Here is a 68050-nt window from a genome sequence, read left to right as displayed (position 1 = left end):
GGAGGCTTCTAGTTTTTCAAGTGTCTCAGTGGTTGATTTTGCATTTCTTACCTCTCTGCTCAAAGCGCAAACACTAACTGCTAACGCCTCACCTGCATTCTGCTCTCTGGGAGATAAGGCCTTATTAAAGCCCCCTAATGGCCATATGCGGAACAGCAGGCTCTCAACTCCAGCTACTAATAAAGCATCTCCATTAATAAACATTTAGAACAGTGATCTTCCAGAAGAGAAACACGCAATTTCAGGAACAGCAGGCGGGCGGGCGGAGGCAAAACCCGAGGGCATCTATTCACGTTTCTCTCAGATCCCAAAACTGGGCCAAAACAAAAACAGAGAGATGCTGATGAGGCGAACGGTGGAGAATCTGACTGAGGTGTGTCAGACGACCAAAAACGAGGGAATGTGGCCCGGAGAGGGAGTGGAACAGGACCCAGCTCTATGACGACCGCACTGTTGGGAAAGAGAACCACTTTGGGTGATGGACGGAGAGTCCGGGGCAGAATAATGAGCTGTGATGGGACGGCGGGTGGTGGGAGGGGGGTTATGCACATGTTATGTGTGCATGTGCTCATTTCAGACTGCAGGGGTGCCGTTCCGGTTGGCGTGCGGAGTAAGAGACACTCAGGACATCTGGGCTTGGAACAAACTGTGTCTACCACAAGAGACAGGTGGGCAACAAGGCACTGATGTCAGATCTGCGGCGTCTGGAGGGATGCAGCCCAGTGGGAGGAGCGGCTATGGGATTAGCGTAGATTATGTCATGTCAGGATTATATTACTGTACCGATAATAACCACTGCGAGGCAGGTCTTCCGAGTAATAGAGCAGATCGGTTGAGTGTCCCACAAAAACAACCTCGTGAGAGTTTTACTTACACAAATATGATCTGAAGGCAGAAGGAAAAATTATTGGTTCAGAGAGATAACCAATCGGATTGCAGATGAGGTGGGACCAAGACTTCCAATTGTTTGGTCCCACCTCCGAAACAATCTGATTGGCTTTCTCTATGAAACGATCAATTTTTCCTTCTCTCAGAACATTTTTGTGTAAAACTCCCATGAGTAAAAAACAATCCCCCCACTCCAGGATGTTTCCTTGGCCCTGAACATCTGCTCCACGACTTCCTGGCAGCGCCAGGTCTTGTGTCAGCCACAGAGGTGATTAGCGCCGATTATCACAGGCTTTCCAGCGCAACCCACACCTCAAGTGTTTGCTTGACATTTTTAGCGTACCCAAACATTTAAGATGGAAGCAGGGGCTGCTGGGACATCTCACTGATCACCTCACTCATCTCACTGATCACTTCAGTCTAGTTATGTCACCATTCAGACACAGCAACATCAGGAAAGACAGAAAAGGAGCACTGGGCCCGGAGTGCATCATCGGTCGGGGGCGGGGGGGGGCTGCCACAGCCAGTGTAATGCCTAACCAAGGGAGACGATCCCCCTGTAAAGCTCCTTAACAGAGCACTTTGCACTCGCCACTAAACTGTTAGACACCACCGCCACCTAATGGTAGCAAAAGGCAATCGCCCTTTGTTTGTGGGCCATTTCTTAAACGTTTTAGCTTGGGTATTATTTACATTGGCATTTAATTTATTTAGCAGATGCTTTTGTCCAAAGCGACCTACAGGTAAGGGATGCTTGGAGGGTCGGGGTGTATCATTATCCAGCCTCATTCTTGTGTCCCAAGAAAATGCCAACAATTCAACTAAACATCCGCTAACTCAAATCCCAGAAAGGGAACTGCTGTTGTACCTTGATAGAATGGAGCCATTCAGCTAGAGTATCTTTAATACAAAATGGTGTGGGTGGGGCATAACAGAGGACAGTAACCCTGTCGGGGTATTAAATACTCCATACTGAGTAGTATAATGAGTAACTATTACATTGTATTGTCATTTATAAACAAATTTTGGTTATTCCTTCAAAAAATTCACTATTATAATGTAAAATGTATCTTACCTTCTTACCTCCTCAGTTACACTAGTGCCATACGTGGTTTGACCTCAGGGTTACTTTCTGATTACTGCAGACGTGCACCCAGGATGACAGTACACCTGAACATGGGGGGGCGGGGGGCGACAAACACCCCTCTGCCTAATGTTCAGGCGTATGACTGTCCCGGAAAAATGTGTGTCCTGCAGCCAGACTGTCACCTTATACATACATTAAACATTCAGTGTTTTCTAAACACTCACATACAGGATGTCAAGGCAGCCGGAGTTTATCTGTCGTCCCGATTAAACACAAACACAGACACATGTACAAATGTGTAGGAGATGTGGAAATGGCTTCACGTTACAGCAGAAGCTAAATGTAGGCATTGATTACAGATACGAAACACGGGAAAAGCTGCAGCGGCGGTGAAAAGCCAAACTTTAATTACCAGCAAACTTTAATTATCACCAACACCAGACCGTGCAAAACTCGCAAATTACACAGATAACCATACAAACATCCAGGAAACATAATGAACCAGGTGATTATAAAATAAAAAAGTGTACGCACACACGCACGAACCACAGAACCGGCACGCAGGTGGGGTCTGAACATGTCACCAGAGCCGCCTCATTCCGGCACATTCCGCCTGCTGAGTGCCATTTTAATTTAAACCACTCGCTCCTGACTTAATTGCGCGATGAATCCCACACAGGAAGCCGGCTCTCATCTTACCGCCTCAGTAAAGCGTTTTACTTACACAACATTTGCAGATTAATTACTGTTTGGCTGCTAATTCACTGAGGCGGGACAGATTTTGTGCAGTAAACAGGTGCTCCCCGGTGCCCGGTTATGGCGGACCGGTTATGGTGACGCCACCCTGAGGTTCGGGAACGTGACTCCGCCTTAATCCCACGCCACCGGACGAGCCAGCGACTCTCACCAAGATGCAAAGATCCGTGGTGATGCTTTCGGAACGAGGAGAGATCAGGGTTACTCAGGCACCGGGGCAAATGTTACAGACCCTCTATATCCAAGGTCCGTTTCAGCCCCAAACCGTCCCCGAATACAAGCAGCAACCTCATTAGAGTTTTATATCAAACACAATTGTTCAGAGAATTCAGCCATAACAACACAGACGTAAACTCATGTGAGCTGAAGTGCAGCCAACGTCTGCATGATCGCATCAGACTGAGTGTCCCACACAAAGTGCTCCAATGGAGAGAGAGACATGCACAGAGGGATCCGGACGGGTTGCGGTTTGGGCAAGAGCGACTCCGAGTCCTGGGGGTCTGACACCCCGTTTTCAGAGTCACTGCAGTCCTCATTAAAGGATTCCCCAGAATGCAGTTCCCGTACCAACAGGAAGGACCTTCCGCTTCTAGTTAAACGTAAATGGGTAGATTTACCTCGTCTACCGGGTATTAAAACATGGACCCAGAACCCACACCACTGAGCAGGGTCCCACCATCATGAACTCCAACTGCGTCAGACCCCACATCATACTGGGTACAGGAGGGACCCCAGCCTCTTCACTCCCACCTTCAGTGTCCAATCGGACCTTGTGTACTGGACTGTGGACCAGCCTGCCTGATGGCTTGACGGTACCGGTTCTGGGGAGTTTTGTCCCCTGGGAGACTCTGAAGTAGAGGACAGAGTGGGGGGCACCCCTGAGCTCTCAGAGAGGGGGGGGGTAGCCCTGACTGCAGGACGTGGGCTCGCTGGGTCGGCAGCCATCTTGGTGAGGTCGCAGCTCATGGCTAGAAGGGCCGGTGAAGGAAGGTGACCGGGGGGGACCCCACACTGCTAGGGCTCTGGGGCTGTGACTCATAGGAGCCTGGGGTGATGCCCACCATGGCATCCGCCTGTGGGGTCTCCCCGTGCAGAAAGTCATCCTCCTCCTCTGTAGGGTCCTGAAAGACAGCGTCCTCAGCCAATTAGCAAGCAGTGATTCCAAGCCAATAACAAAGACTGAATTCCTGCCATTCCATCCGACATTCCGAGGACTTTCGGGGTTTTTCCACTGGCATACAGGAACCCGCCCGCACCAGAACCGGACCGCGAAGAGATACTAGTTACTCAGTAAAGGCTTTGCGGGTTCTGACAGCAACAGTGACATAAACCTGAATGCTTATTTACAATTCACACAGTGCACACCATGATTTACTATGTGGTAATTTCCGCTAGCAAGTCTAAGAGTTGCCATCTTTGTTAGCATCAAATGCTAGCAGAATTGGCATCCGTTTGCACAAATTCGCATTACGAATCCATTCCGTTCAGCTATAGCACTATTTTTTTAAGTAAGAGGAGGGAAAGTTTAACGTATCGATACCGTCAGTCTGCGGCTCGGTTCTTGGTGGCAGTAGTAAAGCGCCATTTGTCTCACCTTTCTGCCGGCTTTTTTGGGAGAGTCTACCTCGCAGTCGCTGGGCTCCTTCCACACCTGGTACAAAGGCTCGATGAGCTTCCCTGACCTGGGACATGAAGAACGCTTTTAAAACAGCAGAAGCACCAGTAGGAACACCACCCAAATGCGACTACAACCGCGGCGCTGAAGGAACCTGCCCATCACATGCCAGTGAGCCCCGACTCCGCCCACAGGCTTCTTCTCCAGTGAGAAGCACACGGGCAGATGCCAGCGCGGGCGGGACGTGTGAACGCACCTCTTCAGCAGGTAGGGATCAAAGGGGAAGAAACTGTCTAGGGGGTTGGTGTTGGCTGGCTGGGCGTCGCCCCCTTGGCCACTTCTGACCACGGGCAGCACGAGTCGGTTGTTGCGTTCGATGATGGTGTAGCAGAAGACCAGCTGATACTTCCTGTGGAAAAACCAGTAGGAAGCTCAGGGACCAAGCGCCCAGCCCCACCCATCTCCTCAGGGGGGTCAAAAAGCAGCAGCCCGATATTAGTTCATGACTCCACGACCAAACATTGCAGCCCTTGACGCGACTGCTTCACACCAGTCAGGGAAAGCCAGCATGGAGCCACATGGGCATGGAGCCAATGCCGTACCTGGTGATGGCGGCGAACATGGAGGTGATGGGAGGCAAGCAGACCTTCAGCGGGTTCAGCTGACTCATCACAACGCGCTCCAGGTTCAGGCCCTGGAGGTAGGAGAGACCTGGAAGCAGACGCACCAATCAGGGTAGAGATCAGCCCAGCCACGCCCCCGTTTCCCCCTGGAAGGAGCTACAACATCTGCACAGGGCAGAAGAGGACAAGGTGGGAGGGTTTACACTGTCTGGTAAGACAACCAAACAGAGCTCCTTGTAGTGGAATACTACCACAGTAACAGCCACGTTGAGTCAAGCCATCCACCTGACACACTGCAGAGCTCTGCCAACACACCTTTACGCATGTTCCCCTCCAGGATGGCCTGGTGCCTGAAGACCAGCGTGTAGAAGACCGCCTGGCAGGCCGCGTAGAAGGGCCCATGCAGGGTGATGTCGCAGAAGGTCGCGGAGTTCGCATCTTGGTTGTCGATGTACTGGTGCAGCCAAGGCACCAACAGATCCAAACAGGCCTTCACCGTGCTGGAGGGACAGGCAGGATGGGTGAGGGCAGCGATGGTGCCACTGGCCCAGGAGAACCTACCAAACACTCCATCTAGTGGCTTCTGATTGTTTGTTAATATAGAGGCGGCGGCAGCCGGAGGGACACGGACGCTCACATCACGGGGACAAACTTGGCCCGGGCCAGGAAGCTGCCGATGTAACCGGCCGCGGTGTAGCGCAGCACTGCCGCCTGGGAGGGGTTCTGCAGCAGCTTCCACAGGTGCTCCAGGAAGGCCTCAGCAAGGCCCTGGGGCGGGGGGAGAGAGCGGGTCATGTGTCTGGAGAGGACGGCCAGCCGGTACGTGCGCACACACGCACACACAAACACACACACACACGACTCACCAATCGGAAGCTGCAGAGGTAGAAAAGCACAAACTGCACGTGGCAGGAAGCGTGAGTGGGGAGGATGAGCTTGTCGAAGACCGACACCAGGTCCCGGTACAGCGCTTTCGTGTTCTCCAGGAGCAGCGTGCCTGAGCGAAGGGCCGACAGCAGGGGGCGTTAGTGAGCCCACATTTCACAAGACTCCCCCCGTCCCAAGACACAAAAACACTGCATCGCCACAGCGACCTCCCTCACTCCTGCTCTAAAAGGCCCCTTCAGCATCAGAGACTGAGCACTTTACTCCAAAGCGAGGATTCAGATTCACGACCGAGGGTCCTGTAAGCATGATGGGCCGCCCTGACGCCCCACGACCGTCCCCGGGCATCCTCACCGTTCTCGTGGCAGACGTCCTTCACGTACGCCAGCAGCACGCACATCAGCATGTCCAGCTGCTCGGCCACCGGATGCGCCATGCCGCAGTGCTCCCCGGCTGCAGGTGGCGCCTTGGGCGTCCCTTCCTCATCCTCCTGGGGGGGTTCAGGGCCTTCGCTTTACCTCACACTCACACCCCACAAGACTCAAAGCTCTGGTTCCGCCATTACCATGTCAAACAGGCACTCGTCCTGACCGCCATCGCTAGCCAGCCGCTGGGCTGCGGCGCTCTCCTCCACTTCCTCAATCTCCCTGTGGGGGGCGCTCACCTGTGACGGCAGAGATCATTTAAAAACGGTCAGGGCATCTATGCTTCTACACGAGTCCTACGGCCAACAAAGCAAATTCACATTAATGAAGAGAAGCCAAAGAGGAAGGGGACGGGCTAGGAGGCGGAGCTTCCTGCCCACCTCCATCCCAGCACCCACGGGATTCGCACTCACGTCTAGCTTGAGCATCTTCCCCACGACCAGCTCCAGGATCTCCCGTCGCAGGACCGGGAAGGATATGGAGACCCGGAGCACGTTGTGCACGTAGCACTCCTGTGGAACGAGGACACGCAGGCGGAAACGTGACTTGATGCTATGCGGGACGGCGGATGCCGACGGGAGGGTTGCCATTACCGGTGTGCGCGCTGATTTACGATGGGAGGGTTGCCCTTACCAGTGTGCGCGCCGATTTGTGCATAAAGGGGAATTTCTCGCAAAGAATGGGCATCAGAAACCTGCTGGTGCTGAAACAGAAGACGGCACTGAGGTCCAGATCCCACAAGCCTGCGCTTCACGCAGCCAGAGGTGGACAGTTCAGGTCCAGAAAGTACAAATCCAGACCAAGACTTTGTTTCAACCAACCAGCTAAGTACTCAGATTCTTTACCTTCATATAGCTGGTTGGGCCATATTATAAGGAAGGAGAATTAAAACGGAATTGATTTCACAAAAATTTATACAAAAAAAGTACAGCTTAAACAACACAGCTTAATATTTCAATATGAATTACCCAGCATGTTAACATGCTACATATTTAATTAAAATATGTATTTTGACCACCTCCTCAATGAGGCGTTTTAAGACTTATTTTGAGATGTATTACTTCCTTTTCCATTGCATCATTTTGTTCACAAGGAAACATCAGATTTTGAGCTCGTTTTTATATTATCAACAAATAGGTTATTTTGGTCTTAATTTTGGTTGTTTTTTTCTAATTAGTTTGTATTTTTAGTTACATTTGCATATGTCTGGTGTGACAATCATATGACACATTTCACCACTGAAATACGTGGGATAAATTTTCCTGTCATCAACAGTCTCTGATTTTCTCAAGTGGAGGCTGGGGAGGAGCCGACAAAGTACTACTTAAAGTTCGTTAGTTAATTCGGGAATAATGCGTGGTTTCTGGAAATGCACGTAGACCTCACTCGTTCTTTACTCAAGTTGTTCGTTATCTTGTTCGTTATTCGCCAAGATCGATTGCTTTCTGGAAAGCTACCCCAGGTCTAAATTCTTAAAGTGACCGTACCGTTTTACTGGAAATCAGCATGACAAATCATGAATAATTTGGATAATGCAATATACCTCATCCAAACTGCAATGGTCGACAATTATTAAAAATAAAATAATACATTGACACGTTGAGCTTGACCCATACACCTTGGCCTGGATTGAGCCTGAACTATCCACCTCTGCCACAGCAATGTCACAGTCATTTTATTTATAACACGATACTTACGATGGAACATATCGTCCAATCATCTGCAAGCCTTGATGGCAAAGGTCAAAGGTCCTGGGAAAGTCTTCAAACAGGGATAATGAGAAGCACACAGTGAAACAAGACCACTCCGCTTACGGGCGAAAACACCAAGGTCGTATGTCAAAGGTGCATGCATAGCTAACCACCAATTAAATCAATTAGCCTTCATTAAAATTACAGCACAGTTTGGTATCATTCATCACGGCATTTGTCATACTGAAATAAAAACAAACATGACATGAGACAACATGAACATCACTTACTTTCGTCATCATCGTCTGAGTCTGAAATGTTGACATCTCCTTCCTGGACAATAATTCGCCCTGTTTTATAAAATAGATAGATATTATGAACGAATTGCTTTAAGCATACATTTGAGTTGTTCTGGATGGATATGGGCTCACCAGGTGTGAAATTGGAGACAATCATTTTCAGACAAGACCTCAGATAAACAGTCTGAGCAGAGACCAGGTTGCTGAGGAACGCCAGGTACTCCTCCACCACTGACGGGCTTCTTTTGAGCCAGGGCAATCTCTAAAATGACAAATACTGTGTTACGGGAAAGGCAACGTGGCAGTGGCCGAACATCTGAGCGAGCTGCCCAGCCTTTGCCCAGCTCACCAGGACGACGGACACCAGCTGCTCGTGGTCCTTGGTCAGCTGAGTCACACAGTTACGGAACTCCTGCAGCCAGTTAATGATCTGGGCATCCTGGTCAGATTGAGAAGAGCAAATTCAACAACGACAACGTGGAGACCTGGGTTCGTTCATACAGCAGAACAAGGTCCCGCACACGTAAACGGATTCCTAGTCCGGTACTTCAGAAAACATGCTTACTTTGATGTCCGGGTCCGTCAGCTGGTGTTTTAACAACTCATAATCGCGCGTGTCACCCTTGAAAACACAAAGCAGAACGTTATATATGATATATAAAGAAACGATGTTCATGAATACAATATCAACCGAGGCCTCACTTGTTTAAACTTTGTCAGCGTGTCCACAACATTTCCTCCAAAGCGCACAATCTTCATCGGCGGAGTGTTCATGAAATCCCTGTTCTCAATCTCCATGTTTTTACAGTCCTGCTAAAGATAGCTGAATGTTTGAACAACCGTGTTTTTAACTAGTAAATCAATGTCTTTATAATTATAATAACAGATCGATAAACAGTTTGCTCAGCTGCAGCAGAACAACACGAACATGTTCCTTGGAGTGGTTGCCAAACAGATTTTCCTAAATACCGATAATCACCGCGGCTATTCCAAAAAGCAACATGTGCGTTAGCTCTCCCACCGAAAAGCGTCACGGGAGGAAGCCCCGCCCTCCGCAGTAACCCTTTAACCCGGATGTTGTTGCGAAAGCAAACTTTCAGCCGGAAGTTAGAAGGCAGTCACCGGCATTATTGTACTAATATTTCCATGTATTTTAAAATGAGACGTTGCTCGTAAAGTAATAAACAGTACAGATGTCAATATTTATAAGATCTGGCACGTTTTGTTATGTTAAATTTATAGTTTATTAACTTATAGTTTATGCAGATTCTTTAGAAAAATAAACGAAGAGCTTCAATTCAGTATTAGACTCATCCACTATGCACATGTACAGTAATAATACCAAGATTCTGTTTAGTGTTTTATCCATTATATCAACATTACTTGTTGTAGCCAGAGGGATATTGTGTATTGATTGATATTGTGTTATAGGAATTCTTAAAAATCAATGTGCGTAACTCGATGTATCAATGTCATATTGGGTAGGTATCGTTTTCTGACGCCAGCTTTTAGAAAGGTAATCCCAGTTGGTCCACCAGTTTTAGATAATGTACCTGCAGGAACGGGAGAAACCCGTTTCTGGATTTTGTTTTTGACTGCAATGAAGTTGTATGAACAACGGGGAGATTTTCACTCTGGTACTCAATGTCACCTTACCATATCGTTGAGTGAATACAAATGGACGTGGCTTATTAAAATGTATCCATCCATCTTCCAACCATTTAACACAAGGCAGGAGAACACCTCGGACAGGATACCAGTCCATTGTAGGGCACAGAGTATAGGAAGCTCCTAATCACTCAGAGGAAACCACAATAATACGCACGCTCCACACACCCGGTGCACGGGCGACAAAACACGAGAAGCGTGAAGCAACAGCGCCACTATGCCGCTCGTATTAAAATATCAGGAGGGCTTAAATTCATTGTAATGTACACATATTTATGCGCAAATTCAGACATAATTATAGAGAAAACAAATATGAAATAGATATAAACAGCTACAAAGAGCTCCTCGAGCTCTTTGTGGCAGCGCCTCATTGAGTTTGTACTCTGCAAACTCCCCGTGAATGTGTTTGCTGGTTTATGGTGTGTAATTACATACATGAATTTCACAAGTTATTTATATGGAGTAGTACGTTGTTCAACTGCTCACACTAGTTTGCAAATTTTTAAACGGCACGTCATGAACTACTTATAATATTTTAAATGGTTAGAAAATACAAACAAAACTAGTTCCCCATTTTCAGCACTGTTCAGGTGATATGGCTGAGAGGGAAAAAAGATTTTTTTATGAAGCTAGTCACATGGTAAAATGATGTTCTAGAATATGACCATGGAACACTAAACAGTGAGCTAAAAGGTTTACTTTGTGTATAGCTGCAAAACACTGCTGATTGAAATCTCATATTTTATTTAAGTGTAATCAATCAAATGTACAAAATAGTGCAAAATCCGTGATATAAATTTTCACAGTAAAAAAAGAAAGCACAGTGAAAAAAGGATTAGATGTATATAATCCACAAAAAAACGGGATCTGTTTACAGACAAATTATAGAAAATCCACTGGTATTTCACAGAAATTTAAAGTACTTGTAAACAGGTTAAGAGGATTACTGAGGAAGAGAGGCCAGGTGCAGGTTTATCGGGCTCATTTACTGGCACGTGGCGTGCGTAGGTTGCCATACGGGATCCAAATGACTTCTTCTTCCTTTTTACTGTAGAATAATGAAATACGAAAAATGTTACCTTTTTCTTTTCATTCACTATTATTCGAAAACAATTTGCCAAACAAAGAAAATAATACAATATTTGAAAATAACAGCAAGTCAATACAAAATGAACAATTAGTGTTAACTCCTGTTGTAAATAAGAGATGTTGTTCGGTATTTATCAAATTAAGTGCTAGTCACACAATGTGAATAGCGTTTAAAATATCAGGAGCACTTAGTCCTTAGCAAACTCCAAAGGTTGCCCTTCTGAGAGATTATCAATCACATTCACAGCAGTCCTAGGACATTTGATGGTGTTGGTCTGAGGTACACCCATAGAACTGGGTTAATTATTAACAAGAAAAACAAATATCCTTGTTCCCATTTTGCGATAATTACAGTTGTTTTTCCAGGAAACAGCGCAGCATCAAAAATGTATTTAAAACAAATTAAAGAATTCTGTGAATAATAATAATAATAATAATAACAACAATAATAATAATAATAATAATACTTACTCAAGGTGATAAAAACGACCTTTAAAAACTTTTTCTAATGATCAGATGGCCGAAGTTTCTGTAGTTCTGTGCGACGGAGATGCTGCTTGGTTCCGTACGCCCGCAGACACGGTGTGTAGACCTTCCTGCGGAGCCATGGGGAGGGTCACTGGTACTTGCCCCCTGCTACCCCCACCCCGTGTGGGCACTGTTACAGGCCGGTCGCCCCTCCTGTTCCCTCGGAAGGAACGCCTGATGCCGTTGGACAGGCGACTCGACAGTCTGCGCACCAAGGCGTCGATGCCCCTGTCCTTTTTCAGCAAGCCCACGTCGTCCTCCAGATCCTCCGGCGGGACTTCGATGTTGCCCGTGTACCAGAAAACCCACCAGACGAGGCTCAGGAAGATGATGATAGCGCCAGCGTAAATTAGGAAATCGTAGAAGAACAAGTCGGCGAAAACTCCCACCAGAAGGACGATGAGCCCTAACACATCAAAGACCACTGCAAGCCAAAAGGCGCAGGAGCAGCGCCCGAGTCCCCGAATTGCGGTCTCCATGTCGGGGACAGGTGCGACGGATAAAATACGGTCCTCTTTGTCCCCCGGGTAGCGTTAATGACGGCGCTCATTCGCAATGCATGCTCAGACTCATGTTTTTGTAGCCGAACTCCCCAGAAAGGCTGCCTGTCGTTCCAGGTGTGTCGGACCAGGTGTAGGAGCCCAGCGCTACCTGTCCACCGGGAAGGGTGGAGGAAAGGCACCGGGGGCGGGGATGCTCTGGCGTCACCATGTCCCGGTGGAGGCTGGAGCCGAGGCTGCGCCGCTCCGACCTTTGTGCATAAGGACTGATAAGCTTTGTCGGGAAATATCAGACCCACGAGGCATGTTTTTTCTTGTCCCGTAGCGATCACTCCATAATATTTTCATATGTCGACTTAGAATAAAGTTTTTTCTCAATGGTAAGAAATAAGAATAAGAAATACATAAAAACCTACCCAGATCATTTGTTAAATAATTTAACCTAATATCCAATATTTATTATTTTCCGTGACCTGAAATGATGCCCCGTGGCCCCATCCATTGTAAGTTGAAAGGTGGATGAATGAATGGATTGAGAGATACCGTAAGAAAAAAAACCTATCTTTATAACACATCTATACTTAACTGTGTGATATCTGACTACAGAGCTACATTAGGCCTATATCACAACGAATACACTCAACGGCTATAAATTACGTTGTTTCGGAAGCCATAAATCGAATAAAATTTACTCGCATAAGTAAAACTAAACACTGCCTTCGATATGTGCCTGATTACTATAATTTGCAACTTAATTAATCTTCAACTCCGTCCTTCCTGGGAAATAAAGGGTGGGAGGTTCGGAAAATAAAATGCAAGCACCCAAATGAAACGTGCAATCATATGGTAAGCGTGCGAACGGACCTTAAGGTATACCTGCAACTCCTGTGCCCACCCCCCGTCAACGTTTCGCATCTCCCACGTATAAACACCTGCGTTGCATCACTACCGTCTGGCAGTCACTACTTTCTGAAGTTCGGGTGCATGTCGACTTCTCAGCATACGAATAATCGCTGCAGATAACACTGCGCACAGCTGCGGCTTCGCTCTGCGCTGTAGGAGCTCACACGCACGAAAGACTACAGGCAGCAGTACCTATTGTATCCGAATCATTTAAACCGCATTAAACAAACAAACCGGATATTACCGCTTAACGGTGCCCGGTTACTACGCGCCTGTAATGAATTTGGCTGGGACACCGTCCTTGTTTTGGGCTGTTTCATAATATTATACCGATCAAATTTTGTTGCCAACGTTAATTCTCGCTTAATTTTAATTGCACTTTTAACTCACGCTTCTTAGAAGTTTCAACTATACCTAGGCTTAAGAGGTTGAATATTTTTATAGAGATCTGTAACGCAGGCCAAATCTGGAGATAATAGAATTAGGCCTATATTTTTCGTCAGTTTTTATATATTAGTATTGCATATCCATCCATTTTCTGTACGTGCTTGCCATATATATGTTTAAATTCTCGAACAAAGGTATGACACATGTACAAGCAAGCTTGCGGTTCGTCCATTTAATATTTTATTTTCACAGTTGTTAACACGTGATGCTCGCACCCGCTGCACGAACGTCTCTAAAAGAAAACCCAATCTCTGAATAAGCAAAGGGAGCCTCTTACAACCAACATGTCAAACGATTTGGTTTCGATTGGTTCGTCTGAAAGCTGTTTTGTCCCCTAAACCATATTTGTACTCCAAGCAAGCCCAGGTCGGTGTCTGTTAAATGTAACTGCGGCCATTCTGAAGAAGGAAAACGAAGCGGATGTCAGTTAGAGCATCGATGGCAGACTGGGGGGGTTGGGGGGCGGGGATGGGCCGCCCAAACGGGAAACTGAGCTCTCAATATGAGAAAGCTGACACGGGGAGGGGGGGTCTTGTCTGCATTTATTCCTTTAAAAATTAAAAAAAAAAAAAAAATCCAAGTTTACAAGCTGGTCTTCTGCAGGCAGAGAAGGAAGTGGGGGAGCGGCCGCGGACCCCGTCCCCGGCTGGACGGGCCGTGCAAGGACGGACCTCCCAACTTCACTCCCGCTCGGCGACGAGCTTCAGCACCTTGCCGATGGCGATGGTTTTGCCTGTGGTGGGGGGGGGGGGGTCATTAAAGTCATAACCAGCCTCTGATTTTTCTCACTATTCAGCATGAGATCTGTGCCAGTGAAGGAGGGACACTGGATTCCTGGTGTCTACAACAGCCTTCATGACAGCAACCCCATTTATTATAAAAATCGAGAGAGAGAAACCAGATCCTGCAAACGTTTATCTACCCATGATGCAAGATGTCATCCCACCTCCTGAGGGAAGCCACTGCTCAGGGTGCCAATTTAACACGCCAAGACCCCGCGTGCCAAGAGTACTCCCCCTTCCCCCGGCCCACCTTCGTCCCGCAGCGTGAAGCGGCCCATCTGGGGGAAGTCCTTGAAGGTCTCCAGGCAGATGGTCCCCGCAGTGCGCAGGCGGGCGATGCACACTTGGTCCTGCTTGACGAAGCGAGGCCGCGTCTTGCTCTTCTCGCCCGTCTTCTTGTCTACCAGGCAGATTAAGGCCTGGGGGGGGGGCGCAGGCATGCATGCGTTATATTACTGACAGGTAAGCTAAAGTCAGTCAGAACTGCAGCCAGTGAGGACACCCCACACGCTATTCCTCAGGCCACATGCTGCCACTTCCTCGGTCGACCCCCTCTCACCGTGATCTGCACTTCTTCAATGCAGGTATGGATGTGCAGCACTGCGTTGTAACCAGGACAGATGATGGACTTGTGCTCGATAATGACAATCTGCAAAGCAGCAACGCGTGTGGGTTAAAGAGCGGGACCGGCCTGGTAACCCAAGCCCCACCCCCCGGCGAGCCCCGGGTGCGAGGGGTGACACCTGCGCATCGAAGGTGCGTCCCGAGTGGCAGAGGTTCTCGGGCGTGCAGAGGATGAAGCCGGGCAGGATCTCCTCCTCCTCGATGCCCTTCAGCCGCAGTTTGAGGTTTTCCCCGGGACCCGCGTCCTCGGTCTCCACGTCGTCCGAGAGCAGGCTGAGCACCTCCACAGTGTGCTGTCGCCACGGGGAGAGAGGACCATGTCAGGTGGTACCCCCCTCCCAGAGAGGACAGCAGGTGACAGGGAGGCCGCGGGGCGCTGATCAGCCACTTACCCGGTTCGGCATCACCACCAGCTGCTGCGCCTTGCTGATGGAGCCCGACTCGAGCTTCCCCAGAATCACGGTGCCCATGTCCTGCAGGGGGAGTCACGCTGGTTAGGGAGGGGCTCAAAGACGCAGAGAGGCGGGCAGGCAGATCCTAGCAGGCAGGCTGTGAGCACCACTCTGAAGAGCATCACCTACTGGAATATTACTAAAGGACCTGAAGGATTTTTCTGCCAGGGGAGGAGCACTTCCCTCCCCCCACCACCACCACCATTGCCACAGAAACACCACCACCACCGCACCACTGGGGGGAGCTCACGCCCACCTTGTACTTGTCCACAATGGGTAACCGGACGGGGCCATCGCTGGATCTGTTGAAGTTTGGCAGACTGTCCAGATGGGGGATGAAGGGAAGCCCTCTGGTGGGACGAAAAGGGAAAAGGGTTCGATCCTTGTGGGGGGATTTGTTGTCCCGGATACAGCAGTGTGCAGGTAGCAGGTGTGTGGCAGGAACACGCCTCATGAACACCGAAGGCGTGACACACGGTGTAGTTACTCAGATTGCTGCAGCCACAGGCGTTAAATGACATTAAGCCAGTTAAAGCCTGCCGGAGCTTCACTGGTCACAAAGCCACCACATTCAGGCAGAAGCCCAATGTCGTGTGGCCACACAAGCCGCCCTGACACCCAGGGCCACGCCCAGCGAGCCCCACCACCACCAGGAAGGAGCCACCCTCTGACCCGGGGATCCGCCGAGGACTTACGTGTACCAGGAGCAGAGCTCGGCGGGCTCCTTCAGGTTGGCACCCGTCAGCCCGGAGCAGGGCATGAAGTGGATGTCCTTCTTAGGGTTGAAGCCAACCTTCTTCAGAAATGGCACTAGCTTCTCCTTGCACTCCTCGTACCTGGGGGGGGCGGGGGCTGTTACTGACAGATGCTATTCTCTAGCACATACATGGCCAGTAATATAAACTGGAGCCTCTAACCCTGGATGATTATAGCACACCCTTATAATCATAAGCACACAAACTGCGTACCACCCGCCCCAGTCTGATCACCTCTCCAGACTCCAGTTGACCGTGGGATCGTCCATTTTGTTGATGAGCACGATGAGGTGCTTCACGCCAGCAGTCTTGGCCAACATGGCATGCTCCCGCGTCTGGCCACCCTTCTCGAAGCCCGTCTCAAACTCGCCTTTACGGGCCGAGATCACCTGCGGGGAGGAGAGGACAGCAGCTCCAGCTACGTTCCTGCTCCTACAGCCCGTCATCCAAGCACTAACACAACCCAAAGGTATGTTGGCTTAGTTTGATTCTCCCATTCTGCATGTACCCCCCCCCCCCTCACCAGCACGGCCAGGTCGGCTTGCGACGCCCCGCCAATCATGTTGGGTACGAAGCTCTTGTGTCCTGGGGCATCCAGGATGGTGAAGTGCTTCTTCTCAGTCTCGAAGTAGGCCCGGCCGACCTCCACCGTCTTGCCCTTGTCCCGTTCCTCCTGGTTCGTGTCCAAGGCCCAGGAAAGGTACCTGCGCCAGGAGATGAAGGCCATCAGCACTACCTGATCCATAAAGCAGGAGTACTGACAGAACTACGAGCTGTTAAGAATCCTGCTCCAACTGAGGCAAAAATGGGAGTGGCCAGAGTGGGCGTGGCTCACCAAGTCTCTCTGTTCTTCTCCTTGGCCTCTCTCTCGTACTTCTCCAAGGTTCGCTTCTCCACCATGCCTGTTAAATACCTGCGGCGACAAGCGAGAAACGTCACCCCCACACACGGCACGGCACCCCCCTGCTCCAACAGCGAGCCAAGGCAACATAACGGCTGCAAAGCCAGCAGCTTATTATATCAAGCTGATAGGATTTAGACGGTTGGTAGCAAAGGAAGGCATGCAGACAGACAGACTCCCAGAATTTCCTCTGGCCCAACAACACGTGCAAGACGGGCACTCACATGATCTGTCCTCCGATTGTGGACTTGCCAGCATCTGAGGGGGGAGGGAGAGAGGGGGAAGATGGCATCAACATTCTGGCATTTCGTCCATCAAACCTCACGGCCTCGTAAACACTTACCCACGTGTCCAATGAAGACAACGTTGACGTGCTCCTTCTTGGGTGCATCTGGCAGGGCAGGGGTCAGCTTGGGCTTTGGCACCTCCTCCTCTTCTTCCATCAGGGGCTCCTCTTCATCTTCCTCTGCAGATGGACCGCCTGTGCCCCCGTCGCCCACGCCTCCCGGCTCCGCCTCGCTGGGTCCTGCCCCCTTCTGCTCCCACGTCTCCTCTGTGGCCACCCCAGTCTCGCCATTCTCCAGGGGGGCTGGACGCAGACACACCAGGGGAGGTCAGACAGGATCTTTCTGATGACCACATGCATGTGTTCTAGCCCATATTCAGTCCCTAAGCAGCTAGTGTTCCACATCAATGGCTCTGCACAAAATAAGCGCATGCCTGCACACCGCAGCAGGCGACACTGTCCCAGTTCCTGAGCTGCGCCCCAACCTTCAAACATTAGAATCTGGGGATGCGTCGCTGTATCCTTCGTGGAACGACAGCAAGTCTAGCAGTATTTCTTAACCCAGTCCTCAGCGATCCCCAGACACCACACATTTTTGCTTCCTCCCAGTGCCCAACCCACCTGCACTAGGTATTCAGGTGATCTTAACTGACTGGCTCAAGTGCGAAAAATGCGGACTGTCTAGGGATTCCCGATGGGAAATGCTGCTCTAGAGCAACGGAAGGAGGTGCATCGAGAAAATTCAAGGTGCAGATTACAGCTCGTAAGCAGCGGAGATCGTCAGCGGGCGGCTTTACAGCTGAGGGGCTTATAAGTTTCATGTTGACCTCTGAAAGATGAAAATTCAATAGACGGTAACGGCAAACCCTCAGCCTTAAGAAGTGCTCTTGGCATGCTGGATGGCTCACAGATGGCCTGGGAACACGGTGACGTGCGAAGGCCATGAATTTTTGTTGCCACTATCGGAGAGGCATGAATGTCAGACAGTGCCAAGCTCAGCAAAACTCTAAAGGGTACAGTGTCATGGGCAACCAGACCAGAATACAACAGGCACAGGTATGACGCGGGATCCAGAACGTACCAGCGGGTTCTGACGCTTCCGTAGAGTTGACTGTCTCGGGACCTGCAGGGAAGACAAATCAGCTTCAGACCCTCACTGCAGTTTCCAAAGAATACAGGCGCGCCTCACTTAACGACCTACCTGTTTAACGACCGCCTGGACTTATAACCAGCTTTCTGACCAGTCTGTACGGGACTGCTGTACGAGAATTTTGGTTGAGGAAACGGCAACGTAGTGTCTCGGCGTCAAACATCTCATCTCGCATCACCTTCTCAGTCTCAGTCCCAATATTGTTTTTATACATCATTTTTATAATTTATGCTGATCAAACTTTTATGTTCTGTAATATGAGTAAAGCTAAATAAAACAAACTTATCAAGATGGATTTTCCTTTACAGCTTTTCTTTATTCAGAATAATATAAGCAATTGCCTCTCTTTTAAATTTGGCTCGAGCTTCCCCAGAATCACGGCGCCCGTGTCCTGCAGGGGAGTCACGCTGGTTAGGGAGGGGCTCAAAGACGCAGAGAGAGAAATCTGCAAACCTCAGGAATGTATATTAGACCTGATTTCCTCTATTCTTATGCTTGAAGTATTGGTAAGGGGCGGCTCCTATTCGGAGGAATGGAAGGCGGTCGTTAAGCGAGGAGGGCCTGTTCAGCTCAGGATCACAGCTTCAGAAAGCGTCCGCTTGGTCACACAAGCCGAATGACCTTACAGCCATGTTACAATTAGAGCAAAACTCATTAAATCGACATGCTCGAATTATTCAAAGACTTCATATTAAAAACAAGCTTAAATGATCTGTTGACACGTCTCCCATCTCTTAATTTGTGGTTTCTCCAAGTATAAATACTGGCACAGCCGCGGCAAGTCGCCAGGAATAAACACCAAAGAGCTGGGATTTAACCAATAATCCCACAAGTGGGAAGTCTACCCACTGGAGTCAGTCTCTCTGCTTTGACTCTTTTAGAACAATGAGGCAGCTTCAGCTATGAGGATGGAAAGCCAACAAAGAAGAGGCCCAAGATGCACGGACAGAGCAAGGAACACTAATAGAGAAATAGAGATGATCACGGCAGTAAGGTCAAGACCCTCCTTACAGCACATGCGACCCACACGTCGCGAATGCGCCTCAAAGTGATCAGTCACAAAACACGCTGAGGGTGACATCTCCCGATTCCCTCCCTCGTTTAAACCCCAGCGAAATGTCAGCTGCACGGATCATCGGAGGCGAGCACATTACGAAAGCCAGATCAAACAAATGAATGGAAATAGCCACAGATAGCAAACTTCTGTATATTAAGAGGCAGGCTTTGTTTACTCATTCTAAAACCCTTTAACGTCCTAAGCATACTTAATTTTGATAGCAGGAATATGCCGCTCTCTTTTGTTTTCCTTGAAAGCAGTTTTAAGATTTAAAAATATGTATTAGGAAGGAAAAAAAGAGTTGCAAAAAAATGTGTCTTACAAGACAACAGGTTATCTACAATCGGTACTACTAGTAACGCCACTAAACTATAGCGACAGTACAGAAAATCACGCTGTTGATGCCGTTTGTTTATTGCTGGCTAGTCAAACCTTGATCTGAAGCCCAAGTTTTAATAGGCGGCCACGCACTTGCACATCGCTTTGCTAAATAAATGTAAATGCGATGTAAATGAAGTCCTGTCAGCTTAATGAAGGACATGAGTAGCTCAGCCCCGGGGGCAAAAGGTGGAGAGCGCTGAAGCCGCACGAGACCGCGCAAAAGTCAGCCTGCGCTGCCTTTCAGGAGAGCTGATGAAGTGTAACTATACAGGGTGAATAAGTATCACTCTGGTACAGGACAATAAGCAGGAAAACAAAACGGGGGAGGGGTGTCCGCGGACACTACTGTGAGGGGTGGAGAGATTCCGCATTTATGGGCTATTTCAGCAAGCTCGTGCTCAAGAGCATTTTTCTTCCTTCAAACTAATTTACATGCATCTATTTGCACCGTAAACTGTGTTAGACTTCACAGATCCATGACAGTCCCGGATCGCCGGGACAGGTGGCGAACCGAACCATGCAGACACCAGGGAGACGTATGACACGAAGATCAGGCCGATGTGCCGGTCCAAAAAGGCGGGGAGGGACACCATTACACGTTGGGATAACACCCGAGTGGAGATAAGGGCGGCTTCCGCTACTCTGATATGAGCATGGTGCCTCATGACCGGGCCAGCTCCCAGGGAGGAGACGGAGGACGGACGGCAGCTAGCGGGCCGACCGGCCCCGGTACCGGCCTGGGGAAACACTGCAGCCCGAGTCCCGATGCCTATGGTGGTTTTACCGGACTTACACCCGGACCGCTGAAGCTAACACGCTGGGAGAGGGAAAATAAAAAGCGGCGGCCAACTCACCGCGGCGGCCGGGCTCTTCGCTGGGGACCATCTGGCGAGCACCCGGCACGAACTCGGCGGCGTGGACGTTGAGGGCGCCGAGAGCGGCTCGAAGCGGCACGTCGACCGGGGCCTCGCTGTCGTCCTCCTGCTCCCAGGAGTCGGGGGCACTGTCTATGGGTTCCATCGCTGGCTCGCTATTTCACTGCGCACTTCCACAGTTTTATAACCACCCGGCCCGGTGAGCCTTTTTATCTGGGTCGCCTCCTTTTAAAAGCGTTTAAAAGCAGCTCCCTGCTGGCTCCCACACGCGAAAAGCGCCCACCCGTCTTCCAGGTAAAACCGAGCCGGCTTCGCAGGGCGACGCAGCGGAAAGAGGTCCGACTCAGCGCTCAACGCGAGTCCTCGTGTGCGCCGACGGCTCTCCCGACCACAGGAAACGACCTCCGCATTGCATTCTGGGACTTGTTGTTGTCCTGTGGGTTGTAGTTTTTGTCTAGACAGCCATTCGTTACTAAATGATAGATTCACTCTGATTGGACCACATGCGATCTGTCTTAGTAACTCTCGCTCTGATTGTCCCACGCGCGGCACACCAGAGTACCTTTTTCTTTCATTGGCCACAGGAGACAGCTTCTCGTTTGTTTCTCTTTTATTGGCCCACAGATAATACAGGAAACGTGTGACGAAATACGCAGTAAACGCGTTGAGTCAGTGTGGCATATAAAGTAACAGTTAGTAGTTGTTCCGATAAACCTTTGGCAGGTGTTTGCTTTTTGTCGTTTTTATAGCAGGAAATAATGCTAAACGATGGCGCAGCATTCACCAACCTATATTTTATCACTTTAAATAGTCAAGGACCTTTGAAGCTTAATAGTCTTTGAGACTGGAGGGATGCAAACATTTAACCTCGGTGTTTAAAATGATAATATAAACCAATAATGGTATGTCATTGTGTACCATTCTATTATATTTCTGCAGTAAAAAAATGAATGATAAATATTATATGTGTTAACAAGGCATTATGTAAGCAGGGTGGTGTTAAAGTACTACTTAAGTACAATACTTAAATATAATTTTAGTAATAAGAATGACTTGGGGTCAAATTATTTATTAGGCAATTAAAGTTAATGTCAGTGTAGCTAAATATTTATAGCAAAACCATACAAAAGAAAACCCTTTAAAATATAGGTATTTCCTGTTATTCAGCTGTACCAGATTCCCAAGCTGGGATATATTACACCCACTCGATACACAAAGGCACTTGACAAATAAGCACAGAGTGAATACATCAAAATGTGGTTTAATAAAGGCAACAAGAGTGACCGATTCCACTCATTTTCCAAGAACACTGGGGAAAGGGCATGGAGTCTTACATCTTTGTGAAGACATAAAAAACAGCCGATCCCATTTCAGCCTAAGGATGTAACACCGAACTATATTCAAACTGTAAAGTAAAATGGGAAAATAATCATCTTAAATCTTTAGTTTCATAATATATTAGACATTTCGCTCCCAACTACTGATCAAAATTAATTATTGCACCAAAAACCAACAGGACTTGTGAAAAGGAAGACAAAGATCCGTGGGCACTGAAAAGGTTCTTTTAAAATTGCACTTAAATACATTAGTTATGTAACATCTGGACTTGAAGCATGTCGTCGGCAGCTGCTGTGGTGTTGCAAGCCGACATTTCTTTCGGCCATGATACCAAAGTGAGGAACAGTGAATCAACAGTAGGAGAAACAGGTGTCAAGGCTACGAGGCGAGCGTGAGACTTCGCCGGGAGAGACACAGACGGGAGGAAGAAACTGGAGAAGCCCGGGGGGATTCAAACCGCCTCGGCTTTTGTGTGTCAGTCCGTCGTGGAGAAATGAATCTGGGCTACATGACACTTCACATTAGAGCAGGAGAAACATAACTCTGTGGCGAACGGAAAGGACGAAGGAGGCTGTATCAGAAGAATCTCATCTCAGGTTAACACAGAAAGACAAGACTGCATCTCTTTATGTTGGTCAGATGAACTACATCGGTGGGAGGTGGGATATCTCTGAGATACTGATATTACCAAGTAAAGGAACATTTATAACCCTAATGGGTACTACAGTAGGCCCACACAGAGTACAGTATGGTCCATTTTTACAGTTTTGGCACAAAGAAATTTAATCAAAAGAAAAATTAGGGAAATCCTGTTACTCTACTGCCCACTCCAAGCACCCGAAACACGACTGACCAGAGGACACAGAGTAGGAGGGGCACCGGCCCCACTGCCAAACCAATCCTGATGAAAGTACACACAAGACAGCCAAACAAGAGACAAACGACTGTAGGGCCAACAAGAAAAGCTACTCTATTTAAAAACTGAAAATGGCTCCAGGTTATTTTAAATAAACAGAAAGTGTAAACAAACTATTTATTTTGATTAGAAGAAAAAACGATCAGCCCCAGATCATAGTAAATAAAAATCGGAAAGAACAATTAATCTAAAACATTATTAATTCAATATCCAGTTAAATAAAAAGCATTTGAAAAAGTGCAGCAAATTCAATGTTTCTAGATAAAATAAACTTCATTCCCCAGCCTCTTTACCTAGAGAAAATATAAAAACAGAAAGTGATCTAAGAGACCCTGTCATCTAACTACACAGCCAGTGTCTTCAGTGTTGTCTAAGACAGTGTTTCCCAACCCAGTCCTCGGGGAACCCCAGACAGTCCACGTTTTTGCTCCCTCCCAGGTCCCAGCCAATCAGGAACACCGAATACCTGGTACGGCAGAGAGAAAGCAAAAACGTGGACTGTCCGAGGTTCCCCAAGGACTGGGTCGGGAAACACTGGTCTAAGAGACAAGATTATTTCTTCAGAGATAAATATCTACGATTCCTTCAAATGAACTCAGAGAGTGCACATGTTAAAAAGGCTGAAGCAGGTGTAACAGGACAGGTGAAACAGTGTTGATAACAGCTTGTAAATGACATAAAAACTATACCCCTCTCCAGGATACCCATCTCTAGCACCTGTCACAAAATGATCTGCTTTTCCACTACTCATTCAATCACATTTTACTTCTGTATACAATCTTGATTACAAAGTGATTAAGTCAAGGTTAGGAGGGATAAAGGAAAACGCACAGACGTTAATTCCGTCCTTGTTGCTATGCGCCCACATGTTAGCCGTCTTGCTTTCCCCAAACTTGTTAACCGGCTGCTTGAGCTCCAGAGAGCACCCCCCCCCCACCACCACCACCCCACCCCCAGGGTCTCTCAGCAGCTTCCTGGGTGACGGTCCTACACCATGCTCCACAGCCGGTCATCCTATCTGACATAGTGTCCTGCCTCTGGAGCCTGGGTGTCGGCCTCTGTGAGGATAGGTTCCGCCTGCAGGGGGAACCCAGCAGAGCCGTCCTGGGGCCCCCAGCTCTGGGATGTCTCACTGGGACTCAGGAAGCTGGTGCTGTTGGGGGCGTCAAAGCTGCCGTGCCCCCGGCGAAACAGCTTATGCCCTGTGATAAGACAGGGGGTGGGAGGCGTCACTGATATTGATGGCCCAGGCCTGATCCTATCAGTCTTCACTTTCACTATAGTGCAAGTCTTTCTTCTGAGGAAAACATGGGTTGGGAGCTTCAGAGTAGGAGATTCATCGGCTGAAGATCTTTGTATTTATCGAGCCGATTTACCTTTCGGCTTGACAGTGCAAAAGGAGACCACCCAGGCCATGGATCATGTCCTAGTGAGGCTTGTTACCTGGCAACTGCTTGGAGACGGTGGATGTGGGGGTGGCAGGGGGTGTTTCTCCTCCCGTCTGGGTCCTGGTGGAGTACGTGGGTTCTGTGGTGTCCAAGGAACCTTTAGGTGACCAACACAGACAGTTTCAAGGCTCTGGTGTGCGATGGGAATTCTGGGATTGTAGTGTTTCAGGAGGTGTGTCCATACCTAAAGCCAGGTTGAACGTCCTGCCTTTTACAGAACTCTGGGTCGGGGACAACCAGTTCAGCATGGAGCCCACCAGCGGGATCTGCCGCAGCACCCCCTGGTGGTGAAAGAGAGATGTGTTAGGAAAGTGAAGGCGGATGTCGATCAATAGGTAGTCTGGAATCCCAGAGCCCACACAAACCTCCTCCATCAGCTTCTGCTCACTGGCCTTCTGCAGCTGTAGCTCCGCCTCCTGAATGCCCCTGCGCACCACTTCCGTCATGTTCTCCAGTAACTGGGGGTGGGGCCACACCAGGGGCTCAGCTTAAGGTCTTATTAAACAGCCATTACACGTCTGATGTGAGATCATACCAGCCTTGTGCTCTAGGCCTCAGCATGGTGGTCTCACCTTGCCGCTCTCCTCGATGTCCTTCCCCAGTGATGCGATTGTCTTTACCAGTTCTGCCACGTCCAGGTCTTCCGTTGCCATGCCAACAAACACGCAGTTCTTTTCCGGGCCGAACTCCGGGCCTGTCAGGAAAGGGCGTCATCTCCTGGTTATTTAAGTTCTGTTACCAGCAGACACTTCAGGAGGAACCTTACTTAAAACTCCTTGATTAGTCCCTCAGGAGACCTTGTGGACACACCTGTGGAGAAACTGAGGTCCGCATCCAGCTCCTTGAGTTTCCTCAGCAGGTCACTGTTGACCTTCTCCACCTCCTGCTGCCTCCTGCCCGCGTCTGGCTCCTCGCTCTTGGGCAAGTACCTGTGAAGGGCAGTCGTTAATTCTCTTTCATACAAACTGGGTCCTCGCCCCACTCCCATCAGCGCTCTGGGCCCCGACCTCTGACCTGATGGCCCCCAGGCCCGGCCAGCCCAGGTCTTCCACGTAGGCAAGCGTGGCATGCCGGTACACCTCCTCCCTGAACTCCTGCCGGAGGCGCAGTGTTGCGCACAGCAGGGGCACTATTTCTGTCAACCTGGCCACCAGGGTCTCCACGTCGGCCTCCTGCGTGCCCAACACTGACGAGGACACAGCGCATCTGCTCAGGCCACACCCACATAAGCCACGCCTCCCAAGTCAATGGGGCAGGGTCTCGGGGCAAAGTTATGGAGGGGGTGTGCTCAGACGTGTTCAGAGAAGGTTCGGGACCATACCTGCAGCAGTCATCAGTGGGTTAAATCTCACACAGGTGCCCTCGTCCTCCAGGTCCACGACGTCCACGCCGCTGGCAGGCACCAGCTGCACCAACCGCTCACCCAGCTGCCGGGGCGGGACATGGCAGTTACATGTGTGCAAATGCAGTCCTCCGGTAAAAACCCACATGCTGCTTCTGAGAGCTCAGCATTCAGCAGAAGCCCCCCCTGTCGTCCAGGTGCCTTACCCATCTGTTGAGGGAGTCCTGCACCTCCCTTTCCCAGCCAAGGCAGCCCTCCACAGAACCCACACTGGATGCTGGGAAGGTTGGGACACAAGTTATAACCTCGGCTGTGCAACCCGACTCAACCTCAGCTCCTTATTCAAAAGGATAAGGACAAGAAAGCTGCAGACGCACCTGTGCTGCTGTCCTGGGAGAACCTGAACACCACCACCGGCGAATTCAGCTCATCCTCCACCTGACAGACCGAGCAGCAAAAGGGAGACAGGCTCAGGGTCTCACGGGCAAGACTCAACCACCCCCCACCCCCCAGCACGTTCCGACAGCACCGAAAGTGAAGCACAACTTTCATTTAGGGCTGCATGATATCATATTGTGATGTACTCAATATCACACGCCACATGCATGATAATCACTAGGGCTTTAGATGATGGGCAACCATTTGTCCAGATGCCAGCTTCTACGTACTATACAGACGTTTACTTACACCCACAATTCGGTAAGCAGGTTAGTAGTGTGCCTAAAACATTAATGAGAAATGTATCACGACGTCCAAAAGTTAGTAATCTGTATAAATTCAGCGTATCCTTATGCTTCCTAAATTCGGTTAGCAGAGCACATCACGTTACCGTTTCGGTAAATCATGGAAGCGATAAGCACTGAAGCGGCAGTGAAGAAAGGAACAGCTCAACAGCCACGACATCTTTTAAAGGAGAAGATATTGTGGTTAAACTAGGTAAAATGACGTCAGTTGCGTGGCCATACTTTTGGCAGTTTAAAGTCCCACGCCTTTATTACCCATAAGGGTGACAAATTTATACGACCGACTAAAATGTAAAGTCTAATCTGCACCAAACCGGTGTAAATAAACGTCCGTATAGTACGGAAATACCAGCATCCGGACAAATGTTTCACCTGCCATGTAAAGTCTTGGTGATTACTGCGCATATGCCCATGTAATCGAGAGTATGTCGCAATGTGGTATCGCATGGCCCTACTGTCATCCATGCAAAATGAAGGCACCAGGGCAAGATTACACCCAAGCAACAGAGGTGGTGTTTTGGGTGCATGATGATGCCATTAACGGTTTATGATATGAACGGCTCGGCTTGCTTTGGCTGACGCCAGTCTTCAGCTGGTGATGCTCTCTCTCTCTCTCAGCCCAGATGTATGACGTCATACCCACATCTCACAAAATACTGTCTTCACAGTGACATCCCATGGGCCAAATTACTGAGCGGATTGCACCAATTTTTGTGCGTAAATTTTTGAAAAACGTGTTCCATGTGATTGCGTTGTTCAAAAACAATGTAGAAATTTATCCCCCCCCCCCCCACCCAAAAAAAAAAAAATAAAAAATAAAGAAATAAACCTGACGGATGTCTGATAAACAGGCTACCTGGTGTTTTAGCTCAAGCCAAGAAGTCACCGTGTGACAGTCCTCTGGTGATATGAGACCACCGAATGCATGGTGCGTTCATGCAGAGCAAACCCTCGTCTGATCCATGCAGGGCAGCGGGGTCGTGACCCCTGCCGGTCCCACACGCAGGGAACGAGGAGAGGGTGCGGCTACACGGGAAAGGCCTCTACGGATTCACGCATGTGCCCTTTGGTTTTCACCATTACACCGCCCCTGCGCTTCAAATCCGTATCTCATTGTGGAGCACAGAGTATTCTGGAAAATCAGCTTACCTGCCATGCTGATTTTTAAGTTACTATTCACTGAATAATGCGCTTAAGACATCAATGTCTCTTTCAGCCTAAACCAGTATTATCTTAGGAATGCTGACCGACCACTTTTAAGTGATATAGCTGGTTTTGCTACAACATTTTTTTAAAAATTTTTTAAATCTGAATCCAAAAGGCACAAAATGATAATTGCATACTTAGCACAATGAGTCTTAATCGCTGTGCCTGCTTGAGCCCGAGTTCGAGCAGGATCTGAGACTGTGCTTGCCCCAGGAGCGTGAGTAAGCATGATGGCGAGGATGGGGGGGCAGGAGGGCATGAGCAGGCACAGGGCGGGGCCCACCTACAATGGACAGTACGAGGGAACCCAGGACGTCTTGTAGAGAGCCCCCGGAGATGGGAGGCACCCGGAAGCGAGACGTCATGCCCTGAAATCAAGCGTAGCTGAGCTCACCAGGGCCGCCAGGCACGAGGTCATGTGCACTGCCCTCTCCGCCTCATGGCCCTTCACTGAGTTTACCCGAATCCGCGAGGTCGTCTTTAGACAAGGCGGGAACTCAAACGGGCCCGTTTCAAAAAGCAAACTCGCGACACGTACACGGGGAAGCTGGAGCGTCGGCCATGTGAAACCGACGCGGTGGAGGTGTGCATTGTCACGGACCAACAGCAGCAGCATTTCAGTCAGTCACGCAGCCTCAGGTAGGAGGCGTGGCCGACGAGGCAGCGATTCTGTACTAAATGCAGCCAGGGGATTAGCTGCTTAAATACGACACCAGAGATCTGACAGGTGCCAGCAGAGGATCAGGCTAACTCACAAAGTAAAAAAAAAAAACAAAAAAAAAAACAGGTAGCCGCATACCGATGTCTTGATGGAAGCCTGCTTCTTCAGATGGTCCAGGAGCTGCTGGCTCTACAGAAACAGGAAATGATTTTTTTTCCCCACTCTCACTCATGCTGTTATTGTGAGGTGCCTGGTGGTGGCGCTAACAGCCTCGAGGTTACTGCTTACCAGCTGTGAGGCATGTCTGATCCTCTCCACGATCCCATCATGCCCCAGGTACTGCAGGGACAGCCAGAGGGGGAGGGCTCGGAGCTTTTCCACCGGCTGGCTGGAGGTCAGGCCCGCTGCTAGAGACTGTGGGGCGACCAGCCAGGATGATGTCATCAGTGGTGTTATGGAAGGTGACAGTCATCAAAGTAATGTACAGTTAAATCGGTGGTGCCTGAAATGGGCCTGACTGACCAGGGCAGGATCTTCGTGCCTGTACAGTGTGACGGCCGGAACCGCGGGGAGGCCTAACCATGGCCCCAGGGTCAGGGTCATGCTGTCAGCTTTAGTGGCTGCCTAGAAAGGAATGGATGATGTCCAGGTACACATAAACAGCATGGAATACCAGAGAATATTCCAAGGGGTGGAATTCCAGGGAATATTCTGAGGGGCGGAATTCCCAAAAGCCCCAACTCCAGGCGGACATACCATCACTGAAGACGTGACGCAACCGAGTGCGAGGGTCGCCAGGTTGACTCTGGAGGTGGAGAAGGAGATGCAACATCAGGGTGGAGCTGGCGGGGATCTGACTTGAGATTTTAATTGGGAAAACAAGTGGCCGGCAGCAAGTACACACCCCTCCACGTGAAGCCAGATGTCGTACTGAACGCACAGCTCCTTCAGGCGGCTCAGCTTGTCTGTGTGCCCTGCGCCAGGTGATCCTACCAAGGTGAGAACGTGTACTCAACCCCATGCAGAACACCCTAACCTCAAATCATTCTATGAGAAGCTAACAAAGAATCTATGAGGCGCTTCCATACTAACCGGCGTTGGCTATCAGCACTAAGGGGAGTCTTCCGGAGTCCATGTCATCCTTGATCAGCCTGTCCAGCAAGGCAACATCCTGCAGAGGCAAACAGGACGACCAGCAAATCAGGTCCAGAATGAGGTTTCGTCCAAAGAAAGGACTCAAGGCCTTTGGAGAAGAGCCATATTTACCATTTGGTGCTGAGATCCAAACATGGTGTTACAGGGCACAGTGCACAGGCAGGAGAGTGGTAAACCCAGCTGTGGAAAGAGACAGTCAGACACGACAAGCTGCACTCCAACATCTGGACATTTTCGAGTGAATAACATAGTGAAGCATTAGACCACAATCAGACGATTGTGTTCTGTTAGGGCCTTTAAAACCCCAAATCTAGCCTCTTTGTATGATCATCACACCTGGCTGCAGAGGTACTGTCCCAGCCCTGTCCTGCAGGCGGCGCTCTGGTATACGACAGGCTGTCGGGAGCCGAGCACGGTGAAGCCCTCAGTGGCGAAGTCGTCATAGCGCGAGTGGATGACGAGCCGGCAGACCTTGAGGAGACCCTCACGGTCGTCCTCATGGTAATACGCTGATCCGTTCTCATATCTGCCAGAGTAGCAACGAAATCAGCTAGACAGCACTCCTGAAACATCACTGTACTTTACCCTGAAATCAGGGAAGATAAACAGCCACTCCCAAGGGGCACCCAGGGCTGGGGGCGGATGGGGAGTGGTCGTACCTGAAGAGCCGGCATAGCCAGAGCGTGGTGTCCGACAGGATGCGGGTGGTCAGCTTGCGCAACCGCTCCCTGTCCAGCACGGAGATGTAGGCAGCCAGGCTGTGGCCCAACAGGGCCATGTGACCCTGCTCACCCACATTCTGCATCCTGCTGGAAAGACACACCGGTATCACTATGACTTATGGCAACCCTAGAGACCGCCACACCGTAACATACGACAACCTTGGAGGCCACTATAACGTAACCCACAGCAACCCTGGTGACCACCATCACCGTAACCCAAGGTAACCCCGACGACTGCCATCACCATAACTCATAGCAACTTCGGAGCCCCCTACAACGAAACCCACGCCATTCCTGGTGACTGGCATCACTATAAACCATGACAATCATGAAGACCGCCATACTGTGACTCACAGCAAATCCAGTGACTGGCATGCTAGGCCCATGAGATACAGGTGGTCATTGCTGATGCTAGCAGACTTCTTAGTCTTCATCACGACAGATTAAATAAGGGGGGGGGGGGGACCTCTTACCGGTGCTCCCATCTGCCATCCTCATCATCCCCATGCATGAGGTTCTGGACCAGCTGCAGAATGCTCGCCACATCCTGGCCACTGGGGGGGCACAAACACACACACCATGCCAGCTGCTGTTACGTGCTCCCAGAGGGAGGAGCTAAGCCACACCGCACATCACAGTGGATATTTTGGTTAGAACCATGTCACCTGGAGATTACCCTGCTGGTAGGATTCATACTGCAGATTGGCTAAATGTTGATACACCAAAAGCCAAAAACCGCAGTTAAACCACAGTAAGTCTCCATAAGCGCTCGATTGCCCCCTACCCTCCTTGCAGGGGCCCCGGGATGTCCTTCCGGCTGTACTTCCTCTTCTCTCTGTCGTCTGCCACCTCCCTAGAGAAACAAGGAGAGAAAGGCGTGGAACCTTCCGCAGCAGGTCAAGCGGGGCCTCCTGAAGAGGCCTGTGCATGGGCTCCACCTTGCCGTCGCCAAAATCTTACTGATGTCCACCCCCCCACCCCCCAGCCCAGCTACTTCAGAGGAACAAAACTGACCGCCGAGGCCAGAGGTTCACGGAGCGGGAAAACGCAAACCAACAAACCTCTGGCCATCCTCCAGAATCTGTATGGCCTTGTTCAGGTTCTCGCCCATTTCAGCAAGCATGGGGTCCACCAGCGCCTGAAGAGGAGAGAGTGGGACTGCGTCAGCCTCCATCGGCACGGAGCCACGGAGGCCGTCAGGAGGCTCGTTAGCATGAATAACAGGAAGATACTATTTATCATGTTTATGGGGGACAGTAAGACATAACATCTCAGATTCACAAAGAAACAGCTAATTCAGCTCCCTCTCCATACTTACTAAGCTTGCAGTTATAAATCCAATTACAACTGATCACTGCGAATTCCAGTAATAACTGGAATTATCCAGATACCCTGAGTTTCAAAAAAGTGCTAATTAAGGAAACTTTAAGTGAAAATGAGTTACAGTTGTATATTGCCTATTTCTAGGTACTATGTGGCAATTTGTAATAGTATTCTGCCAGGAGAATACTATGCGATTGACACAGATCCTATCACGAGTGAAAGTATCTCGTCCTAAGTACAGTTTACGACTTCACTCTGCAGCCATGTGCAGATCTGCGCAGCCATGTGCAGATCTGCGCGGCCAGCACCATCAGCCATTGACTATGGTCATTGCATTCACTTTCTGCGTGTATCTGTGAAAACCTCAAAAGAGACAGAATACGCTGTATATACAGTGATGTCACCACTGAGCTCTTGAGCAAGGCCATTAATGCCAGGTGCTCAGAGGACGCTGTATTCTCTAATTTTCTTGTGTGCATTGCGTTGGACAAAACAATCTGGTAAATAAATGTAAATGATGCATGGTTACCAGTCTGCAACTGGAAGCTTTATTATTCAAGCCATTAAATATTTCATCATCAGACTCACATTTAAAATATGCTTTTTTTAAGTTTTGCTAATTATTTTTTAACTCTAACTTTAAATTTAAATCTAAAACCGTCATGTCTAAGAGAATGTATATTCCCAGTTCTACAGAGCCCTATCACCTATTTTGAAAGACATACAAGCACCTAGGGCACCAGCTACCTCCCCCATCCCTTCGGGATTACATCCTCTCCAGAAGGGAGCAACCATGACTAATGAAAACAACTACGTGGAAAAAAAATGTCCTGAATGAGATCCTGTGAATGTCCTCTTTGCCCATCTGTCCGTCTGTTCGCAGGAGCACGATGTTTGTAGCTTGCCTGGCGCAAAATCCATTGAGCTGTGTCACTGTCCCCTTGAGAGTGACAGTTTCACCTGTGCAACTGCCAGTCCATCAAGCGACACCAGGAAAACGCGCACAGGTTAATGATTCAACACGTAAAGGAGAGCGGCTAGGAAGTACCGAGCCCCCGTTCAAGATCCGGGTTTGACACATATAAACTCGCAATTTATATCCCCTGTCGCGTCGTCTTTTCCCCGTCGCGTACAAGAGGAAGGGTAACATAACACTACAGCGGGCTGACACGACATTTACTGGGAGCGGGTTTATTTATGCACTTTGGCTCTTGCTAGCTAGCGCATTAGCGGCGTGCCGAATCACCGCAGTACCAGCCCGCGGCTACCTGTTCTATCGGCGCCTCCATGACTCCGGCGGTCCGGTCCAGGCGTGAGCTCCGGTTCGGGCCGGAAAGCGAACGCTGAGGATGCCCACGCCGCCTGCTTGACAGCCAAACCGGGCAGCGTCTCCAACAGTTCCTGACACTCCAGATCCCTGTGGCCGCCGCACTTCCGGGATACCCCCCTCCCCTCGTGTTCCACGCTGGCAGAGGCCACGTCACGTGACGTCACGATCCCGCCCCCTCCGGCGACCCGTTCTTTTTGCTCGACTCAGCCTCCGCTTTTATAACATGCAGGTAGAAAGTTGACGGATGGAGAGCGAGAGTTAAATGCCGCAAATCATCCATCCATCCATCCACTTTCCAAACCGCTCATCCTATTGGGTCGCGGGGGGGTGCCGCAAATCAGTAACACTTAATTTCATATATTAGTCCCACCATTTTCCATATTCGCGTGCGCCCAATAATCCACGCAGACGGTATGAGATGTAACTTCATACGGCGAGTATAGTTAACATCTTAAGCCGTCTGCTTAATTACTGTACTACACCTATACTGAAAATTTCGACATGACTGCATCAAAAGTAAATGCCTTATCCTGTCCTGTCCTTGTTCACTTTAGTGAACAGTCGATTAACATCCTGTGAGGAGATCGGATGTTCTGGATGGATTATGAATGAATGAATGAATTTTATCAAATGCAGTAAGATATTCTCAGATCACGTGCCATTCATTATTAAATCGATGTACACAGAATCATTAATTTGTGAAATTACTTATTATTATTTATCCCAATGCTACTATGTTATTTTTATTCTTAATTTTTACCTTAATTTTATTAATTGAATTAATGTTCAATGAATTAATGATTTGATCTCTATCTTATTATTGCTGCTACACTGTACCTGAATACCTCATTTCATTCCCTTCATGCACAACATGTTTTGGAATGACAATAAACAATCCATTATCCTTAAAACCAAATTCCCATAATTAGAAGCAATCCAACATTTTCCTGCACATACCTATAAGCTTGCTAAAAGTCTGCAGCTGCTACTATTAAAGTCAGGTTTTAGGTTTTATTTTCATTTATGTTTAAGGGAACACTGTGAAATTCTTGTGCCAGTTTCAAGGAAGGTTTTACAAGTGCATGTCTAGGTGACCTCTTAATCACGGCAGATTAGCCTACTTTGAAAACGTGGCAAATGAATTTATTTCAGATCATGTGTGCTTATTAATTTGTAAGAAACTTTAAAACAGAACATTAACATACAAATGTGACCTGTAGACTAAAACTGCAGTGGAAAGTGCTGCTTATTTATTGTTAAAGGTTTAGGCTGAACTAATGTACTGGCCCTTTGCACAGGTAAAACAGCTAAGAATATGCCCCAGCATTATAGCATAAGTACCTATGTGTCCTGGCTGTATGTGTATACAATGTAATGCTCTGCTGTCTGCACCATGACCCTGACCCTGTTACGGCAGGGAATGGTGCAGGGAAAATCAAAAACAAGGATACAAAGCAAAAACAGAGATAAACAATACGGAACGCCACTGATTAAATAAAACAGATGAGGCAAACCTCAAACCCATGACTGGAAGAGTATCAGCTTCCCAGCCACTCACTCAACCCATAAAGCTATATAGCATCATAGAGTGCAAGGAAACACATTAGGGACTTAGGGCTACAAGATAGAGGGAACAGGATGGCCAGCGACACCTGCTGGCCAAATGGGGCCAAAACAAATGTGACAGGACCAGACTGGCACCGAGCCTGATAGACCCTAACTGTAGCCCTAAGCGTTTCTTCTCCTGCTAGTTCCTGAACTTTGTCCTCATTCGCTTATACCTGCGTACCCCCTTCATGGGCTGCCGTGCCTTCCTCTTGCCACATCACGTTGGCTCTGGTCTAGATATTCAGCCCCAGGAAGGAGCCCCCGACCCTGGACTCCAAACAGGACAACTAACCCCATGGGGGGCCTGGACTCAGCCCCCGCAATTCATGCTTTCGGCCGCTCCTGTACGCACTGCGTTTGTCCCCATCAATACTTGCTAGTCCGTCCTGCATGCCAGTGTGCTCAAATGCTCAGGTGTGTCCTTGGGGGTGGAGCTGTTTCACCTCCCCAGGTACCCAGGTCCCATACAAAAAGCTTGACTCATTACTTGCAGATTTTGTTCATCCGAGCGGACAAACAATTGCCATTAATCTAAATCACTTATACTTTAATATAATGCTACAGCATCCATTATTTCACAGTTCACTGGACCGTGTCTGGGTACAACTAATAGCTCAGATACCATTTTCCCATAATTGTACTGTATTGTACAATTGTACTGTTTTAGTAGATATATAATGGGTGGAATAAGACGATCAAAGCATAACAATTAGGCCTAAACATCTTCATTTTAGATCCGTTTATTCCCTTGTCCATATTGCATATCTCTCATTTATATCTTAGAGTGGAGAGTCACATTATCTGAACTATGAGCCGTGCAATTATTGACGTATTATTCCAATGGAATATGGATTTCTGGCTCGCTACGTGAATGTACAACAACTTAATGATGGGTGTCTAATAGAAGCATTTTTACAAGCCTATTTGTAGAACAGGAACTGAATCAGTTTATCTTTGCTCATATTTCACATTTCTAAGTTTAAAAACTGTTGAATGAGAGATGACCAGCCTGTACTGTATGTGTCATGGCTTTCGGCCTAAGTATAGATGTTAAGCATAGAACAGTAACAATAATTAAAATATTTTATTATTGTAGGTGTGGTACTTTTACTACATTGAGCCAATTAAAGACTTGAAGGTATGTTAATTTTTTTAATTATGTGGAACAATTTAGGTTTTACACACACACACATACTCTATGCATATACACATAATATACATAGTATCTAATAATGAACAACATATGTTATACAGTTATTATAAATGTGTTTCAAAACAGTAACTCTTTTACAGGTAACTTACAAGCTGGAGGCCAGGCAGGAATATTTCCTGCATTACTAATATTGGCCTCAAGGGGGCAGAATCTACAGCGAAGTTTGTACCACAAATAATTAACACTTTTAACGAGGCTGGATGCGCCAGCTGTGGCACGGGGCATGTTCCCAGTAAGCGGATGGGTTTGGGGCCCTGTTTCCCCACAGAAACAAAAACGTATGGAAAGCAAATGCTGCGAAGGATGCCCCTGAAATGTTTGACATGTAAAGAGACTCCGACAACAGAGGCATCGTTTCTGTTTCATTGTACTTCTGCTTATAACCCGCAGCCAACTAACATGCACCGGATTGGTTCCTTCTTATTTCAATGAGAGGGCAGGCGGCATAAAACCCAGAACTGGATTTTAGATTGTTATCAAGACATTAAAGATGCCACAAAACAATGACTTTTTTGCTAACATAACTTGCTTACTTAAAGAAAATTAAAGTGACCGAACTGTTTTTCTCTGCTTTCACCCCGTTTATCCAAAGAGACACAGAATGTATAGAATGTGCTCTGTACTGGGGACGCGGTGAGAAGACGTTTCATTTTGTTCTCAATAAAAAAAAAAAAGTCAGTGGGCGGACTGTCACATTGGCATTAAATAAAGTGAAAAGAAAGAAATCTCCCAGCATCCAACCAACAGTCGATTATTAGAATTACTTTTGGAAAATGGATCAACGCTGGGGTCACGTGTGCGGAGTTTGCATGTCGTCGTGGGGTTTTCTCCACGTACTCCAGTTTCCCCCCCCACAGTCCAAAAACATGCTGAAGCTAATTGGAGTTGCTAAATTGCCCGTAGGTGTGCATGTGTGAGTGTGCCCTTCGATGGGCTGGCCCCCCACCCTGGGTTGCTCCCTGCCTCGTGCCCATTGCTTCCGGGATAGGCTCCGGACCCCCCGCGACCCAGTAGGATAAAGCGGTTTGGAAAATGGATGGATGGATGGATCGACGCTGCAAATAATGATTTAATGTTGACATGTTCAATCACAATGGAAAGAATTCTTATTTAGCATGACAATAAAGTATTAGATTAAATTTACACGCAGTCTAGGAAAACAGCTAAGCTTTATTACACCGTAGACAAATCGAAATCAATATGACAAAACTAGAATATACAAGCACTGGCCACTTTATTAGGTACACCATGATGGTAGCAGGTTGGATCACCGTTTGACTTCAGAACTGCCTTAATTCTGCATAGCATAGATTGCACAAGGTGTTTGAAAAATTCCTCAGAGACTTCGGCCCATGTTGACTTGAAAGCATCACGCAGTTGCTGCAGATTTGCCGGCTGCACCTTCATGATGAGAATCTCCCATTCCGCCACATCCCATAGGTGCTCTATTGGATTGAGATCTGGTGACTGTGGAGGCCGTTTGAATACAGCAAACTGTCACATTGAAGAAACCAGTCTGAGATGACATGAGCTCTGTGGCGTGTTGTCCTGCTGGAAGTAGCCATTATTATCTGGGTATCTGTGGTGATAACGGGATACACATGGGCAGCAACGATACTCAGGTAGGCTGTGGCATCTAAGCAATTTACACCTGGTACTAAGCGTCCAAAAGCATAGAAAATACCCCTCCCCCCCCATCATTACACCACCACACTAGCATGAATTGTTTATACAGAATACATTCACACTGTCATGTTCACCATCAGAATGTCACAGCAGGACACTGCCCTGACCAGGCAGAGTTTCTCCGGTCTCCCAGTGCGTCATTTTGGTGAGTCTATGCCCACTGTAGCTGCGGTTTCTTGTTCTTAGCTGAACGGAAGGGCACCCAATGAGGTCTTCTGCTGCTGTAGCCCATCTGCTTCAAGGTTTGACGTGTTGCGTGTTCAGAGGTGCTGTTCTGCATACCTTGATTGTAATGAGTGTTTATTTGAGTGACTGTTAACCAATCTGGTAATTCTTCTGCGACCTCTGTCATCCACAATAGAGACCTGCCACTCAGTAGATGATTTTTTTTGCTGTTGTTTGTTTTCAGCCAATTCTCTATAAACCCTAGAGATGGTTCTGTGTGACAATCGCAGTAGGTCAGCAGTTTGTGAAACCCTCATAGCAGCCCGTCTGACACCAACAGCCATGCCACATTCAAAGTCACTTAAATGGTCTCTCTTCCCCATCCTGATGTTTGATGTGAACATTAACTGGAGCTCCTGACCTGTATCTGCACGATTTTATACATTTTGCGGATATACAATTGGCTGATAAGATATTCGCTTCAAAGAGCAATTGAACAAGTATACCTAATAAAGTGGCCAGTGAATGTATGCTGCTCTTAAGGATATTATCAATCCATTAATAATTCTGACCCCTAGAGAGACCCCTTCTCCCCCCCCCCCCCCAAAAAAAAAGAAAACAAAAAAAACAGCAACACAAAAAAACTATATTTTACCCATTCCGGGCAGCCACAGTACTGATTCAAATCGATTAATTCCAATAACGGTAATGATGAAGTTTTACAGCTATTGCTATAGACAAATTTGTTTAACGCACAACACAGGGGTGGACTGACATCAAAAAACAGTCTGGAGTTTGCTGTCAAGCAACCCCCGTGGTCACCTAGAAACTGCCTTTCACTTTCACAGTCTCAGCATCCTTCAGACAGCATAATGCGAACAAAGAACTCCAGAGGACCTGAGAGCAAACTTGTCAATTATTCTGTATAATTATTGCATTACTGAACCTGTAGATCACAGTCTCACGCATAGTCACCAGACATCTAAAAAGCTTTATTTCATATGCCCTAAGTTCGACTTGCGTGGTTGCATGTAGGAGCGCTGTCCGCTTTGCCCTATGCAGTCCCCTCGACGCACGCGCCGTGGCCCCTCCAGCAGCCGAAGGCATCATCTGCGCGGCAGCCCCAGTGTGCCCCGGTTCACGGGAGAGAGAGGGTACGCTGCACGGATGCAGGGACGCATTACGCGACACCGACCGCTCCTGAACACCACGGCAATTTCACCGCGAGTCCGGCTCGTCTGCATGAGGTATATTTAACGAAAAACACACCCGCGGAGGTCATGGAAATGAAGAAGTCTATTTCGGAGAGCAGCCGACCGCCCAGGAGCTACGGATCAGTGCAGACGACTGCGTGGCCGGGAGACAAATGTGAGCGTCAGGCTTGTATGATCCCAAAGCATCCTGCAGATTATGAGCAATGAATAGCCCGATTTATATGTCCGAATGGGGGCTGTAAATATTGTTTTCGTTTCTATGCGTATGTGTCAGCAGGATGCTGTCACGCTGTGATTGCATGTGCTGTGAGTTTCAATACAATAATAATACTATGCCGGAATGTACCGCTTAGTGATCAGACCGCACTAACCGCTTTGGCCGTCGATATAATGTCAAACATGGACCGGGTAGGCTATGTTTTTTTCCCACTACTGTCCATGTTTGGCATAGAGAGATCCGCTCAGAACGCTAATGGCTTAATAAATATGCAATAATACGGTTGCGCTGCACGTTCCTGCGGCGTGTCCACATACAGTAGTGCCAGTCAGCTTATCCCGGGAGCACCTTTGTGTGTTTTGCTCTGTAGTTGAACCTGACGGGGAGCCGCATGTTATTTTCCGCGCACCTCAGTATAATATGCATAGCGGCTGCTTTGTTTCGCCTGAGCAGCATCAAATCGGCGGTTTGCATGAACCGTCCGTGGTCTCACTGGTAGTTGGAAATAGTAGACCGAGTATTAAAAGGATTCCAATAAGAAAAGGTGATGCTACTGACATTTCAGAACGTGGAGACTCCGTAGACGGACATGTCGCCGTTTGATCACGGAATTTAATTCTGGCAGCCTATCATTAATGGTTAAGGGCGGGCGGGCTTCACTTCTCTGCACCTGCGTGACGTTAATCTCAGTTTGCAGAGGGGCAGCCGGGGCCGTTTAGATTTTACTGTGCTGCTTTACATCAGTCTGCACCCGAGACAGGCAGAATGTCTTTCTACGGGTGCGAATGTATAGGAGAAGGTGCTTAAGAAGTCGAAGTCACGTTAAAGTTTTATTCGTCGCATACGCAGTTATTATATTCACGGCATTGTGCAGCGAAATGCATGGCTGCCCAGCTCAAACACTGAAACAGGGGACATAGTTTTACGAGATGTGATTAAAAACGGTTCATGCGTATCAAGAGACAAGATATGAGTCAATAAACATAAACAATAATCATAAATATTCACAATGTGCAATTAGCGGCAAAGTGATAGGATTTACAAACGCAAGCTGTACATGTGTAAATTGGGTGGGCTGTTGGAGTATTTAGGCTAATTCGACAGTGGACCCGTAAGGAACTTTTTAACAGTACGTTTGATTTTTGTGGATTATTAACGCCCACGTCCTGTCTTCCGTAACCCATTACAGAAACATCAGTCACTTCAATTGCATTCGCTCCTTTTCAGGATGTCAAGATTGATTTTACAACGAGCACCTGTAACTCAGTCTGCTGCATCTCTAATTAATAGTTTGTTTATGCCTATGGCAATTGAGTCCCACCACTAAGGAGTACCATAAATGAGATTTCGCCCGGCGATGGGGCGACTGGCGTTTTCAGCACCAGCCAAATGAATTTGTAGGCCGGCGGCAAATGCGATTACGAACCGTGGATTTATGGCTGGGGAAATTAAACCGCACAGAAGCGGCAGCGGCCGCTTAAATGATCGCACGCGGATCCGACATGTCTGCAGCAACCAGAGGCATGACCTTGGACTAGTTTATTGTGTTTCTGCACTTATTAATTACACCGTAAATATAAAGTATAAATATTTTTTCGACTTTTATTACTTGCTAAGTAATCTTTATGCAACTCCCCGTCACATCCCATCTCACTAGTGCCTCCACCTTCGAATGTAGAACACAGGGGCGTAGGATACGGTGGGGGGGCATGATCACTCCCAGCATCTGACGCCGGCCCATGCTATTCCTGTCCCAGCCCAGTCGGACACGGTGTCCATGTCGGAGAACTCCCTGACGCCGGAGCAGCTGGAGGCGGAGATGGCGCGCGTTCAGCGCCTCCGCGAGGTCCTGGTGCGCCGAGAGTCCGAGCTGCGCTTCATGTGAGTTGACCCTCAGAGTTTATACCACCACTCAAACCATGCGTTTGCGTAGAGCCCCCCAGTGCAAACAGCCACCTAGCTAGCTATGATCTTCCGACTCTGCTTGCTAATGATTTATTTTATTTTCAGCACATCTTGGGGGCGGGGGAGTAATTTTTTTGAGTGTGAAATTCTGTTGAGAGGAGGAAGAGGATGGTGAGGATTTGGGAAAGATGTCAGGCTTCAGTACTGTTGAAAACATTGAGATGATCTATGAGCCCCCTCCCTCCAATAAATCATGGGTTTGGACGCTCTCCCTGTGTGTGCTGAGTGTTTCCGTTCGTCCTGCTACTGGGATTCTCTTACATCTCATATGCAGCGGTTAAGCTGACTCATTTTAATCCATTGTGTATATAAATGGATGGTTTGATAGATGGACAGTGTGGTGTGTGAGCTCATGGGAGTTATAAAAAATAAAAAGTTATAAAAAATGTTAAGAGGGCAGAAGGAAAAATGATTGGTTCAGAGAGATAACCAATCAAATTGTAGAAGAGGTGGGCCCAAGCAACTAGAGGAGGCAGGACCAACCAATCAGATGTTTTGGTCCCGCCTCCTCGAGTTGCTTGAACCCACCTACTCCACAATCTAACTGGATTAGTCGTTTTTCATTCTGCTCTCAGAATTTTTTTTGTGTAAGTAAAACTGCCCCGAGCAGTGTGTGAGCAGTGTGTGAGCAGCCGACCTGTCCGAGGTCTGTCCTGGTTCCTGTCGCCTGCTTCCAGGGTGAAGCTCCCGTGATTCAGACTGGATCAGCCCTTTTTGAAAATGGAAGGATAGATAAACGGAACAGCAGCAGATCTGGGGAGCGTAGTGGAAAGGACAGTGAAACGTGTCTCCACTGCTGGGGAGGAAGAGGGGCGAGCGGGGGGGGCGGGCGACGGATCCACACAGAAATTAACCGGTGCTTTGCTCTTAATGCGAGTCCGGCCGTCCGGTCATTAGCTGCTCTGTTGGTACCTGGCAGCAGATCCCCGGCAGCTTGCAGGCTGCTCATCGCTCTGCGCTGTGGCTTTTCGTCTGAACTCTTCGGTGCTCTTTGACCTTGAAGAGCAATTAATTCCATGGTTGACCGGGCAGCAGCTCGTGTGTGAATCTGGCTAACGTTCATGTGAGGCTGGGAGAGGACCACTTAAACTTCGAAACGGCGTTAGCGATGCGTGCTCGATACAGCCTTTGCGGCAGGCTGCCGATTGGACACAATTAGCCTCCAGTATCTGCTTTGAAGATGTGGTTTGAATGCAGACTGCAGACATCCAGCAGAACATCCTGGGGTTTCTCAGCAAAGCTGCTCGCTTGCTTGTGTTAATTACGGCTCATGACAAACTGAACACAGTAGGACTGCATCAGAATACATTGACCCTGTCACTGCAGGAGGCTCAGATTACGGTCCAGTGAAGTTGCACCTGCCATGCGTCACAGTGAAGTTGCACTGTATTGCATTGTATAGCAGCACACGAAACCATCTTCTGTACCTGCTGGTCCTATTCATGGTTGTGGGGGGGGGGGGTCCAGATCCTATGGACACAAGGCAGGAAACAACCTGGGATGGGGCACCAACCCATTGCAGTGTACACACACACACACACACACACACACACACACACACTGGTAGGTTCATTTCACCTGAGCATGTGCTATCCACTGGAAACTGCCATGATCGTATGCAAACTCCACACAAATGGAGCCATGGTGGGGACTCAAAAGTCAGTCCCAGAGGTGACAGTGCTGACCACTGCACCACCCCCTACCAAATAACATTTTAATAAAATGATTTTTTAAAACCGGCAGTCAAGGATGACACTTTACATCTGCTGCTGCGACGTTTTCCTGCTGGTAGAAGTGAGCTGATTTATTTAAAATCCTTCCCGATGAAAGTTTAAGAATCTGAAAATTTCAGCATTTCGAGACGGCTGGGGCCTTTGAACTGGATGCACTGAGCATGGAACAGTTTGCTGAGAAAATGTGTCATGAGAGCGCAACTCCGCAGAGGCCTGTGACTTGCCAGAGAGGGCATGAGTCATCGGGGCCCGGATTGCTGCCTGAGACGAAGGAATGTTCTGGCAGCCGAGCTGGGGAGGGATTCCCAAAGCCGGTGTGTGGGATGGGAAGGCTTTGAGGACCCGTGGGGGCGCTGCTCTGCCTTTGGAGTGTCTCGCCCGGGGCTGAGGGGCTCATGTCTGCACTTTGGTTGTACAGAGATGGTGTTCTTTGATGTCTGAGTGGAGTGCTGCTCGATCCTGCTTTGATTAAAGAAAAAGCATGAACTTCTATCCAAGGCAATGTGTACTTTTTTGAGAAAATCAGGTTAGCCGGTACCTGGAGCGATTGGGGTTAAGAACCTTGCTCTGGGGCCAAATGATGACATAAGTCTGCCAGCTCTGGGTTTTGATCTGGTAACCTCCTGATGGTAGGCACAGTGCGCTAATCTGCTAAGCCACAGAGGGCTGCGGGTTCAGCGCTGTTACTGCTGCTTCTGTTCTGTATCTTCAAAGCGGGGCTCCATTGCTCATAACCCTGACCCCCACCGCCCCCCCCAACCCCAGCCCACAATTCCTGCCAGTTCACTGGGACTCTGCAGTTTACATGGCATGCATCACAGCTAGAGGTGCACCGATCCCATATTCTGGATTAGTACTGACATCGATCCGTACCTATTAGACAGATTGGGTATTGGTCATGTGACCGGTTATTTAGTTTTTGGCAGTTTCTAAAAAGACAGCTACTATTTCTTGTTAAATTTATCAGTCTCACTGTACAATCAGGCTCTTTCCCATTTTACATGTGTTTTTCCCGGCATCCAAGCTAAACGCTAATGCTGCCACTCAGTCTGTTTTTGGGTGTGAGCACATTGAATAATGTGAAAAAAGTACCGGATGATTCGGGAGTCGCTAGCTTGAGCTGTTTTACTCGCTGAAGCTTGTGACACACGAGGAGCTGCTGTCGCAGTGGCGTGTAAGTGGAAGATATTCAAATTGAACCGAAAATGCCTCAACGCTAAAAAAACAGGATGCACAAACGAGGTGGAACCGTTCGTTATGCATGTTTCTAGGAGCCTAATTAAAGATTTAGGATATTAAAATATTTAAAAAGCACTTTTATCGGAATCTGTATCGGTTTCGGCAGTTGTGTATCGGAATCAGAACTGAAAAATGTGGATCGGCCCCTTCCTAATCTCAGCCAGGTGCCTTTCTCCTTCAGGATGGATGACATCCACCTGTGCAAGGATATCATGGCCCTCAAACAGGAGCTGAGGAACATCATGGCTGTACCTGGTAAGACTACGTGGGAGATGTATGTATATTGGCCCTGCAGTGACAGTCAACCCATTAGGCAACATAGGTAGCCACCTAGGGCGCCACCTTCTGGGGGCTGCTGGCTTAGCAAGCCAATTTCACTCTGTCTCAAATGAGGGGTGACAGTGCTAAACCTTGGCTATAAGTTTTTGTGATTTAGTCGTCATCATCAGTTTCATCATCGCATTAGGGCTGCTCGATATCATGATATAATCTCGATTATATGGCGCATGAGAAATAATTACTATGGCTTTAGACGACGGGCAAAACATTGGTCCAGATGCTGGCTTTTTGGTACTATATGGGCATCTATTTACACGCGCAGTTTCGTAAGCAGATTAGTAGTACGATTAAAATATGAATGACGCCAAAAATTTGTAATCTATGTAATTTGGGTGTATCCTCTGCTTGTATTAACTGATTTGGTCACTGTACTTAATGTCTCTGCATCATGCTTTGGGAAGCTTATTAATATGCAGCAGTTTTTACAGTGAACAAACTGGCAGTTTGTGTGACTTTTTTTGACAGTATGTTCACCTGGAGACACGTTGCGTTTCCAATAAAAACTCGCCGTTTCCCTTGAGTAGTTCACACGTAAATTGTAAGTTTACGGACATGCTGTGACTTTCCAATGAGCGGCTCCCGTTTTTTCAGAGAAGGACAAAACGTTGACAGACAAGCAGAAGGAAGACGAGCTGATTCAGAGGATCCATCAGCTCGTCCAGAAGAGGGATTTTCTCGTGGATGATGCGGAGGTGGAGAGATTGAGGTCAGCTCTTACTTCTGCGCTGAAGTCAGAAACAGAAAACAAAAGAGAATCACTATTAGACTCCAAGGAGGCAACATTATCTAACAAACTGTGGAAGACAAGGGGGTGTTCCACAAAGCAATGATCCTCAGTTAACTAGGTTAACTTAATCTAGAAGTCATGATCGTCCAATAGGAATGCTCTGTACCTGAACTCTTATTGGACGATCACGACATCTAGCTTAAGTTAACCCAGTTAACTGAGAAATCCTGCTTTGTGGAACACCGCTAAGGACTCCTTGTGGCAGGAGAGGTTTCAGTGGAGGCCTCCACCCACAGGCCACCTAACAGTAAACATAAGATCTTTCCAGAACATAGTCATTTGGTGTTTCCCCATCAGACCATTTTATGCATCTTCCCAGTGTTTTCAGATATTTATGAACGTGTCAGTAGGGTTCATGTTTAAAGGAGGATCACAAGCACCCAGCAAAGGCTGTAAGATCCTACCACTTCATTTTGGGGGAGTGTCAACGTGAGTATTTGTCCATGACTGGGAAGATGCCTTTTGTCCCTCCCCCACAGGGAGCAGGAGGAGGATAAGGAGATGGCTGATCGCCTTGGATTCCAGCTGAAGCCACTGGCAAAGCTCACAGATGACAAATCTCAGCACCAGGGTGAGACGGAGGAGCCCATCATGTGTTTATAGCTGCTGCCATTTTCTCAAGTTGTGTTAAAGTAATGGTGGGTGTAGGCGCTGTTGGTGTAGGTGCTATTGGTGTAGGTGCTATTGGTGTAGGTAATATTGCTGTAGGCAATGTTGGTGTTGGCACTCTTGATGTCGGCACTTAGTATATGCGCTGTTAGTGTATGTGCTATTGGTGTAGATACTGATGGTGTAGGTAATATCGTTGTAGGAGAGTTGGTGTAGGCTCTTGGTGTAGGTACTGTTGGTGTAGTTGTGTGGTGTAGTTGCTGTTGGGGGAGATGCTATTGGTATAGGGTAGGGCTAGGCAAAATGGAAAAATATTTTAATCATAATTTTTTTTCCATATCAGTAGATTTTAATAATTATCACGATATGTCATAAATCGTTATTTTCAAAAATAATTCATTATTTTGTTTTACTTTGAACCTCCTTTTATGTTTAAAATTCCTTTTTATAAACAGATCCCCCTTAAACGGAACATTTGAAAACTGACAAACTGAAATCTAATTTTAATAAAAAATAATACAATAATATTTTTGTCCTAAGGCGTAAAACTCGCAATACGCCTCTACAGTTTATTATTGGGTTTTTCCTCCGGCTGCCTTGCTGCTCCTTAAAGGCGGCGGGTATAACATTGCTAGTAGAGTTGCCGCCCATCTGGTATTAAAGAATAAAATTCTGTGTCCCGTTTTGAACCAAACCGGCATGCAACTGATGTAACGCTAATTGCTGGTGCTGTAAGTGCTTGCATTCTGTATGTTCTGCTGGATGACAGTGTTTCGCATGGTGAAATAAATTCATATTATTTTCAGGCTTAGCTGGCTGAAGTGTTTGCCAGAAATTACAACACGCAGCACCGGGCTGTGATGTGGTAGGCTTCATTAAATCGCCGAAGTACCACCTAAGCTATTTTTTACCGGGTTTATCCACAATATCAGTTTTTAAAAGGAACATTATTTTAGTCAACACTGCCATTATTACTGTGTGGATTTTCTCATGGACCTTTGTATTGGAGTTTGTTGGTGTACCTTTATCAGACAGGTTGATTTGGACAGACTTACTCTCCCTGTGAGTTTCACCGCTGTTTTGACCGTGCTGTCTTTCATGCGCCTGTCTGCCTGCCGCATTGCATTCTCGTATTTGTTCAGTAACTCCCCTGATTGGGTTTTGATGGCCGTGTCTGCACTTGTGCTCCATTGCCGGTCCTGACAGATAGACACAGAGGAAGTGACATCATTAACGTGCGTCTTAAATGATGCTTTTTATTGACCATTTGTCACATTGATATCACAGAAAATTATATTGTGATAATTATCATTCCCATTTTATTGCCCAGCCCTAGTGTAGTCGTTGCTGGTGTGGGTACAGTTTGTGTAGGTACAGTTGGTGTAGGCGCTGCTGGTGTAGGTGCAGTTTGCGTGGGTACAGCTGGTGTAGGCTCTCTTGGAGCTGTGGTTATTGCTGCTGCATAAATACCATAATTTGGATCTCTGAGCAATTATAAGAATTTAAATATTTAGTAGTTGGATTGTGTGCAATGAACACTTGCTTACAAAACATGTCTGCTGAGCAAACATGACTGAAATGGATTCTCATGGTCATTTTTCTGCTTCCAAGGACTCCTGAACACCAACATGGTCACCCCAGGTCCCTCACCCAAGAAGTTCTCCATTGCCAAGTCGGGGGCTGCCTTCATGAAGGACTGCTGCGGGGCCACCCAGTGTGTCATCATGTGACCCCACTTCTTTTTCCGCCCGACCAATCCAGGGCGCGTCCCGTCATCCCGCCCCTCACACCCTCCAATCAGAAGATACTGGTCTCTCTTCACTGTCACCTCTGTATAAGGCCTGGTGCACACAGTGAGCTCTGGAGAAAGATTAATTTCTACTGGGGAGGGGGTTAATGTATTTTTTTTGGAGGGGGAGGTGGTGGGTGTACTTATCAGGGCACAACTTTTTAAACTTTCCGTCCATCATACTGTACTTTGTTCAAGTTTCGTGTTTGTCTAGTTTGATCCCAGCAGCAGCGGCTGTGTGCTTTGTGTTCAAGACCAACCAATTAGCGTCACGCTAACAGGCTCATTAGCTGGACTGCGCTGGCGCACCCACCACACAGCCCACCTACACAGGCCGAGCGCGCTATTGGAAGTCAATAACAGCACTTTGAGATGGCTGCCTCGGTACAGTGTGTACATATTGCAGTTTTTTTTCTTTTGGGATCGTTATGCCGTTTTTATAGACTTTATGAACCTGTCATTAACAGACATATTAGCTCACTGCATTAGCACGACTGTCATGTTTTTAACTAAAGCAAGTGAAATCTCTACTTTCTGTATGATAGCATGAAGTAGTTCAGAAACAAAAATGACTTGTCACTTTTTAGGAATCTGTAACGTAATGCAGTCTCTTTCTTAATATCTTTAAAAAAATTTTACTCTGTAGTGTTTCACCCAGTTGTACCATTTTGTTCATCTCTAAATAGTTCCAGTGGTTGAGATGATTTTCTGTGCCGACGGTGTCCATTTCAGGAACTTCGGGAAACTGTGTCATCAGGCACGTTGTACGCGTCGAGGTTCTTTTGTCGGACAGCTGTGCTCTAACCAGCTTAGGTTCATACTCCTGTTTGCGGGTGGGCGAGGATTTGTGTTGGTTTCCAGTAAGATGAAAGATCGACAGCATGGTAGTCAATCGTGCATTTTCTGTTCCATCTCAGAATAAACTATAGTCCACTGATTAAACGTCTTTCCGTCGTACCTGGGCTCATTTCCGCGGTTAGCATTCTGGCATAGTTGACAAACAGTTATTGTCGCCTGACGCCTAATGACCAGGCGTACTGTTGGATGTCCACTTTAAGGCGCCGATGGTTAAGGGCCTTTATTCTACCATTAGAATGAATTAATAATTCACACGGCGTTGGAAGAGAAATGGGGAAATCGTGGAAATCGCAATGACCACCGCAGGCAGCATACGGGCGGCTGCAGTCCCACTCCGCGTAATGATGTTTCAGTCAATGACGGATAACATAATCAATTTTGTAATGGACATTATAACATGTAAGATTATAACGGAGCGGAAAATTCCAATCGCGTAGCGACGTCATAACGTGATGTCTCATGTGTTCGTGCTGATGCTGGCGTAAACAAACCTATTCTGCTGCCAGTGTTAACATGTGGCACATACAACTGTATGCAGTGTATAATACTTCATAATGACAATAAACAACTATGTTGGTATATGTATGTACCATACTGATACTTTTTTATCGTTACTTAAGCTATACCATAGTAGCATCTAGGTTTGTGTCAGTACACTCTACGATGTTTCCACGATGACAAAATGGCCTAACGATGCATTTCTCGGAACGTAGCTTCACCATTATTTAACACCTGACTGTATTCTTGCAGGAGTCATTAGACACACCATTGCCATCATTGGTTAATCTGTTTGTCTTCCAGATTGTCAGCAGAGAAAGAGGCTTCTCTCGGCTGAACTCTCTGCAATCTAACACAAATAAAAACAGCCTGAAGCGTCATTAGTTGCCTGTCTTTCTCTGCATTACCCCCCCGCGTCAGTGTCAGGGCTCCTGCGGTCACTTGATTTCCATTATTCACCTGAGCTCGACGTCTAGGAAATGTCTAGAGAAGCACAAGTCCTTGGACAGCTACTGACATTCAGTGACTCAGAATGGAGGTGTGCTTTCGCATTAGCAGATCAGCACTATAAGACCAGAAACAGGAATAAATTTGAGATTTCTTCACAGATTGCCCAAACAGATTTTTTCCATACTTTTTGCCCATTTATTTCCTACATCACAGCTGCCCCCCCCCCCCAGTTTAGATTGGTTTTTATATGCTCCTTCTCAGCCACATAAGGAAAGGCTGTGTACCATGTAACTACAGTACATGTCAGTGTGCATTAAAAACACTTTTGATGTGAAAATGCCCCTTGAAATTCAGATTGTGCTTTAGAGCAGTGTCTCCTAATCTGGTCCTTGGGGATGCACAGACGGTCCACGGTTTTTGCTCCCTCTCAGCTCCCAGTAGGAGGAAATATATGGACTGTCTGTGGGTCCCCAAGGACCGGTCTGGGAGACACTGCTTCAGAATTACAAACCAAAATGCAGTTCCATAAACACTGTTGTTTGAATCAATACAGGGACACAAGCAGCAAATTTGGTTAGCAACAATATATAAAACTGAATAAATCTATCAATCAAAAAAAAAAAACTTTTTTGCAGGAAACTGAAAAACACTGACTTTCAGAACCAGGAATCAAAAGACCCTACAGCACATGAAAGATTCATTTTAAGCGTTTAATCTGTCACTCTTGCAACCTGAACGTTAACGCATTTCAGGACATAATGGATAATATGTGGGGGAGGCGGTAATACAAACAATGAAGGAATTGTAGCAGGTTAGAAGAAAACAGCTAGAACATCCAATCAGAAGAATCTATTAAGGCTTAAAGAGGACTGGAAGGGAAAGAGCCTGGCTGCTGTAGATGTGGCTGCTGTGTGGATGGGCCTCACTTCTCGCCTGCCTTGGTGTCCTGCTCTTCTAGAACAGCCTTGCCAGCACCGCCGCCCACCCTCCTGGACCCAGAGCGCCGAAAAGAGCCGAAGGAGGCATCGGTCCCCTGCCTGAGAAAACCAATGTCAGTGAGGAAACAGAGAGCAGATGTTGAGGTGTTTGGGTGAGGAGCACTTAGGAGGATGGAGAAAGAGACGATAGGGGCAGAGGTTGGAAAGCAGCTCGCCTATAGAAGTCGATGGGATAACAGCAACTCAGAGACACATACCAGCAATCCTGGACATCCAAGCATTGCATGAGGAGGACTGAAAGAGGAGATAGAGAGGGCTGAACGAGCTGCCGGGACGCCACATGACGTGGCTGCACTCGCCCACCTGAGTCTGCTCTTGAGGGTGTTGACTTCCCGGCTCATGGTGTCCTTGGCTTCCGAGGCCTCGTCTAGCTCCCTCTGCAGCTTCCTGCGTGCCGCGGCGGCCCGCTGGGACTCCTCCTCCACATCCTCCAACTGCTGCTTGAGCTGCCTCACCCGAGCCGTGGCTTTGTCCGCCTGTGGCACCAGCGTGACATGTGACAGGCACCCCGCTACTTCCGCGCCATAACTCCTATGCTAGGCCAGTGATGCAGGCCCCCTACCTGGTCTTTATGCTGTTCTGCTTGCTTGCGCTCGTCCTCAATCTGGAGAAGTAGGTCTTTCAGCTTCTTATCCTTTTGACGCATTATCTTGGCAGTGGCCTGCTTCTCCCTGAACAGGGGAGCACCAGCGAGGATACCAAAAAGCATAACCAAGTTAAATACCACGAGCTCGACTAAAGCTGACAGGTGACCGCACCTTATCAATATTTGCACTCTGGGACAACCTTCTGGTTAACATCAGGTCCCCTTCATCAATTACCAATTACTCCTTTCTCACTCCAACGGAATCATCGTTTGGCTGGCAGCATTATCATGCGATTTTGTCTTTGTTTGGTTGTACTTTTTGTACAGCACTTTGGCAAACCGTTGATTTAAACATGCTTTATAAATATAATTGTACTTACTTCAATCAAATGTGAAGCTCTGGATCCTGGCATTTCATTAAACCCTATTTTTAATATATGTATGTTACTGTAATCTGTAAACTGTTATAGTACCAAGGCGGACGGGGGCCCCTTCTCACCTGTTCTCCTGCTCCAGCAGATCCTCTAGCTCTTGAACCCTAGCTTCAAGGGCACCGACGGAGCTCTTGACCCTGGTTTTGGACTGGCACTCCATGTCCTCCAGCTTGGCCTTCAGTTCTTTGTTGTGCCTTTCCAGCGTCTGCTGCGTGCTCTTGTTCCTCTGGGTGGCGGCCCGTGCTTCCTGAAGCTCATTGTTCAGCTGCTCTGCCTTGAGAATGAAGGGAAGCATACAGGTGGTTGTGAAACATGTGGAAAAGAGACGAGCTTCTGGATTGATCCGTTCTTACTTGCTGCATGCTCTTCCTCAGCTTGTCGTTCAAGGTCTCTGTGTTGGCCTGTTCTTCCTCCAAATTGTCCTCCAACTCAGCGATCACTGTTTCCAGATGCCTCTTTTCATCAGACAGCATAGACCTGTTCCGGAACATGTATGGTTACCTTCTGGCCAGCTTCCATAGATTAGACATCAAGCATGTCTCTGACTTACTTTTCAGAGGTGCTCCTGGCCAGTTCTGCTGAGAGCTCATTCCTCTCAGTCTCAGCCTGCTTACGAGCTTTTTCCGCTCTTGCCAGCTCCTGATGCATCATGAACACACACAGAATCATCAAAACCTCTAAGCTAATATTATGTTAACCTGAGAGATCATAAGCACCCTTGTGTGGCTTGATACCTCCTGCATCTGCATTATGCCTGCTTCCATGTTCTTGGCCTTCCTCTCAGATTCCTTAGCAGTGGCCAGTAATTCTTCCCGAGCAGTCAGGGTGTCTTCCAGCTCCCTCTGGATGTCCTTCATCTGGGTCTGCAAGACATGAAATGAGTCAGCCAGCCACAAATGAAGATGCCAAAATATCATACATATTCTTTATTGAGTGATCATGTTTATACGATTCTACGGTTCTGACCTGGATCTTTCGCAACTGTTTGGTGGCTTCATCTCGGCTTTTGTTCGACATCTCAGTTTGGGCCTCCATGTCCTTCAGATCTCCCTCCAGCTTCTTCTTTGCAGCAGATGCAAAGGCTCTCTGCTTGCGCTCATCATCCAATTCTGTCTCCAGCTCACGTACCTATAGAGGTCACAGATGAGAATTTATGCCCATAATCTTACAGGTTTAGCTCCCAAAAGGGACCTAATAGTCATCTGATGTACTGTTATTTTGGATGAAAATGATACACCAATGATTGCCATATTGATGTTAGCCTTAGTGTTGTCATCAATGGCCAGTACAGCCAAGAGCTCCTCACTCAATATAGCTGACGGGAGACCATCTCAACACCTGTTTGACCAGCTGCTTCCTCTTCTCCTCTCCCATCTCATTCTTGCCCTGTAGGTCACGCTGGAACTGAGCCTTCATGGCCTGCATGTTGACCTGCAGCCTGAGTTTGTCATCTTCGGCCGCCTGCAGCTCATCCTCTAGCTCCTCCAGCTGAGTCTTCATCTCTTCCACCAAATCCTCCAAGTTGCATTTTGACTTCGCAAGGTCATGCAGCTACAGGACAGGAAGCATTTAATCCAGATTTCTTCAAAATAATGCAATGAATAGTAATTCACCAAATACCTTTTATTATGTGCATAGAGATCCAAATAGCTTCCTTAGCGGTAGAAGCATGACTCACATTCTTTCCTACGTCATCCTTAGAACTGATCAGCGCCTCCAGCTCTGAACGCAGTGCCTTGTTTGTCCTCTTCAGCTCCTCCTGAGTGTCTCGAGATTCCTCCAGGGCCTGAGTCAGTGTCAGCACTTTGCTTTCCTTATCCCTGACCTCTGCCTCAGCATGGTCACGCTCCTCTGCATATTTGCTGGAGATGCTCTTCTCGTCAGCGAGCACCTGAAAGGTACAGGGAGGGTGAGAGTGATAGTGACAGAGAGACGGCAAAACAGCTACACTCAGAAAAATCTGGACCTACCTGGTCGAACTTTTTCTGCTTCTTCTCTAGGTTGGACACCATTTGTCTCTGGTTGTCCAAATCCACCGTGAGGTCCTCCAGCTCCTGCTGCAGGCGGCTTTTGGTCTTTTCCAGCTTTTCATGTGCTGTGGTCTTCTCTTCAATCTGAGTAGTTGCTGCCTCCAGCTCTCGTTGCAGCCGTTTCTTACTCTCTTGTAGAACTTCCACATTGCTGGCAAACTCATCGATCTTCTTCTTAGCATCTGACAGCTGGGGACGCAGGAAGGAAAAGCCTCATTTATAGCAAAGGTAAGCAAATGGAAAGCAGAGGAGATCAAAGAAACCAGAGGAGCACTCAGGGGCCAATTGACTTCTGTAGGCGGGGGGCTCCAAAGCTGACATCAACATGGGCACGCAGATGTAACCAATTTAACTAAATGTTACATTTTTCCCAAGGTAGAGTGGGACCCAGATGTTTGCCAGAGCCCAAGGCTTTAGCCTAAGATAGCCTAAAGTGTTTCTTCTTTACCGGGATCACCAGACTTACACTTAATCATCCAAGGCTCAACCTGACTCTTCCTTTGTACCAACTATAACCCCAAAACAAGGCCTCACCTGCACGTTGAGAGAAGATGCCTGTCTCTCTGCGTTCCTCTTAGCCTCAGTCTCCTCTTCGAGTTGCTCCTGCAGTCCGTTGCAGTCCTCCTCAGCCTGACGTAGCCGTGTGTGGGCACTCAACTTCTGCCGTGTCTCTTCTGCAAGAAGTTCCTGGAGTAAAGTGGAGATAATGTTAAAGATGCTAAAATGTGTTAAAAGGTTCTCAGGTGCAAAGGTGGTATTTTAAGAGGGAACAAAGAGGAAATACCAGCAGCCTGGCAAGCATGTACGCAAATTAAACACCTGTGTGTCCTGGAGCTGGGATGCCAGGCTGGAAACCTCTTTGGTCAGCTTGATATTCTTGCTTTCAGCTTCATTGAGGAGTTTTGTCGCACTTTCTTGTTCCATCTATAAGAATTGGACAGAAACTGGCTCAATGGAGACTTCTCTACAATCATGCTAATCATGATGCTAATCATGATGGTTGTTACTGATCTTATCAATATCTGGTCTAAATGAATTACACATGATGTCTCAGGGGCAGAGGCAGTATGGGTGGAGCCAGAGGGTTCACTTACCATAACTCTGGAAAGCTGTTCCCCCAGCTCTCCCTTCTGCCTCTCACTGTCACTGAAGCGAGCCTGCAGCTCAGCCAACTGGGCCTCAACCTTCTTTCGCTTTTGCTCGGCTTCCTGCTTTGCCTCGGTTAGTGATTGGACGGCTGCACTTAGCTCTGCAGACTCCTGCTCCAATGACTGCTTCGCCTTGTCCAAAGTAGCCTTTGCCTGCATTGGGATCATCAATGAGCTTGAAGCCTTGCTACACATTTAGTTTCCCATCATCTACTTACTTTGCATAATCAATGTAATGCAAATAACTTTGAACAATTCTTCAAGCATTGTTATATCTATATAGTTCCTGAATTTCACTGCAGCTAATAAACCTGAACCTAAATGGTTTCTTAAATGAATGTCCGTACCCGTTTAGACTGCTCCAGCTGCTCGGTAAGGTCCTCCATCACCTGGGTGTGCTTCTTCCTCATCTCTTGTACCTGAGCCTCATGTGTTCGGCCTTCTTCTTCCATGGCTTTCTTGAGCTGAGTTACCTCCTGTTCCCGTTTTGCCCTGGATGAGGATACATTGCTATATTTACAAGACTTGACCTATTCCCATCTATTACCGTATTTCATTGTTCTTTGTCAGAGCAGATTAGGTTATGGGACATGTAGTAACCGGAGGTCTTGTTGTGTAGCAGTGTTGTCCAGGGTGTCCTCCAACTCCGAGCGCAGCGCCTCCAGTTCCTCTCCCAGGTCATGCTTGGCCTTCTCAGCCTTGGTGCGAGCGGTCCGTTCTGTCTCCAAGTCCTCCTGTAGTTCTGACACCTTCCCCTCCAGTTCTCGGATCCTCTTCATCATGTTGTTCTTCTGGAGAGTCTCCTCATCTAGGCTGTAGGGCAGAGGTGAACTGTTCAAATCCAGAAAGTAAAAATCCAGACCAAAATTTTGTTTCAACTAGCCAGCTGAGTACAAAAAGTCACCATCACTAAGTACTCAACTGGTTAGCTGAAAAAAAAATCTTTGTTACTTTCTGGACCTGGGCCTTCAGCTATTGGGCCTTCAACTGCAGTTCATAAGTGCAACATCTGCAACAAGCATTGGTGGATTTAATAAAGCTACTGTACTATCAGGGTGCTGGATGTCTAATGCACATGAATGTCTAACTGTACTCGGGGACACTTTTAAGGAGAAGACCACAAAACATCCGCTTGGAATGACAGGCCAAAGGGCACACCGTGCCACGATGGTTTCCAGCTCCTGCTCCTTCTTGGCCAGCTGGGCTTTCAGCTCTGTGATCTGAGCCTGCAGGTCAGCCATCTGCTCCTGAAGGTCAGCGTAGTCGGCTTCCAGCTTCCTCTTAGCTTTATCCAGGTTCTGTCGACTCTTCTCCTCCTTTTGCAAACGCACTACAAGGATTACAGATGTTCCTCAACAATCACATATCAAATTACATGTGTTTCTAATATTCAATCCTAGAACTTCCTAAAGGTAAAAAATGAAACACATTGAAGTTTTGCAAATGTACCCTCTACTTCAGAGATCATGGATTCAAGTTTGGCCTTCAGCTTGGTAAGGTTTTTGGATTTCTCTTCTTCCTCTGTCAGGTTGATGCTAAAGTCGGAGAGTCTTTCTTCCATGAGCTTCCGCTCCTAAAATAGTCATCAAAATTTAACTGACTTGAGCCTTTGTGATATGCAGCACACTACACTTTCCTCCAGTTACACGGAAACTGCATTCACCTTGAGCAATTTGTTATTCTGGTCCTCCAAAGCCAGGATGTCATCCTCCTGCTTCTTCATCTTGCTTTCCAGTGTGACCTTCTCCAGGTGGAGTTTTTGACGGACATCTTCTCCTCCCTCCAGTTGCCTCTCCCGCTCCTGAGCAGAGCATGTCAGCATCATTTTGCTACCAATGGATGGTTAGTTCTATGGTTCTGAAGGTCAGGTCTGTCTTGCAATAGCCATCTTTCTTCAAAGACAGACAGTGCAATCTAATATTGACTGTGTAATTCTGCCTCCAGAAAACAAGCATTTTTGGGGGATGATACTCAGGGCAACTTTTGAGCCTTGTTGCTGAACAGTGTTGCTTCGGCACTTTCCCGTTGATATTGGGCAACATATTTCAATTTGAAAATCTTTGATCAGCAGTGGGCAACTTTTTGTGACCATCCAGACCCAGATGAGTTGCCTTTTGTCTGACCTGGCTGGCGGTTGCCTGGCAACATTGCAGAAGAAGTTGCCTTGTGTATCATCGCCTTTACTGAAGAGATGTGAAACCTGGATTTGCTGCAGCAAGTTCTTTTTCTCCAACTCTATGGCCTGACTCCGCTCTTCCTCCTCTTCTACCCGTGCCTCCATCTCATGCACGAGCTCCTCCAACTCCTGCTTCCTGGCAGCGAGACGTACACGCATCTCCTCGGCCTCCATGTACAGCTCTGTCTCGACCTGCAGCTGCTCCTGCAGCTGATTCCTCTCCTCCAGCAGCTATGCAACCCAGGAAGAGAGCAGTCCTGAGTGCCCTGTCGACTTCGACTCCACCCCTGAGGCAAGCTTGTCAGATGACTGCTCGGTCCCCATACCTGTGAGTGCTTCAGGGTGATCTCTGTCAGTTCTGCCTCTGTTCTATGTGCCAGATCTTGTGCCTTTTGGAGTTCTGCCTCCTTCTGAATCATCTCTTCTTCTTGCCGAGTCACTTGCAAGAGTGGCTTTACCTGAGAATACAGATCGCTCAGTTAAGATAAAGCTCTAAGGCTAAATAAATAAGTAATGGTACGTAAAATCATTTAGTCACCTTAGTAAAGAGCTTCCACCACTGCCAGTTGTGCAGCTTAAGGTAGGAAGCACAGTTTCTCTGGATTACCTTCATGGCTGTCATCTGCTGTTGCCTCTTAACAAAAGCCCTGAAGAGGGGGAAAAAGGAATACAAATGCATGGGAAAGTACAGCATCCTAGAGTGTCTGGGAAGTCATGAAGGGAACTTCTCTGTAGTAATCCTGAATCACTGCAGGACATGCTCCCCCTAGTGGTAATTGGAGAAATTATCTCACTTTCTGGCCAGTAAGCCTCGGGCCAAGGATTGAAAGGCGACAATGATGATGGTGACTTTAGTGTCCCTCTCCTCCTCCAGCTGGGCAAGGACACCAGTACGGAAGAATATCTTGCTCAGGCCAATTCGGTACAAGTTCAGGTCCATATCCAGGTGCTTGAGCTGAACAAGGAAGTTGAGGATAGTCACGTGGAAGCGTTCTTCTAAAGACACCGGTGTCATGGCGCAAGCAGACTTCAGGAGAACATGGTTATGACTTACCATAAGGCAACATGCCTGCTTGCTGTCCATAAAGCCCTTGGGAATAGCACTAGCGGCCAAGATTTCATAACTGTGTGGAGATTTAAATAGTGTGTCATGCATTTTGACCTGCATCAATTATGCTACATTGAATGTGAACATCAGGAGGATCCACTTCTGGGCCAATAACATAAGACCAACCGCTGGCGGAACTCTTGGAAGATGATGCGATTGGGGAATCCCTGCCGGCAAATCCGGATCCCCTCCAGCACGCCATTGCACCGTAGCTGATCCAGAACTAGGTGGGCATCTATCATCCCTGCCTGAAGACATCGAAGAAGGGAATTAAAATGAAAAGCCAAGAGAGACAGAGATAATTAAGTCTACACTGCACTGTGTCACCTCACACCACAAATGGCTGCCAAGGGAAACCCTGAGTGCGGGAACTTACCCTCTTCTTGTGGTTGGGTATGATGCAGCGCACAAAGTTGGGTTGTGTGTTGTGCAGCGTGGTCATAAGCTTGGTGAGGGACTCTTTGTAGAGTTGGCCCACAGTGCGGAACATGCCCTTCTTGGCTTTGGAGGATCCGGGCCCCTTTTGCTCGAGTTTTACAATATGATCCACTGTAAGACAAGGGTGAAATAGGAGGCTCATGATTTGCGAATAGTTTACACTGAGGAAGGACAAAGTCCAAGAGCTTCTCCTAGTAGCATCACCAGACCCTGTCCAAGAGAAGAAGCTAGGAGATGGATGGACGGATGGAAAACATGATGACACAAAATGCAGTCAAAAAATAATAAAGCCCATAACAAGATGATTGATGACAATAATGGCCTTAGTTCAGGAGGTTACCGTCTTTCCAGAGATCCTGCACAAATTTACTGGAGGAGTTGGCAAGGAGCTGTGCTACATTGTCATTGAGTGGGTCCATGTTTTTAGTCAGCCATGAAGCAGCATTGTAGTCTACCTGCAAAACAGTCCCAATAAATGCGCTACTTAATAAAAATTGAAGTATGATAATGTACAAAGACAATGGATCCCGATCTGGGAAAATGGGGCAGATTCTGGTATTTCCATCAGAAAGCCAGCATCCTCCCCACCTTGCCGGCATAATGAAGCACGGAGAACTCCGTCTTGGACTTCAGTTGCTTGGGCTTGGCAAACTTGCAGTGGTTTCCTTGAGTGTTCATGAGCTTCTCCACGAAGGAAATGTCCGTGGCTTTCGGAAACAGGCACTCCTCATCCAGGAGGGCTAGGATGCCTGGCAGGTTGCTCTGAAAGAGGGATCTGTGTTAAACATTACCCTGAAAATGGCATAGTTAGAACAGAGAAGGAGACCAACAAGGCATACCGGCTTCTCAATGAGGTCAATACAAGGCTGTAGGTCCAGGCCAAAGTCAATGAAGCTCCATTCGATGCCCTCTTTCTTGTACTCCTCCTGCTCCATAATGAACATGGTGTGGTTGAAGAGCTGCTGTAGTTTTTCATTGGTGTAGTTAATGCACAGCTGCTCAAAGGAGTTATCCTGTGGGACATCACAGCTATGAACATATTGTACCTTTAACAAAAACCAACGTAAGGCTTCATGGCCTCTTGTGGTTACGGTGCTGCATCCTGGCCTCTCCTGACTGGCACCAGGAAAGCTCTCACCTTGAAGATCTCAAAACCTGCTATGTCCAAGATTCCCAAGAATGTGGCCCCCTGACGCTGGGTTTTGTCCAGTGTCTTGTTGACACGAGTCAGAATCCAGAGAAACAGGCGTTCATACGTCGCCTTAGCTAAAGCCTCAACTGAAAAATTGGCCTGGAAGAATGAGGCAGAGAATATCTAGTGTTTAGTACAGAAATGTGAATAACAAAAGTATGATAACTATGATAACTAAATATAACTGTCTACTACATACATGCATAAAAATGTCATTTGATGAAGGACTTGAATCGGTTTGTACCTGTTCTTTAGTCTGGGTCTTCTGGACCAGTTCTCGGCCCACTTTGATGCGTGGGGTGAGAACGGCCCGTGTGAAATCCGTCACATTGATGCCCTGCAGGTGACACACCTTCTGGGCCACTGCAAGGTTCAGGATATTAAATGTAGAAAGATAGACCAGTTCAAAGGAAACGACTTCGCCCACAAGCCTTGTGCACTGTCGATAAATATAAGCCCCCTTTGTCACCTGTATTGTCGGGCATGGTGGCCTGTTCCTGGTTCCTCTCATTCTTGAACTCAATGTTTCCCAGCTGCAGGACGGTGGACACCACCTTCAGGATCTCTAAAGTGGACAGACAGGTGGCCAACACAAGTCGCTAATCAGGATTGGTCCCTGAAGCTACTCTCTCCAGAGAATGAACTTAAGGGAGAATCATCTGTGTCTTGGGACATCCCATGAAGGGAGGTGATCCAGGGCATAGATAGAGGTGAGAGCAAGGAAAGCTCACCTATCTTCTCCTCCTCAGTGAACCCCATGATGTCCATGGCTCCTAGAGTTTCAGGGAACAGCTCGTCATCCTGCTGGCCCGGGATTTGTATGTGTCCTGCCTTCAGGAAGCGATAATCGCTGAAGTTCTCCAGCAGCAGCTCCTCTGCATGATGCAACAAAAGTCTTTCATGGTTAACAAGTATCCTATACAGAATTGGGCTGATTTCACCTTGACTCTCAGGTTCAGAATGAAAGATCTCAGCTATATAATCAACAGGACACCAGTATGAGATTAAGAAATCTATACCTCGCATCCTGTCTTTGGCCCCAGCCACTAAATAGTAGAAGATGTGAAAGGATCTCTCAGTTTCAGATTGCCGGATACAGCGGGATTTTTCCAGAAGGTCTGTGGTGGTTGAAGAGCTGAGGAAACATTTGTGGACAGTGCGGTAATCCTGGTTTGTGTCCGTGTCACTTCTTACAAAGGCTTCTTTGGTGAGCAGTAGAGAAGCAGAGGATTCCATCAGCTTACCAAAAACACCAGAAGTAACTCTTTTGATTTTAATAAGAAATCATGTAACACTCAAGAAGTGGGTCAAGAAATTAAGACAGATGATTTATCTCAGCTTTTGACCTCTTGCTTAATATCTGTGCAAGGATACAGGTATCAATGTTGGCTCCAACTATGTGTCCTGTCACGTCAAAGTTGATGCGGATGAATTTGCCCTATCGAAGAGAGAGCATGAGAAGATACCACTTAACATCATTCAGCTGCTGCATGATAGGCTAATCTTGACAGTGCATTAAAACACGTACCTAGGAGAACCTTTGGAATGAAAACATATTCAACTGTAAGATAAACGGCATTCAAACTTATATGAGTGTTTACTTACGAATCGGGAGGAATTGTCATTCTTGACAGTTTTAGCATTTCCGAAAGCCTCCAGGATGGGGTTGGCTTGCAAGAGTTGTTTCTCTAGCTCCCCCTAATGGAACCGAAATGCAAATGTTATTTAGTGTCAAAAAATGACATCATAAGAACAGGGAACGTGAAGACTTATTCTCAGATAAAGAAAAAGAAATCGAAATCATTAATAAAGACACATTTGACACTAGTGAACAACTAAAGCAGGGCTTGAAAATATCCATCCACCTGCCCATCCATCCATCCATCCATCCATCCATCCATCCATCCATCCATTTATCTATCCGTCCGTCTGTCCATACATACATACCTACATACATACATAGATCCCTCCTATGCAGAATTTGGGTTTTGGTAACGACCCAAATAGTGATGTATCACAGCTCAAAAGGAATGAACAGACCCCACTGGACCCAAAGACCCCAAACCCGAGTGTCAAACACTGAACAGCTACCACCACGCACTACTGGGTGAGCTCTCACCTTCAGAAGAGATGACGTTTGTGTTCTGTCCCACAAAAATGTCATTTAATATTCAAAAATTGCATTTAATATTCAAACTGAACAATATCTGTTCATCCACGATACTGTTTTATTTTGTTTTTCATTTTTGACCCCAGTTTAGCCAAAATGTTCAGAAAATGGGTGTGGCTGAGATGTAATTTAACCATAAAATGTAAGTTAATTATTAAAATAAGATTTGCTCCGCACAGTCCACCAAAGCAAGTTATGTTAGTAAATTCTGTTACACTTGTCAGAATCCCTGAGGCTATAAGGATGTTTGAGGAGTAAATAGTTTGTCCTGTCATGTGATTCTCTGTTTATGAATCCCCACAGGAGCTAGGGCAGCTGTGGTAGCAGACACTCACGGCGGAGGACTCCTTCCTGCCCTTGCTCGTCGAGGCCATCATAGCGAGATACTGGATGACTTTTTTCGTGTTCTCGGTTTTCCCGGCACCAGACTCGCCTCTGTGGGAGGGTGAAACGAATCAATTGGGGGGGTAGGGTGCTGATGTAATTATTCAGAAACCAGCTCCCTACTTAACCTGGAATACTCTGACTAGGCAATTACAGGAACATTCCTCGATTGCTAAATATTCTCTTTTTAACGAGAAGTTTATAAAACTGCCCGGGAGGATCATGGGAAATCCATCCCCCGCCTCCATGCACGGCTCAGTTGATTTATAGATCCCCGAGCCTCGCTGCCATTGGTCGAATCCTCTAAAGCTGCTGCTCCCTCCGTCCTGGTTCTGCGGGTCGGCCGGCACACAGTGGGCTTTTACGTCAGGCAGGAGCTCCACCACAGAGTTTGTGTTAGGTGCAGATAGTGAAGACTGAACTATATTAACAATAACCTGAACATTTACTTGAAAACAAATAAGTCTTCCTGAACTGTCACAAACGGGGAGACGCCACCTAGATGTCTTGTAATGTCGAGCACCGACCTGACAGTACCAGCATGTGATGGTTGTAAGCTGAATCTTTACCCGATTCCAGTGCATGGGTTGTAATTTACTAGTGAATATTCTCCTACACATAACAACCGCTTTACAGCCCATCTCCACTGCAGGGCTACAGATGTAACGTGGAAAGGTGGAGGAATGCACTGGAATCAGAATTAAGATTCAGCTTACAACCATCACATGCCGGTACTGTCAGACCAGTGCTCGCCAGTGCCTGAGAAATGAGTGCCGGTGGTTGTCTGTACTCACGTGCAGAGGATGGACTGATCCTGCCGTTCTGTAGGGGATAAGCAAACAGATGGGCACGAATTAGACATTATTTCTATCTCAGGGAATGAGATTCTGATGAGCAGGACGAGATAAAGCCTATAGTGGACCACCAGGGGGCAGGAAAGGGGGGGCAATTCTATCTCAGAGAACAGGCAGCTCTGTCTCCCCAGGGAACTTAATGCTGTTTAAAAACAAAGTTTATTTTTTTAAAGTGGAAAACGGATTCCCTCAGGAAAAAGACGGCTTCCGTGGGTAATGAAATGGAACCCGGGGATACTGTGTCCAATGAAGGTTATTGGAAGGAGGATTATTTCGGCAGGACTAATTGTGCCTTTGGAGAGGATTTCGCGTCATTCAGAGGCCGACCGGCTGCAGCCTGTAGGAGCATCTAGAGGCAGTGTTCACCATTCCTGCCCCAAACCCAATCGAAGATGATTGTACAGCCCAGTGGTGCACTGGCAAACTGCGCCATTAAAGACACGATGTCAGCTGTTCCCAGAGCAGGGCAAAAATAGTACTTCTCTTTTTCTGGTTTGTGAAAGAGCGGGTGAAAATGTGTCTACGCGACACGCATCACGAGACAAACGTGCGATCACACATTTCTGATGCTGCTGGTGCGCGGTGGGGGGGCTGGTATCCGGCGCGATGCCTGACACAGAGGGTGTCGTGTTTCATTAAATGGGCCTTACAGAGAGGAATCGACTGCGGCAGAGAAGAAGCATCCGTATGCGTATTCCAGTGAGGAAAACCCATAATCCCTCTCCATGTCTCCTCCATTCACTGGATCCACTGGAGATCTATACAGTTAGCCGGACATCTACGGCACCGAGCGGGAACCCAGCCTGACTCGGCGTTGCGGCTCTCATCAGAGCACTGCTTTAGATGGACAGAGCGTTTTCATTTTTTTTTTAACCTAAAGCATAACCCTGATTTACATTATCTCGTTAACTTAGCTGGTTTCATGGAAATGATCTCCAGGGCTGTGAATTCTCCTGAATCTGGCGTGAAATCTTGCACCAAATCTATATTATTCTATTATAAACCCTAAAATTAGCTACGTCAAAAGCATTGGGTAGTTTGCAATCCATACAGGCTATTTACTAAGTAATAAAACCGTTACATACATGTGAATATGCGTGCAGACTAGTCTCGAATTGACAATCTCACACCAGTCAGCTGACTGAAGTTGGCAGTCCTGGGTCTCTGCCTGGGCAGTGAGCAGATTCATCCCCTAAATGTGCACTGCACCTTTTCTGAGGTCGGGGGGCATCCAGGCGGCCCACTCACCCTGCATCATGCTGCGGTATGCGCTGTCGGTGACGGCGTAGATGTGAGGAGGCACCTCGTGCCGCTTCTTCCCTTTGTACATCTCCACGATCTGCCCCGAGTAGATGGGCAGCATCTTGTAGGGATTCACCACCACGCAGAACAGGCCTGAGTACGTCTGCGGGAGAGCACAGCGCACCGGGAGGGGGGGGTCACTGGTTCACACACTCATGCACGTTTCAGAGACAGCAGTGGGACTTGGGGGATAACGTCACCTTGGATAAGTTACGGGGAGAAGTGAGTACTTGGAAGTGAGACACGTGACAATTTTACCTGCTGAAATAATCAGCCATGGTGAAGCCAACGGCAAAGATGCGTTCAGCTGCCTTCATGATTTAGGAGATGCTGAAGCAGCACGTTCTACTAGCCAGCTACAGTCTTCAAAAGCTACTCATTAGCTATTTATTTCATTTCTTATTTACATCTGTGAGGACACAGGGGTCTCAAAGTGACGTTTGTGGTAACTAATCTGACGCCCTGAGCTTGGAGGATTGTGCATCCAACTGTGTTCACGAGACGGCGGTGTCACACTCACGTAGATCAGCCCGGAGAAGTACCTCTCCCTCAGGTTGTGCAGGACCGCCGCCTCGTTCAGGTACGTCAGCTCCGCCATGTCCTCCACCCTGCTGAACTTGGGCGGGTTCATCTTCTGGATGTCGTCCTTGCACAGCGCCACCTGTCCACCATCCTCCAGTTCCACCAGCAATTCATCGCCACGCTCCTCCTTCACGCTGGCCGCCTCGAACCCGAGCCGCTCCGACGGGACCCACACCAGCTTCCGGGCGGCCCAGTCGGCCTGGGCCATGGGGCTGCTCGCCGAGTCTCGGGCCAGATGGAGGAAGCTCTCATCCTTGGTCGAGATGCTGCTAAGCTGCTTAGCCATCCTTAGATGTGCTGGAATGTTTGCAGACGTATCACATCAAACAATAGCATATTATACATTCCTTGGCAAAAAAATGATGGGCCACAGCTTAATGTTGTGCAATTTGGATTTTGCCCATTTTTTTGCCCAGGAGTTTATATCGTATCAGTCAATTATTATTATTTTTTTAATCCCTAGTCTTTACTGTTTTTGGTTGTAACAAAACATAACAATTTCCAACAGATTTTCAAGCTTTTCAGTGTACAGGCATAGTCAGCAATAGGTGACAAAATAACGTTCTCTTTTACTGGTGTATCTTGGGGTTAGAACCTCATAACCACCTGTCTCCTCCCTATACTCAGGTGACTGGAAGGGTTCTATTTGTCCCTGGCACTCCGCGTCGCTCTTTTAGCAAATATCCCGGCGACTCCATCACATACGCGGATATCCTCCAAATTTACCTGAAGATCTTATTAAAAACACTCAGATAAGCGAACAAGCGCCAAGTGGATAGAGAGAGACACCATTCTGTGTGTTCAGTAGCATTCGGGACACCACGGCAGTAGAGGGCAAGGAAGCCATTTTCTCAAAGTAGCCTGATTCCAGTGTTGGGGGTTATAAAAAGCCCTGAGCGTGGTTAAGCCTCCCCGAGGATTCAGAACATTCCAGAACATTTCACATTTATGGTCGAACCCTTTCATCTGAACCCACTGGGCAGAGCAACTGCCTCAGGGTCAGGCTCTTTGGACAGATTCTCGATGACCCCCGTCTATCTGAACAGTCGAGAAGGACCAGTCAGTCCTTAAAACCACTTTAGCCACTTAAAACATTTACTATTTTTCCGATGAAACATTCTGACCTGCCACTGTTTACACGTCTTATTGAACAGCCATGACCCAATAAATAAACCAATATATACGCTGTTCAAATACTGAGAATCATGCTGCTATATTCTCTACCACCTCATACTGTTCTATTTATTTATATACCTCTATATAAATATAGAATATATTTCTGTACCTATACTGCAAAAATGCAATACATTGCATCAATATGCATCAATATGCATCAATATCCATCAATATGCATCAATATGCATATCGCTTAGCACTTGTCTTAGTTTTGCACTGACCCATATGGCCTTGCACAATGTCTTATGTTCCTTAATTTTTCTTTCTATTTCATTTTTACTCTCATTTTTGCACACATAATAATGAGCCCTACAATTTCGTCTCTCTGTATACTTATATATGGCTGCGATAACAATAAAGTTTGCTTTGACTTTGACTTCCCATTAGAAATCACATTAATTTTACCATAATAATAATAATGAATAATGAAAAACTCTGCCTAATTAATTTTGGAGGCTAATGTACAATCAAAGAAAAGCTTCTTTCAAATGGATCTGCCCAGCTTGTCTGCAGAAACTGAGAGTGACACTCCTGTTCGTTCTGTGTAAATACTCACTGGGGCGCTGAGTTTGGTTGCCGATGCGTCGATTTCACCTCTGCAGATCAGCAGCACTTCGCAGTCCAGTCGGCGGTTAAATACCCATATCTCACCACGCCTCGGACCTTCCTCTCCAGTGCCCACCCTTTTGCGCCACTGTAAAATGCCCTTATGCATGCCTGGCAGCACCTTAAAGAATGACTTGAGAATTAAGGGACATTTCCATCTACTCTACTGTCAGCTGCCATACCTTAGACCAGGGGTCACCAACATGGTGCCCGCGGGCACCAGGACGCCCCCAAGGACCACATGAGTCGCCCGCGGACCTGTTCTAAAAATAGCACAACTCACCAGTGAGCAGCGTCTAAAATTTTATTTTATCCTGTTGCTATTCTTCTTTAATCACATTTGCATTTATATAGACTTGAAAATGACAATATCTAAAAAAAAAAAAACATTTAAAACGTTTATTATACATGAAGCTTAGATAAGTTTAGGAGGGCGTTTCAAACTGGTAGCCCTTCGTATGGCTCAGTACCCGTGAAGTAGCTCTCAGTTTCAAAAAGGCTGGTGACCCCTGCCTTAGACTATGTGCTGAGTAATTAATTCATTACTGTAGTTTTTATATTAATGGATCTCCTGCGATCATGCAGGAATATGCATGTGTCTCTGAATGCCCCTTTACCCCCTGGGGACATTGCAGGGGGGTGGGCGGGGGGGAATTGGGATTGGCATGTATCTCAAATATTAGTATTTTTAGTAATTCATAAACAATGAGTTACATGATTATATTTTGCGTTAAAAATGGTTGGTTAGGTAATGTGTCAACGAGAGTATGTAAATCAACACTCGATATGAAAATATCCAGAATTATTACTGTAAAGCGGCTGGCTAGTTTATCTCCGCTTTTGCATTTCATTTATCTTTATAACAGATGTGTTATAAATGTGTTATGTCAGGAAGCCTGTAGTAGAAACTGAAACAGCTGCCGTTCACCTGCCGTTCAGAGGTTAAGTATAGTCGTGTGAAATACTTTTAATGACTGCTGCCTTTATAGTCAAATAAAAATTTTGATGTAATTTTAGATTCCAGCCACAGATTATGTTTTCTTGGATTATATACATGGCAACGTGGACTAGTAGCACTACCTCACAGCTCCAAGGCCGGGAGTGCCAATCAGGCCCTCACTCTGCACGTCAAGCTTACATGGCCTTCTCTGAGCACTCTGTCTATTTCTGAAGTCTTGCGGAAAAGGACATCGGTCTTTTTAAACTGTCCACAGTGTGTGAGTGCGTGCCTTGAAATCCGCGGGCATTGCCAGCCTTGTGCCCTATGCAGTCTCACATAGGCCCGGGGCCCACAGCGCCCTCTGGTGGACAAGTGTTTGGAAGATGAATATATGAACGTTAGAAGATCCTAGAACCGGGTTTTAATAATCGGACCATAGAAACTCTGATTTGATTATAAAATAATGTAGCTCATTTTTATAAGTATGCTTAAACGCTTAAAAAATACGGAGACAAATCGTACATTAGATTTTAAATCGGTGCTGGGTAGCAGGGGCGTCAGAGGGGCACGCATTACCTGGCAAATTCAGGGGGCACCAATTTATGGTGGTCCCAAAATGTACCGCTGCCCCCCACCGCCCCTACCAGAGGGGGAGGCAAAATGACATTGGGGAGCTCTGACACGAGTCAAGGAAGCCAAGCCCTG

The 68050-nt window shown here is 47.4% G+C and overlaps 6 protein-coding genes across 10 annotated transcripts; 1 reads left to right on the top strand and 5 right to left on the bottom strand.

Moving 5' to 3' along the window:
• Positions 1-2360: 2360 nt before the first annotated feature.
• Positions 2361-9310, bottom strand: rrn3 (RRN3 homolog, RNA polymerase I transcription factor). 2 transcript variants are annotated; one of them, XM_048990355.1, is made up of 17 exons: positions 8972-9310; positions 8835-8891; positions 8619-8708; positions 8402-8531; positions 8261-8320; positions 7977-8040; positions 6913-6982; positions 6693-6791; positions 6420-6518; positions 6209-6344; positions 5836-5966; positions 5607-5737; positions 5285-5469; positions 4949-5057; positions 4603-4755; positions 4326-4413; positions 2361-3852 (listed from the first exon to the last, which is right to left on the bottom strand). In XM_048990355.1, the coding sequence occupies exons 1-17, from the start codon at positions 9065-9067 to the stop codon at positions 3700-3702; spliced, it is 1851 nt and encodes a 616-aa protein (XP_048846312.1). In that variant the 5' UTR covers positions 9068-9310; the 3' UTR covers positions 2361-3699. The 2 variants fall into 2 exon arrangements, with proteins under 2 accessions (XP_048846312.1, XP_048846313.1); XM_048990356.1 differs by having other exon boundaries at positions 6209-6341.
• A 1354-nt stretch (positions 9311-10664) lies between these two features.
• On the bottom strand, positions 10665-12302 carry si:dkeyp-72e1.6 (transmembrane protein 238-like). The gene is made up of 2 exons (XM_048990360.1): positions 11498-12302; positions 10665-10985 (listed from the first exon to the last, which is right to left on the bottom strand). The coding sequence occupies exon 1, from the start codon at positions 12031-12033 to the stop codon at positions 11539-11541; it is 495 nt and encodes a 164-aa protein (XP_048846317.1). The 5' UTR covers positions 12034-12302; the 3' UTR covers positions 10665-10985; positions 11498-11538.
• Positions 12303-13561: 1259 nt separating this feature from the next.
• LOC125717438 (eukaryotic peptide chain release factor GTP-binding subunit ERF3A-like) lies at positions 13562-21080 on the bottom strand. Its single transcript, XM_048990357.1, has 14 exons — positions 20647-21080; positions 18286-18327; positions 17262-17507; positions 17143-17176; positions 16853-16930; positions 16541-16721; positions 16252-16406; positions 15958-16098; positions 15519-15612; positions 15203-15283; positions 14930-15103; positions 14746-14835; positions 14437-14605; positions 13562-14137 (listed from the first exon to the last, which is right to left on the bottom strand). The coding sequence occupies exons 1-14, from the start codon at positions 20810-20812 to the stop codon at positions 14085-14087; spliced, it is 1704 nt and encodes a 567-aa protein (XP_048846314.1). The 5' UTR covers positions 20813-21080; the 3' UTR covers positions 13562-14084.
• An 832-nt stretch (positions 21081-21912) lies between these two features.
• pdxdc1 (pyridoxal-dependent decarboxylase domain containing 1) lies at positions 21913-32984 on the bottom strand. 2 transcript variants are annotated; one of them, XM_048990353.1, is made up of 23 exons: positions 32790-32984; positions 31260-31336; positions 30983-31051; positions 30672-30752; positions 30136-30282; positions 29813-30002; positions 29588-29656; positions 29414-29492; positions 29226-29310; positions 29078-29126; positions 28844-28945; positions 28610-28735; positions 28460-28510; positions 26089-26149; positions 25918-25988; positions 25691-25796; positions 25384-25555; positions 25180-25298; positions 24942-25063; positions 24735-24827; positions 24554-24650; positions 24365-24466; positions 21913-24123 (listed from the first exon to the last, which is right to left on the bottom strand). In XM_048990353.1, the coding sequence occupies exons 1-23, from the start codon at positions 32808-32810 to the stop codon at positions 23936-23938; spliced, it is 2277 nt and encodes a 758-aa protein (XP_048846310.1). In that variant the 5' UTR covers positions 32811-32984; the 3' UTR covers positions 21913-23935. The 2 variants fall into 2 exon arrangements, with proteins under 2 accessions (XP_048846310.1, XP_048846309.1); XM_048990352.1 differs by having other exon boundaries at positions 30136-30285; positions 32790-32983.
• Positions 32985-38595: 5611 nt separating this feature from the next.
• On the top strand, positions 38596-49144 carry LOC125717439 (bMERB domain-containing protein 1-like). Of its 2 annotated transcripts, XM_048990359.1 has the most exons (7): positions 38596-38891; positions 40712-40835; positions 44073-44146; positions 44822-44936; positions 45497-45588; positions 46433-46491; positions 47238-49144. In XM_048990359.1, the coding sequence occupies exons 1-6, from the start codon at positions 38804-38806 to the stop codon at positions 46444-46446; spliced, it is 507 nt and encodes a 168-aa protein (XP_048846316.1). In that variant the 5' UTR covers positions 38596-38803; the 3' UTR covers positions 46447-46491; positions 47238-49144. The 2 variants fall into 2 exon arrangements, with proteins under 2 accessions (XP_048846316.1, XP_048846315.1); XM_048990358.1 differs by lacking the exon at positions 46433-46491 and having other exon boundaries at positions 38597-38891.
• A 386-nt stretch (positions 49145-49530) lies between these two features.
• On the bottom strand, positions 49531-66399 carry LOC125717435 (myosin-11-like). 2 transcript variants are annotated; one of them, XM_048990350.1, is made up of 41 exons: positions 66356-66399; positions 64562-64920; positions 63988-64144; positions 62680-62707; positions 61837-61936; positions 60937-61029; positions 60706-60769; positions 60351-60449; positions 60063-60206; positions 59801-59896; positions 59576-59694; positions 59278-59430; positions 58979-59152; positions 58728-58901; positions 58480-58594; positions 58078-58250; positions 57828-57949; positions 57648-57717; positions 57388-57548; positions 57132-57240; positions 56920-57051; positions 56618-56824; positions 56081-56218; positions 55867-55990; positions 55576-55747; positions 55018-55230; positions 54765-54909; positions 54364-54570; positions 54089-54193; positions 53804-53956; positions 53210-53458; positions 52918-53130; positions 52578-52790; positions 52206-52367; positions 51974-52102; positions 51790-51878; positions 51593-51716; positions 51305-51513; positions 50782-50890; positions 50523-50695; positions 49531-50258 (listed from the first exon to the last, which is right to left on the bottom strand). In XM_048990350.1, the coding sequence occupies exons 2-41, from the start codon at positions 64907-64909 to the stop codon at positions 50144-50146; spliced, it is 5880 nt and encodes a 1959-aa protein (XP_048846307.1). In that variant the 5' UTR covers positions 64910-64920; positions 66356-66399; the 3' UTR covers positions 49531-50143. The 2 variants fall into 2 exon arrangements, with proteins under 2 accessions (XP_048846307.1, XP_048846308.1); XM_048990351.1 differs by having other exon boundaries at positions 56747-56824.
• Positions 66400-68050: the final 1651 nt, after the last annotated feature.

Source organism: Brienomyrus brachyistius, chromosome 22 (assembly GCF_023856365.1).
Source record: "Brienomyrus brachyistius isolate T26 chromosome 22, BBRACH_0.4, whole genome shotgun sequence".
NCBI classification, from domain to species: domain Eukaryota; kingdom Metazoa; phylum Chordata; class Actinopteri; order Osteoglossiformes; family Mormyridae; genus Brienomyrus; species Brienomyrus brachyistius.
Note: the sequence above shows the minus strand (reverse complement) of the source record. Positions and strands in the feature narration are given on the sequence as shown.

What these genes read in the sequence shown, in the direction of transcription:
- rrn3 (XM_048990355.1), bottom strand. Translation starts at nt 9,067, where the DNA reads ATGGAGATTGAGAACAGGGATTTCATGAACACTCCGCCGATGAAGATT. An exon ending in AGCTGGTGTCCGTCGTCCTG is followed by an intron (nt 8,532 to 8,618) that starts GTGAGCTGGGCA and finishes TTGTCATTTTAG; the next exon opens with AGATTGCCCTGGCTCAAAAG. An exon ending in ACGAGTGCCTGTTTGACATG is followed by an intron (nt 6,345 to 6,419) that starts GTAATGGCGGAA and finishes GAACCCCCCCAG; the next exon opens with GAGGATGAGGAAGGGACGCC.
- si:dkeyp-72e1.6 (XM_048990360.1), bottom strand. Translation starts at nt 12,033, where the DNA reads ATGGAGACCGCAATTCGGGGACTCGGGCGCTGCTCCTGCGCCTTTTGG.
- LOC125717438 (XM_048990357.1), bottom strand. Translation starts at nt 20,812, where the DNA reads ATGGAACCCATAGACAGTGCCCCCGACTCCTGGGAGCAGGAGGACGAC. An exon ending in CGAAGAGCCCGGCCGCCGCG is followed by an intron (nt 18,328 to 20,646) that starts GTGAGTTGGCCG and finishes TCTTCCCTGCAG; the next exon opens with GTCCCGAGACAGTCAACTCT. An exon ending in GAGAAGAACAGAGAGACTTG is followed by an intron (nt 16,722 to 16,852) that starts GTGAGCCACGCC and finishes CTCCTGGCGCAG; the next exon opens with GTACCTTTCCTGGGCCTTGG.
- pdxdc1 (XM_048990352.1), bottom strand. Translation starts at nt 32,810, where the DNA reads ATGGAGGCGCCGATAGAACAG. An exon ending in CCGGGGCCCCTGCAAGGAGG is followed by an intron (nt 30,753 to 30,982) that starts GTAGGGGGCAAT and finishes GTGCCCCCCCAG; the next exon opens with TGGCCAGGATGTGGCGAGCA. An exon ending in GATGGCAGATGGGAGCACCG is followed by an intron (nt 30,286 to 30,671) that starts GTAAGAGGTCCC and finishes GTGTCTTTCCAG; the next exon opens with CAGGATGCAGAATGTGGGTG.
- LOC125717439 (XM_048990358.1), top strand. Translation starts at nt 38,804, where the DNA reads ATGGAAATGAAGAAGTCTATTTCGGAGAGCAGCCGACCGCCCAGGAGC. An exon ending in GCGGAGGTGGAGAGATTGAG is followed by an intron (nt 44,937 to 45,496) that starts GTCAGCTCTTAC and finishes CCTCCCCCACAG; the next exon opens with GGAGCAGGAGGAGGATAAGG. An exon ending in TGACAAATCTCAGCACCAGG is followed by an intron (nt 45,589 to 47,237) that starts GTGAGACGGAGG and finishes TCTGCTTCCAAG; the next exon opens with GACTCCTGAACACCAACATG.
- LOC125717435 (XM_048990350.1), bottom strand. Translation starts at nt 64,909, where the DNA reads ATGGCTAAGCAGCTTAGCAGCATCTCGACCAAGGATGAGAGCTTCCTC. An exon ending in AGACCCAGACTAAAGAACAG is followed by an intron (nt 59,431 to 59,575) that starts GTACAAACCGAT and finishes TCATTCTTCCAG; the next exon opens with GCCAATTTTTCAGTTGAGGC. An exon ending in AGCTGGAGCAGTCTAAACGG is followed by an intron (nt 54,571 to 54,764) that starts GTACGGACATTC and finishes ATCCCAATGCAG; the next exon opens with GCAAAGGCTACTTTGGACAA.